Here is a 72,089-nt window from a genome sequence, read left to right on the forward strand (position 1 = left end):
AGAATAAAGATACCCTATAATTGTATTTCTGAACATGTTTTTGTAAACAGCTAAAATAACAAAACTTGTGTCACTGTACAGTGCAACCCTGATCAAATATATAGCACCCACTAATGAATATATATAATTTATTTTTATATAGCCCTGCTCTCATATATTTAAAGGCCTCGTTATTCACCCCCTAATTAAATTATATACAGCTCCCATATACAGATCCCCTACAGCTTAAATAAAATCTTGCCCCACATATACAGTCCCCTCCCAGCTTAGTAATATACTGTATCCCATATACAGCCCCTGCAGCTAAGTAATATACTGTACCCGATATACAGCCCCCCAGCTTAGTAATATACTGTATCCCATATACAGCCCCCCAGCTTAGTAATATACTGTACCTGATATACAGCCCCCTCCCAGCTTAGTGATATACTGTATCCCATATACATCCCCCCAGCTTAGTGATATATAATAAATACAGCACCCCCCAGTATAAAATGATTCTGGCCCCATATAATATATACTGAATCCCCCCCAGTATAAAATAATTATAGCCCCATATAATATATATAGTATCCCCCCCCCAGTATAAAATAATGATGGCCCTATACAGCACACACCCCCTAGTATAAAATAATTATAGCCCCAAATAATATATATAGCATTCCATCATTTCCCCCAGTATAAAATAATTATGGCCCCATATGATATATATAGCATTCCCCCAGTATTAAACATTTTTTAGTCCCATATAATACATACAGTCCCCCCTCCCAGTATAACACAACACTTCCCCACCCACTTATTAGCCACATTTAATTAATTAAAATACATGACACATGACACATGCGGAGTGACACAGGCGCCGTGACGTCATGATGCCTGTGTCACTGCTTAGAACGGAGCGACGCAGCTGCCGGAAAGGCGCTGGGTCACTCCGCATATAAATAGCGCCTGTGTCTTAAAGAGACAGGCGCGATTTATTTAGCTGGTGGACGTTAATGGACGCCCGAATCGCCCACTTTAGAGCGGCAAATTTCGCCGCCCTTTACAGGAACCCGCATTCTGCCGCCTAAAGCGAGATTTTCATCTCGCCTCATGGCAGATGCGGCCCTGGCCACACCACAAGAACAAATGAGTGTCAGAAATAACATACCATGTTCATTAAAAGGTTTACAAGTTGATTTACTTTTTGTTGGTCTAATTATGCGGCAAAAAAAGGGTCAGAAGAAATTCAATAAGACTGGCGGTCCGGCACCCGTATCTACTAAGAGTATCTACTGGTCTCATGAATGAAGCCAGCATTAGAAGCAGCGAGTGTCAGCTGTATATCAAAGCTGACACCGCTTCCATAACAATCTGTATAGAAAAATAGTATCATTATTGGACCCGCACAGTGAAAGCCGTAAAAAAGTGTAAAAAGTGATTTAATAAATGTTACATGCTCCAAAATAAGATCTCTAAAAAGAACAACTCTTATTACAAAAAGTAAGCCCTTAACCAGATTTGTTAGCCGGAAAAAAAATAAAAAGGTTACGCCTTTGAAAAGATGGTTAAGATGATGCTAAAATTAACCAAAAGAAAATTTTGTAGCAGAAATCTCATGTGGCAAAAAATAAAACCTTATATATCCACATTAAAAAATTTCCCAAAAATTTGAATAATACAATTATTATAGTAGTTATGGTCTTGTACGTGGGGGGCAGTATTACAGTAGTTATATTCTTGTACATAGGGGCAGTATTATAGTAGTTATTGGAAAACCAAATAGGATGGAATCAAATACTGTCGGACTGTTCATTTCAACTTATGACATTAATTATCGAACAATAACAAAAAATCCTAACGGACACACAGACCAGAATAGATTCCTTAACTAACCAATTAAAACAAGAATCGACTGTCCCTGCGTTTTAAGAAATCCTACATAAAATTCAACTTAATCTGGATTCCCAGGAGGCTCAGATCATTGAAACCAAAAAATCTAAATTTGGCTGTGACAGCCTAGATTACTCACTGGATAAGGTTTAGGGTGCGGTCACACGTTGCAGTTAAAACTGCATCCCAATTAGTTTTGGCTTGGTTTTAGGTGGTATTACTTATTTTAACAAGTGAAAGACATCAAATCAACAGGTGAATGACATTTGTGGAACAGCTTTCTCCTTAAAAATCAAATTCACCCATTCAGCTCATGTCTTTCACCTGTGAAATTGACAAAACTGCACCTAAAACCACCTCATTACTAATTGCGATGCAGTTTTAACTGCAACGTGTGACTGCACCCTTACACCCGAGATCGGATTAGACCCAGATCCATTTTACGTAACGATCCAGAAGATCACACTCACCTGGTAATGTCACCTTCTCCTCAACCGAGAATGACTCAGACTCTCAATCAGAAAACCACAAGTGCCCAATATGCCTCTTCAAACAACACATCAAAAAACGACTTGCCACCATCTGCACAGTCACAGAACCAGAGAGGCAACACAGATGCTGGCACAAAATAACGAGGAGAGCGGGCAGGAAACGCCACAAATCAAATACAATATGTAACACGACAAACACCCAAGACCACCAACAAGTAACCAGTCCATGCAGTCAGGGCCGCTTCTGCCATGAGGCGAGGTGAAGTCCCCGCCTCAGGCGGCAGATAGCGGACCGCATTTAAGAGCGGCATTTTGCCGCTGGTAGCACGGACTTGCCAATGGCTGGCAGGCCCGTGCCACCTGTAAAATAAATTAAATCGCCGCCTTTGAGGCCGCGACGTAATTTATAGGCAGAGCGGTGCAGCACATACCGCCTGTGCGCACCGCTCTGCAGGACACAGGTCGGCGTAATGACGTCACCACGTGCCGACCTGTGTCCCTTCACAGAGCGGCTGCTGGCTGGAGAAGACGAGGCAGCTGCGTGGGAGCACTGAATGGTGAGTGCAGTAGGGAGATCACTAGAACATCCTCACATCACGATGTGTATCCTCAGGACACACATCGTGATGAGACCATGTACAGTCACTGCTTTCCCCAGCAGTAGCTTCACCCTCCGGGAGTATAAGTACCCCGGAGGCTGAAGGCTGAAGGACCTTTGGTGATGTCATGGTCACATGACCTGCCGGGGAAAGCAGTGAACACACAGCGAGAGCTGCATCTGTGAGGTGAGGGGGGAGACATGACAGGGGAGGGGGAGAACATGTGGGACTGTGTGTGGGCACATTACTTAGTGGGGGGGCTGTGTGAGGCACATTACTTAGTGGGGGGCTGTGTGAGGCACATTACTTAGTGGGGGGCAGTGTGTGACACACATTTCTTACTGGGGGGCTGTGTGTGAGGCACATTACTTAGTGGGGGGGCTGTGTGAGGCACATTACTTAGTGGGGGTCTGTGTGTGAGGCACATTACTTAGTGGGGGGGCTGTGTGAGGCACATTACTTAGTGGGGGACTGTGTGTGGGCACATTACTTAGTGGGGGACTGTGTGTGGGCACATTACTTAGTGGGGGGCTGTGTGTGAGGCACATTACTTACTGGGGGGGCTGTGTGTGAGGCACATTACTTACTGGGGGGCTGTGTGTGAGGCACAGTACTTACTGGGGGGGCTGTGTGTGAGGCACAGTACTTACTGGGAGGGCTGTGTGTGAGGCACAGTACTTACTGGGGGGGCTGTGTGTGAGGCACATTACTTAGTGGGGGGCTGTGTGTGAGGCACATTACTCAGTGTGGGGCTGTGTGAGGCACATTACTTAGTGGGGGGCTGTGTGAGGCACATTACTTAGTGGGGGGCTGTGTGTGAGGCACATTACTTAGTGGGGGGCTGTGTGTGAGGCACATTACTTAGTGGGGGGCTGTGTGTGAGGACATTACTTTGTGGGGGGGCTGTGTGTGAGGCACATTACTTAGTGGGGGGCTGTGTGAGGCACATTACTTAGTAGGGGGCTGTGTGAGGCACATTACTTAGTGGGGGCTGTGCGGGCACATTACTTAGTGGGGGGCTGTGTGGTCACATTACTTAGTGGGGGGCTGTGTGTGAGGCACATTACTTAGTAGGGGGCTGTGTGTGAGGCACATTACTTAGTAGGGGGCTGTGTGTGAGGCACATTACTTAGTGGGGGGCTGTGTGTGAGGCACATTACTTAGTGGGGGGCTGTGTGTGAGGCACATTACTTAGTGGGGGGCTGTGTGTGAGGGACATTACTTAGTGGGGGGGCTGGGGACGAGGCACATTACTTAGTGGGGGGCTGTGTGTGAGGCACATTACTTAGTGGGGGGGCTGTGTGTGAGGCACATTACTTAGTGGGGGGGCTGTGTGTGAGGCACATTACTTAGTGGGGGGCTGTGTGAGGCACATTACCTAGTGGGGGGCTGTGTGAGGCACATTACCTAGTGGGGGCTGTGAGGCACATTACTTAGTGGGGGGCTGTGTGTGAGGCACATTACTTAGTAGGGGGCTGTGAGGCACATTACTTAGTGGGGGGGCTGTGTGTGAGGCACATTACTTAGTGGGGGGCTGTGTGTGAGGCACATTACTTAGTGGGGGGCTGTGTGTGAGGGACATTACTTAGTGGGGGGGGGGGCTGGGGACGAGGCACATTACTTAGTGGGGGGCTGTGTGTGAGGGACATTACTTAGTGGGGGGGGGGCTGGGGACGAGGCTGTGTATACAGGGGGGTGGCTGTTCAATATAGGGGGAGGCTAAATTAGGGCACCTAATTGAATTACTATATATGCTCTAATTTGGGTGACTAAAGGATGTTTTATGTTGGGAATAGTTTGTTCAGTCATGTTGTGAGGATAATATATAGTAGAATCACAATCCATTATACTGTAAGTGACTCTGATATTTTTAGGGGCGCCATGGGGAGTTGTGCTGCATGGAGTTGAAGACATTTCTTTGTGAATTCAGAGGAAAACCAAGGCCAGAAGAAAGTGTAAAGAAATACCCTTCCGGATGGAGTAGATGGTCACCTGTAAGGTACTAGAGGTCACTAATATCTGTGTCTAATGACTACTAGTGTGTAAGGTAGCATCACCAGGGGCACGCACGTGCGCGCGTACGCGTGCAGCGGGAGGGGGGGGCAGCATTTTCAAATTTTGCCTCAGGCAGCAAAAAGGCTAGAATCGGCCCTGCATGCAGTGTAATCAACCTGTCAGCATGTTATCTATCTCATGCTCAAGTCAGTGTCCTGTCTAAAGGTTTGGGTTTTGCCCCTGACATCAACATGAATCTCTTTTCTACTTTATGTGATGTAAACAAATTTATTTGTTTACTTACCGTCAAAAAACAGTTTTTTTTTACCATGGATGATGATTCTACTACTTCTCAACCTGCCAAACTATAAGCACTTAATGAATTGGGAGCTAACACTTTTTCACTTACCTGCTCCTTTCAGGACCAAATGTCTCTTCTTACTCTTGAGTCTACAGGAACAAAGTGCCATTAACGATAATTTGTCAAACTGTATTACTTATACTTCAAATATGATACCAGTCTCAAATCCCAAATTCTACCCTATGCATTCTCGAGTCCCGGTTATGGACCTCTATCAAGAGGCGGTTGAGAGGGATCTCCAAACCTTACATGACACCATTACCATGTCATCACATAATCTTACGCGGACAGAACATTTGGCTATTTCTGAACTCAGAAACAACCCCCACATTATTATACGTCCCTTGGATAAAGGGGGCAATGTTACAGTTCTAGATAAAGCCCTTTACCGACAACAGGCATATCTTATGTTACAGGATACTAATACTTATCTTCAACTTCCGGATGATCCCACAGCAAGATTTAAATTGGAAATGGAGAAACCAGTTTCTGATGGCTTACAATTGGGTTTCTTTGACAAGAGGACTTCGGAATACCTAATTCATGATTTCTCCATCTGTTCTAATTTTTAGATGCTGCCTAAAACTCATAAAGGGGGCTTTCCACCTTCATTTCGCCACATAGTATCCTCGACCAACTCTCTCATGGAACGATTAGGAATTTGGCTTGACAACTTACACCAGCCTATGGTCACCAGACTACATGGATACATACGAGACACTAAAACCATTCTTGCAGCGGTTAACCAGATGACCTGGCGTGAACAAGACTCTTGGTTGACGTTACCGCGTTATACACCAGTATCCCTCATCACTTGGCATGTGAAGCAGTTACCTATCATCTGAACAAATATTCTGCATATGACATTGAACTTCAGAAGTATATTTCTACCGTGTTACATTTTTTGTTGCAAAAAAACGTTTTCATGTTTGAAGAGCACTTTTTTCTGCAGGTTACCGGATGCCCTATGGGCGCTTGCTTCTCTCCATCACTGGCCAATATTTATATGGCCACATGGGAGGAACAATACCTTTTCCATTCCAAAAATCCTTTTACCACTTATATCAAATGGTATGGCAGTTACATCGACGACTGCCTCCTGGTGTGGACTGGGCAGTTGTCGATTTCATTTCATACATTAACCATAATACCCTTAACCTGTCTTTTACTTGTGAATACGGTGGTTCGTCCATTTCATTTTTGGATATATTTCTGAGTGGTGACCCCTTCTTGGGTGTAGTTCACACTAGTTTGTATCATAAACCCACAAGTAGCAATACTATTTTGAGACCCGAAAGTTGTCACCCTAAGCGGATCGCCTATCCGAACATATCACCGGTGCCAACCCCCGCACTGTATCTAGTACATGTAGTATAACCGGTCTATCTAAACATTTTCGGGATATACATAGAGGCAATATGTCCTCACTTAAAGTCACTGCCATCGACCACATACTGTAGAACAAGAGAGGAGGTGACAGGGTTAAAATGCTCCATGTCAAGGAAGCTCAGTGGATTCTGTCACTCAGCACAAGTCATCCGCTAGGTCTTAATTGCAGAAGTGACTTAAATTATGTATACTAATTTTTTGTACTTTCATTTCTGCTTCTTGTTTCTCATACATATATCTTTTGCTATTGTGCTATTTTGCTTGTTTTTTCGTTGTGCATTGTTTTTCCTTGCAAGCCTTACTGTTGCTAATTATGTGTATATCGCTCACAGCTTGGGTTGCAGGGTGGAACACTTTGACGTGTTTCCCCTTTCCCTATATATGTGTAGCCATTATTCCATGGTGTAGGTATGAATAAGGACCCTTGTCTTTGAGGTCCGAAATGCGTCACCCCTTTTTTGCTATGTGATCATATTTATAACCATGATACAATAAATTTTTCCTTTTTTTAACCTTTCTTTTTTGCCTGATGCCAATGGTCCTTGTATTTTTTCCCATTATAGTAGTTATATTCTTGTACATAGAGGGCAGTATTATAGTAGCTATATTCCTGTACATAGAGGGCAGTATTATAGTAGTTATATTCTTGTATGTAGGGGGCAGTATTATAGTAGTTATATTCTTGTACCTAGGGGGCAGTATTATAGTAGTTATATTCTTGTACATAGTACATAACTACTATAATACTGCCCCCTGCGTACAAGAATATAACAACTATAATACTGCCCTCTATGTACAGGAATATAACTACTATAATACTGCCCCTGTGTACAAGAATATAACTTCTATAATACTGCCCCTATGTACAGGAATATAACTACTATAATACTGTCCCTATGTACAAGAATATAACTACTATAATACTGGCCCCTATTTACAAGAATATAACTACTATAATACTGCCCCCTATGTACAAGAATATAACTACTATAATACTGCCCCCTATGTACAGGAGTATAACTACTATAATACTGCCCCCTATGTACAGGAATATAACTACTATAATACTGTCCCTATGTACAAGAATATAACTACTATAATACTGCCCCCTATGTACAAGAATATAACTACTATAATACTGCACCTATGTACAGGAATATAACTACTATAATACTGCCCCTATGTACAGGAATATAACTACTATAATACAGCCCCCTATGTACAAGAATATAACTAATACTGCCCTCTATGTACAGGAATATAACTACTATAATACTGCCCTCTATGTACAGGAATATAACTACTATAATATTGCCCCTATATACAAGAATATAACTACTATAATACTGCCCCTGTGTACAAGAATATAACTACTATAATACTGCCCCCTCTGTACAAGAATATAACTACTATAATACTGCCCCTGTGTACAAGAATATAACTACTATAATACTGCCCCCTATGTACAAGAATATAACTACTATAATACTGCCCCCTATGTACAAGAATATAACTACTATAATACTGCCCCCTATGTACAAGAATATAACTACTATAATACTGCCCCCTATGTACAAGAATATAACTACTATAATACTGCCCTATATGTACAAGAATATAACTACTATAATACTGCCCCTATGTACAAGAATATAACTACTATAATACTGCCTCCTATGTACAAGAATATAACTACTATAATACTGCCCCTGTGTACAAGTATATAACTACTATAATACTGCCCCCTATGTACAAGAATATAACTACTATAATACTGCCCCTATGTACAAGAATATAACTACTATAATACTGCCCCCTATGTACAAGAATATAACTACTATAATACTGCCCCCTATGTACAAGAATATAACTACTATAATACTGCCTCCTATGTACAAGAATATAACTACTATAATACTGCCTCCTATGTACAAGAATATAACTACTATAATACTGCCCCTGTGTACAAGTATATAACTACTATAATATTGCCCCTATGTACAAGAATATAACTACTATAATACTGCCCCTATGTACAAGAATATAACTACTATAATACTGCCCCCTATGTACAAGAATATAACTATTATAATACTGCCCCCTATGTACAAGAATATAACTACTATAACACTGCCCCCTATGTACAAGAATATAACTACTATAATACTGCCCCTCTGTACAAGAATATAACTACTATAATACTGCCCCCTATGTACAAGAATATAACTACTATAATACTGCCCCTCTGTACAAGAATATAACTACTATAATACTGCCCCTCTGTACAATAATATAACTACTATAATATAGTCCCCTATTTACAAGAATGTGACTAAAATAATTCTGCCCCCTAGTTCCCCCCCCTGACTCCAGTTTTAGTCACCCTCCCTCCCCTACTTCTATCCCCCCCATCTTGCCCCAGTTCTATCTGCCCCTTCTGCAGCCCCCAGTTCTAACCTCCCCCTTCTGAAACCCCCAATTCCTCCCCCTCTTCTGCAGCCCCCAGTTCTATCCCCCTCTTCTGCAGCCCCCAGTTCTATCCCCCCCAACCTTCTGAAGCCCCCAGTTCTATCCCTCTTCTGCAGCCCCCAAATCTATCCTCCCCCCTGCTGCAGCCCCCAGTTCTATCCCCCCCCACCGCCTCTTCTGCAGCCCCCAGTTCTATCCCCCGCACTTCTGCAGCCCTGTTGTAGTTTCTCCTCGCTGTGAGCAGAGCAGTCCTGTGCTGCAGGAGGCTGTATAGAGGAGAAGCCGGAGGGTCATGCGATGATGACATCATCACAGGTCTCTCAGTTTCTCCTCTGTACAGCACTCTGACAGGTCCTCAAGCAGTGTGTGATTACTGCACATTTGATTTATTCCGTTTTTTGGTCGTGACACACAGGTTGAGAACCTATAGTGACACAGGACAGATTTGAAAAATGGGGCTCTGTCCTAAAGGCCAAAATAGGCTGAGTCCTGAAGGGGTTACAGCACATTACCCTAGTCCACCTCAGAACCCCCCTGAGGTATTTCCAGCCATCCTACAGCACATTAACCCTTCCTGTAATCGGTCCCCCATCGATCAGCATGACAAGCAGCTACTTGTTCATCCACTTATGTATTAACCCCTCCTGTCCCAGCATGTTCCTGTAATAGAGCCTCACACATACACCACGCAGAGGCCCTGAGCCGTGTGTTGCCCCGCCCTAGACTGCCTGGGGGTGTGCCCGTGCTGTGCGGCCTCCTGATAACGAGCCGCAGCTGTGCTCACGAGCTGAGTTGTCACTGCGCCCGTCCTCATCCTCTAGCAGCCTGGTATACGTCCTGGCACAACATGCACTTCAGTAAGATTACAGACTTCAGTGTGGAGCTCAGCCCCATTGCCTGCGGCGTGTATTCTGCCGGGGATGTGCTGACTGGACAAGTGGTGCTGAAGCTCTGTAAGACTGTCCGAGTCTCAGCTCTGGAGGTGTGTGCCAGGGGGCTGGCAACCGTGCACTGGCTGGAGACCCGCAGCATTGGCATGAATACAGTGTACAGCGACTTTACTGCGCATGAGACCTACCTAAGAAAGAGGCAGCACTTGTTAAGAGGTAGGTGTGCCCCTTACACATGGCATGGATCCTGTACTGTGACTAGGTGCCTGGCACATAGAGTTTATACACCCAGTGGCTAAGTTTGGCAGCTGCCCTCATTTTCCATTGCTGGGAACCTGCTTAAATGGTATTCACAGTTCAGTAGATTTCACACATTATTATACATCTGTACATGTAATGTGGCAGGGTAACTGTACAAAGATCCCGACTATAGTATATCATTTATAGCACTTATGTATTTGTATGGTAAAGAGACACCTTATGGGCACCCAATGTGACTGTGAATCTCCCTGCAAATGGGTTTATAAACGAGAAAGTGGCAAAAAGGTTTCATTCTATCTATAACTTCATTATGCCTTTCTATACAGCATTCTATATATTCTCTCCAGTACAGTCATTGAAGAATTATACACAACCATATTTTTTATTTTTTTTGCATAGCACTTATGGGTGTTAGACACTGTATAATATCATGACTTACATTAGAGGTATAGTGCAAATGTTGACAGATTTTCCATATGGCTTGAAGTGAAGTTTAAATCTGTGATAAGTCTGTAAAAAAAGTCTTTATTTTCCATAAAAATAATGCCAAGCACTTCATCAGGTGATTTATGATCACATATGAGAATTGAAAAGTGTTGAGGGTAAGAAATAGTCACTGAAATTTTGCAAATTGTCAGTTGTAACATTTTAGTGACATGAATTCAGTGGACTGAAAACAGGTAAAACTAGGTTTCCCATTAAGTCCCTTGCCGACAAGCTCCATGCACATGCTCCATTACCGGATCAAACCTCCAATTCTAGATGCGGTCAGGTAAATCCTGAACATGCAAGGAGCTGGCTTGCCCTAACAAACTCACTTGTGGACAACGGTTTTTATATGCATGGAGATTGTTATTGTGATAAATGAGCAAACCCATTCATCCATCAGAAAGTATGCCATGACTATAGAAGCGCTATTCTAATAGAAGACACAATTTAAAGGAAACCTACCACTTTCAAATGCCACTTATAACCCACAAATATCTTGCATCAGCTCAGGGTGAGCTGATGCCAAAGCATATCTTCACTTATGTGCTCACCACGATATGTGCTCAGCGCACCATGTGCGCGACCGTACGAAGCCTGCCAGGATAAAAATTTGAAGTTGCGCAGCCGCGAGTGTGCCTGAGAGCTCGGTGACGTCACCAGCTCTCCAGCACCTCATAATAAGGCGCACACACGGTCACGCACATGGTGCGCTGAGCACATATCGTGGTGCGCCAAAGAGGGGGTTGGAATATAAAGAATAAAACAGTTTTAAACGGACTACAGCGGTTTCTGCAAATAGTGAAGATATGCTCTGGCATCAGCTCACCCTGAGCTGGTGCAAGGTATTTGTGGGTTATAAGTGGCATTTTAAAGTAGTAGGTATCCTTTAAAGAAATATGACATACCACAAACTGTTCTCTTCTTCTCTTATTTTAGGGTTTGTACGTGAGCCCAGATAAATCTCCCCCTCTAAATTGTATGCCAATGTCATTGGCCCACATGTATCAAAAACAGTGCAAATTGTCCTAGGCCTGTGGAGTGTGCAGGGTGCGCCTGATTCATAAATTGTGGTGCAGGTTCTTCATGGATCTGGCGCACCATGCACTGCTCTGGAAGTGGAACCATTTCTTTTTTTGTGCACTTTGTTCATGCTGCAGAATTGTGGCACAGACACTTTATAAATACATGTGCAAGCAGTTTGCATATTATTTCTAGTGCAAAGTCAGACCGAAAACTGGGGAAAATACATTAATAAATGTGGGCTAATGTGTTAAGAAGCTGCTCAGTAGGATTAATTAAGATTATAACGTTGCAGACAGATTACTTGACATTGTCCTGCAAATCAGCTGAATCCAGGTTGTTATTTATGGCAGTCAGTACTCAGTCGAAGAAACGGCACCCAGGTAATCCATGAGATATTTTGTTTCATAGTAGGCTCATAGGAATATAGTATGACTTATGACCTGGTTTCCTGTTGTAACTCCAGCCTTGCAGAATGATTCTGTGTTGGACTCTCATGTCTTATCTAGTTAATAGGACAATAATATAATAACCTAGGGCAGTGATGGCGAACCTTTTAGAGGCCGAGTGCCCAAACTACTACAAAGACCCGCTTATTTATCGCAAAGTGCCGGCACAGAAATTTAATTTGTGATTTATACTCCCTTCTCTGTCACAGTTTTCATTGATACCAGCACCTGAGGACACCAATAAAGCAGAAAATAGTCCCTGGTACAGCTGTCACTTTAATATAGCTCTGTGCACAGCAAGTCCTGGGCTGTCTGGGACTGCAGGAAGATACCTGGAGTCATCTCTGGTGATGGCCTGAGTGCCCACTGAAAGGGCTCCGAGTGCCACCTCTGGCACCAGTGCCATAGGTTAGCCATCACTGACCTAGGGTATCTGCGCACGTAGTGAAATGGTTATGGGATGTACCGCATTGGTAACCCTGCAGCCATTTTGATCCAAAGTAACTAATGCGAATAACTGCGGCCCTAAAGTTTCATTGTAAATATTGAAGTAAAGGGTTCCATGGGTTCAAAATGTAAAAACTTTCAGATTATAACTTTAAGTTCTGTTAACTCAGCATAGAAGGCGGTTATAGCCTTTTTAAATGGCATTTCTGGGTGTAACCCTTCAAGCTACAGCTTCAACTATTCCTGACAGAACCATATTCATTTAACGTGTCATGAGTACAACTTTACATGACTAATCATCAAAATACCATGGTCTCAGCACATCTTAAGCTTTCTCCATGATCTTGGAAAATCCAAGACTGTCCCACTATAGTTTTTGCTTCCATAGAACTAAAGACATTGAAGAGAGGGGCAAATGTTTTCGTGGCCATGTTTCGCCTCACTGCAGAGGTTATATCTATATCTATTAGACAATACTGTGAAAAAGACAGAAAGTTGGGAATACCCCTTTGTGGGCAACTAAATTATGGCAAATAATTTGTCAGTAACTTTAAGGACACCTACCACCAGGATGACGTATTGTAAACCAAATACACGTGGGTGCGTGCCCCTCTGGCAGGATCCACTCTTCTTTTAGCTTCCTATGGCATATGCATAAAAATGATGCAAATGAGCTTGAGAGGCTCCATGCTTCATTAACACATATGGAGCCTGACAAATGATTTGCCATCATTTGTTAACAATCCTTCATCCTGGTGGTAGAGGTCCTTTAACCCCTTAAGGACGCAGGTTTTTTCGCTCTTTTCTCGCTCTCCACCTTCAAAAATCCATAACTTTTTCATTTTTACGTGTACAGACCTGTGTGAGGGCTTATTTTGTGCGTAACAAATTTTACTTTCCCATAATGTTATTTATTTTAACATGCCGTGTACTGCGAAGCTGAAAAAAAATTCCAAATGTGGAAAAATTGAAAAAAAACCACACGTGCGTCACGTTCTTGTGGGCTCAGTTTTTACGACTGTGCACTCAAAATAACACCTCAGCTTTATTCTTTGGTTCAGTACGATTGCGGTGATACCAAATTTATATAGGTTTTATTGTGTTTTAATACATTTTCAAAAATTAAACGAATGTGTACAAAAAAGAATTGCTACAATTTTTAGGTCTGTGCGACATTTTGATCATTTTTTATTCCATTTTTTATGTGATGTAAAAAGGTGTTTTTACCGTTTTTATATTTTGATAGGTCTGGCATTTTGGGACGCGGCGATACCTAATTTGTCTGTGATTTTTACTGTTTTATATCAGTTCTAGCAAAAGGGGGGTGATTTGAATTTTTGATATTTTATCAATTTTTTTATATTTTAAACTTTTTTTTTTTCTTTTTTTTTTCCACTATTTCTTAGACCATCTAGGGTACATTAACCCTAGATGGTCAGATCGCTCCAACCATATATTGCAATACTTCTGTATTGCAATATATGGCATTTTTGCAGGTCATTCATTACAATGAGCCACTGGCTCATTGTAACGAATCTGCAGATGCCAGATAGCCTCGGGTCAAACGAGACCATGGCAACCGATCGCCGCCCCCGATGACGTTCGGGGGCGCGGCGATCGGAATAAAAATGGCGGCGCCCGCGCCCCGCCGTCTTTTAAATGCCACCGGCGGCAACTAAAAGGTTAATAGCCGCACTGACCGCGGTTATTAGCGGTGGGGGTTTGCTGCAATATGCAACAACCCCCACCTCTGTATGAAGAGGACTCAGCCCATGAGCCCCCTTCATACATTCCCTATACCTCTGAGCTGTAGAGCTACAGCGCAGAACGTTAAGGGGTTAAAAGACCTCTAGCACTAGGATGAAGCATTGTAAACCAACCACACTTCCATGCTGGTGTGTGCCACCTCTGGCAGGATCTGCTCTTCTTTTAGCTTTTTATTCCCTTGTTTTTAAGAAAAAAAAAAAGTTGAAAAACTATGCAACTGAGCATGAGGGGCTCCAGACTCAATTAACATCTATGGAGCCCGGAGCCCCTCGGGCTCATTTGCATAGTTTTAAAAGTCTTTTTTTTTTTGTAAACACCAGGGCATAAGAAGCTAAAAGAAGAGCACATTCTACAAGAGGGGGCACACACTAGTATGTGAGTGTGATTGGTTTACAATCCTGGTGGTAGATTTCCTTTAATGTAGCCCAGTAATCACTGAGCAGTTTTTATTTAAGTAATCAAATGAAAGCCGTGCTGTGATTGGTTTTTAACAGCATCAAATTTGCTTCATAAAACATTCTCTATTTTTTTTTTAAAGTTTATACACTTTTTACAGATAATATTGATTGAAGTACTTGGTTTTACTTAGCTGACAAAATACAAAACTTAACTAAATTTTGTTAAAAATGAAAAGACTGGAAATACAAATGAACACGCCCAGCTGCAAATTCTTATCATATTTTGCTACATTTGAAAAAAAACTTGTTTGCAAATTCCAGGAAGAAATGAACCCAGTCACCCTTGAATGCAATACAAGGAAACTGAATAGGAGCCCTCTTGTGGTGATATTGGGAAATTGCATTGTAGCTGCTTTTTTTTGTAAAGGGATCTGTCAGCACCTTAGCCTCCATATGCCCATCAACTGTACCCTATTATGTATTATGCATGTCCCCCGGTGTTCCTTCTGTCATATTTGATAGTGTCAGCACTCCTGAAAAATCTTATTCTATTCAGACACAAAATGGAGATAGGGCTGGCTCAGGGTTGCCTGTAGGAGGGATCAAAAGACGCTACTGGAACATGGAGTAGCCATAGCTCCCACTTCACGGCGCGGCCAGTAGTCTCCAAATAAAATTAGCATATTTATAAAATAATCATATATAATATCACTAATAGTTTTTTAATAAAAAAGCAACTTTTTTTCACAATTTCGCAAAAAAATGTGATTCAGACATTTGGCACTATATTCCGTTATGGGATTTAACACTGGGAATAACTGTATTTATATTTTGATAGATCTTGCTTTTTGGTTCTAGGGTAAGGGAGGTGATTTGAACTGTTATTATTTTTATTTTTTTTGCATTATTGGCAGCTGTGCTAGTGATCTGCCTCCAGCAGACGCTTAGAAATTAGGCCTGGGAGTCTTGTATAGACTCCCAGGAGTCATAGAAACCAACCGCTGCCCCCGGTGACCACACAGGGGATGGCGATTGAATCCAATATGATGCCGCAACAGCGCTGACTGTATGTGTTACCTAATATGCAGCGAACACCCACCTGGTACGGAGAGGGCTCAGTTAGTGAGCATTCTCTATTCACCTGCTCCTGACAAGTGCCGTACTATTATGGCACACGTTGGGAAGGGGTTAAAGGGCCAACACCTCTTTAATAAATCTGGCAAGCAGTGGAGCTCCAAAGACAGGTATGGAACTATCGCAGGGAGCCAGCATAACAATAAATAACCACCAAGGTTTCTGCTTATAAATATGTATTTTAAGTTTTTCTAGATTAACCACTTAGTGACCATCATACAGGTTTTTACGTCGGACAATAAGGGCTCCCCCTTTGGAAGCATATTGCGAAACACGTGTTGGGGCTGGCTGGTGTGGTGTCCTATTTAGTGGTATATTTTATCCCATTGTTTTTTTATGTATGATTTTTTTTTTGTGTAATTAGTATTTGACAACTATACTCTGAGTGCTTAGGTATGTCCTGTTAGAATATATTTTGTATTATATTTATACTTTGGGTCAATTGATAATAAGGATTATAACACACCATTTTAATCTTGTTGGCTCTCTTTGCCAATGGCTACATTTTAATCATGTTTGGTGAATTTAATAAAGATTTGAAATTAAATTTTCGTTTCAATTTTTTCTGATTTACAAATTTTTGGTTATCACTAAGGGCTCCCCCATGCAGGGAAGAGCAGTGACTTTGCTGTCATATGACAGCCGGGTCCCTGCTCTAACAGTCCAGATCGGAATGGGTTCTGATCTGGCTGTTAACCTGTTAGATTCTACGTACCTGTGGAGGAAGGGGGCTTTCTCCCTCATCCTCCCGACACCCAACCCCGTCTTCACTGCTGGACAGATGGGTACCTCATGAAGGTCTCCGGGTCTGTCCTGTGCTTATGGATTTTGCAGGTGGGGACCAAAAAATAGAAACGGAAAATGTAAAAGGTCCATTGGCAGCAATGGGTTCAATGCCCCCTATACTCCTTGATAAAAAAGTTTTAAAAATGAAGTCGTTCTCTGTCGAGAATGGGTTTCGATACCTCAGAGGCTCTGCAAACATGTCATGGCACCTGAAAGCTAAAATCAAAATCTGCCCAACAAAGCTCCATAGCACCCCTTCCCTTCTGCACCTTGCAATGCGCTTAGATAACAGGTTACATCCACGTATGGGGTGTCCTTGTACTCGGATCCACAAGATTTGTAAATGCATGTTCTATTTTTATTCAGCTTAAGTGGGCAAATTCTAGGGCTAAATGAATATATTCATAACAAAATTACAAATAAAACCATCATTATGTTTTTCTGTAAAATAGTTAACACGCTTGCTATGTGCACTTTTGAATAGTTTGAGGGGTAACATTATCAGAATGAGGTGATTTATGGGGGTTTCTATTAATCCGATGCCAAACACACCCATAAAAATAATATGGTGCATAAAATAATTCTAAAATTTTCTTGAAATTTTGAAAAAATGCTGTTTAATTTGTAATCTTTTTATTGTCATAATAAATAAAAGTACACTTCTATATTGACACCAACACAGAGCTGAGATATGGTAAATGTACCCAAATTAGTTACTATCAGTTTTAAAGTAGTAGTGCTTCTGCTTCTGGCTCAGTACTGTATACATCTGCCATTCAAGGCAGCTGAATTGTTGGAGTGTCAGGTGTCGGACCCTCAGCTGACCTTTCCTATCATAGATATCAAATTCTTTGAAACTAATGAAGAGGACCTTGCTTAGCTGAGCACTTGGATTATGTTATATGTGCACTGAGGGAAATGGGGTCAGAAGGTAGGTGTTCTGCTTATGGAGAGATTGCCAATTAAGGCCACCATTAAATAGCTGAAGGCTCAGCCCCATTTTTTTGGATTCTGACATGCGTCGCTTTTTATGGTTATAACTTTTGATGTTACTTATCAAAGCGATTCTGAGATTTGTTTTTTTTCCACACATATTGTACTTCATTTTAGTGTTACATTTTGGCTGATAAGTTTTGTATTTTATTTACAAAAAAAAAAGAAAAAAATGATGAATTTTTTGAAAAATTTGCCATTTTCACAATTCTAAGTCCTTGCGTTTTCAGGCAGATAGATTTACCACCTAAATAAGTTGCTGAATAACATTTCCCGTATCTATACTTTTACAAATCGAATAGTGATTTTTTTTTTTTTTTTTTGTGATTTTCAGAATTGACTATTTTGGGTATAAATACAGTTTTGAATGAAATTTTACATATAGCTTTTAACAACAGGTTAACCCCTTGAGATCTACATAGTAATTGAATCAAAATGGAGGTGAAATTTAAAATGGTCAAATTGTGTTGGTTATACGTTCATTTAGCCCTAAAATTTACACATTTCCAAAAAATAAAAAGAGAAAACCCACCATACAATTTGTTAAGAAATTTCTCCCGAGTGCAGAGAACTTTTTTTTTTGTGGGCAGGAGTAGAAAAGCATCAATTCTGCACTGGATATTTTACTTCTTTTTTTCCTGTGTTCACCGTATAGCCCAATAATCATGTTATCTTTATTCTATGGGTTGATACGATTACAGGGATTCCAGACTTGAATATTTTTTCTTATGTTTAACTAAATTTGTCAAATAAAACACTAATGTGGGGAAAAATCTATAATTTTTGCATTGCCATCTTCCAAGTGACATAACATTTTTAACTTTTTTTGTTTAACCCGTTAACGCTCAGCGTCCGATATATCGGACGCTGAGCTCAATGACTTAGCGCTCAGCGTCCGATATATCGGACGCTGAGCCCATGCCGGTTCAGCTCAAGATCTGAGCCGAACCGGCATCGGGAAACACGGGGTGCCGGCTGTGACTGATAGCCGACACCCCAGTGTAACACCCGCGATCGGAGTTGACTCGGACATGAGTATTGCAGAATATTATCATGAACAAGCAATCAGAGGATTTCTTGTTCATGTCCCATGGTATAAAAGTGAAAAAGTAAAAAAAAAAATGTTATTCAATAAAAAAATAAAGTAATAAATCACTAAAAATGCCCAAAACCCCCAAAACATATAAAGAGACATATAACTAAAAAAAAAGTCTAAATCATAACACAAACCCCACATATATAGTATCACCGCGTCCGTAACAACCCGTAGAATAAAAGTAAATCATTATTGAACCCCCACGATAAACGCCGTAAAAAAAACTGCTATAAACCTTCCAAAAATTATGATTTTTAGCTATTCAATCCCACAAAAAATGCTATAAAATGTGATCAAAAAACCATGTGTACTCCGACATGATACTGGTGTAAAGTACAACATGTCCCGCAAAAAACAAGCCATCAACCAGCTCCGTAGCCAAAAAAGTAACAATGTTATGCCACTTGGAAGACGGCAATACATAAATGATAGATTTTTCCCCACATTAGGGTTTTGTTTGACAAATTTAGTAAAACGTAAGAAAATATATTCAAGTCTGGTATCCCCGTAATCGTATCGACCCATAGAATAAAGATAACTTTAAAAATGATTATGATAAAAATGATTATTAGTCTATACGGTGAACACCAAAAAAAAAAAAGTAAAAAATCCAGTACAGAATTGATGCTTTTCTACTCCTGCCCTCAAAAAAAGTTCCTAAATTTTCAACAATAGGTGATACCAACCCCAAAATGGTAACAATGGAAAAAGCATCTCATCGCGCAAAAAAAATGGCATCACATGACCCAAATAACGAAAAAGCGAAAATTTTATAGCCTTCAAAAGGGGCCAATGAGGAAACTAAAATCCTGGCAGCTGCAGGGCCCTCCTTTCCTTCTGCACCTCGCTGTGCGCCCATAAAACAAGTCACAGCCACATGTGGGGGGTCTTTGTACTCAGGAGAAATTGCAGAACAAATTGTATGGTGGGTTTTCTCTTTTTATATTTTGGAAATGTGTAAATTTTAGTGCTAAATGAACGTATAAGGGAACAATTTGACCATTCTAAATTTCACCTCCATTTTGATTCAATTACTATGAAGATCTCAAGGGGTTAACAATCTTCGTAAAAGCGGTTTCTGATAGCTTGAGGGGTGCAGATTTGAAAATGGGTTGGTTATATAGGGAGTTTTGATGCTAAATATGTAAAATTTCATTCAAAACTGTATTTATCCCCAAAATAGTCAATTCTGAAAATCCGGAAAAGCGATATTCTTTTTGTAAGCCGCGTGACATCAAAATAAATTATCCAGACATTTCAGAAATTATGAAAATGTAAAGTAGACAAATGGGAAATGTTATTCAGCAACTTATTTAGGTGGTAAATCTATCTGCCTGAAAACGCAATGATTTTGAATTTCGAAAATGGCAAATTTTTCAAAAAATTTATCATATTTTCTTTTTTTTTGTAAATAAACGCAAAACTTATCAGCCAAAATTTACCACTAAAATGAAGTACAACATGTGGGGAAAAAACTATCTCTGAATCGTTTTGATAAGTAACAGTGTTCAAAAGTTATAACCATATAAAGCGACGCAGGTCAGAATCCAAAAAAATCGGGCTGAGCCTTAAGCTACAAAATGGCTGCGTCCTTAAGGGGTTAAGGAGCTGGTTGATGGCTCGTTTTTTGCGGGAGATGTTTGCACCAGTATTATTCTGGAGTACATATGTTTTTTTTAATCACTTATTATTGCAATTTTTGTGGGATTGAAAAGGTAAAACGGTGTTCATAGTGCGGGTTCAATAATGATTTATTCTACGGGTTGTTACAGAAGCGGTGATACTATATATGTGGGGTTTGTGTTATGATTTAGACTTTTTTTGAGTTGTATGTCTCTTTATATGTTTTGGGGCTTATGGGCATTTTTATTGATTTCTAACTTTATTTTTTATTGAATAACCTTATCTTTTCACTTTATTTACAGTTTTTCCACCATGGGAAATGAACAAGCAATCATCTGATTGCTTGTTCATGATAATACCCTGCAATACTAATGTATTGCAGAGCATTAGCAGTGTCAGCCTATGCACACGTCACACATACCTACGTCACACATGCCTATGTCACAGACGCCATCTTACTGGCAGTTCTTGCAGGTAACTGATTCGGGGGGGGCGATTGTGGGGGAAAGACCCCCCCCCCCCCAAAGCCAAGTTAAATGCTGCGGTCGCACTGACCGCCAAATTTAACGGGTTAAGCACCTGCGTGACGGACACTGAGCGTTAAGGGGTTAAAGTGTGCAAAGAATGCAAATACGTTTTCCATGGTGTTAAATGGAAAACAATGCCTCCTTTTGCTATATTGAAAGGCAGCCCCCTTAACATCAAGCATAACTTACAAGAAGTCTAATAACATTATGTGGGATTAAGCCAAACCAGTATATCTATTCCAGAAGGAACAGACGGCACTATTTCAACCTGGTTGGGTCTTCTCAGTACAGCACAATTACGGTACATAATTTTATTCCTGGCTGATTTTAAGTTTGCTCATTGACAAAGACATGAACAGTCTATATTTTAAGGGTAAGGCCCCTTTCACACTTGCGTTTTTCACGCGCGTTTTCTGCGCGTGCTTTTGACGCGCAGAACTTGCAGTGCACTCTGACCCATTGTAATCAATGGGTCTTTTCAGACTTACATTTTTTTTCACGCACACACGCGCGTTTTTTTTAACGCGCGTTTAAATCTCGACATGCTCTACTTTTGCAAGTCACGCGCGTGAAAAACGCACCATACAAGTCTATGGAGATGCATCAAAAACGCATTGCACTCTGAGACACTTGCAAGTGCAATGCGTTTTTCACGCATCAATTGCCATAGAAAAGATAGAGCTCAGTCCTGAGTCCATTTCACGCGCGTTTTCTGCGCGTGAAAAACGCATTGAAATTGCATTGAAATTGCATCAAAAACGCGCGTGAAAAACTGAGACACTGAACAAACTCTGACTGAAAACTGATTGCACTCTGATGCAAAATGCGCGTTTTTCACTGACCAAAAACTGATCGCACCCTGATCAAACTCTGACGGGAAATGCAACGCGAGTGTGGAAGGGGCCTAACATTGAGAGATGTAACACGAAAAAATGCAAAAAATCACGTTGTATAAATGATATAAATTTATTTGCATTTTGTGGATAGCTGATAAGTAGTTGATTCCCCTATAAACTATTAACTTCTTTGTGACGCGGCCTGAAAAGGCTCCAGTGACCGGGCATATTTAGCGACTTTTCGCTTGCGCCGGTTTAAGGGCAATAACAACTTTAAATCTTTTGCTGTGTTTTTTTCAGGGCACATAGAGCCTGTTAAAAAGGTAATAAAAGTTTAAACATTCATTTTTATTTTGGGTTAAAAGTGTGGAAAAAAAGGTGCTTTTCTTTTGTAATTTATAGTACTTTTTTTTTTTTTTCAGAATAACTGAAAATGAACATTATTAATAAATTCCCCATTTTGTTAGTCATTTTGATATATAATATGTATAGTCTCGGGTAAATGGGCGTCTATGGCAATGCTTTTTGTAGTGTAGCAGGGGAGTTTATTATATGGGGAAATGTTATTGTATTTTTTTATCAATATTTTATTTTTTTGTTTTTACTTTATATGTCCCCCACAAGGTCATAAAAGACCCCTTGGGGACATTTTAACTTTTTTTTTTTTAATTAATTTTTAATTTGACTGCAGAGTCTATGGAGCCTCTGCTCTTCGCTGCATCGCGCTAATTTAGCGCAGTGTTGTGGAGAAGGGAGAAGCGGTAAATAACTGCATCTCCCTAGGGCCTCTGGGTGCCCCTTACACATGGAGACCTACTAGTGCGGGAGCAGCAGAAAACGTCTAAAGACGTCGCTGCAGACTCCGGTCCGAATAGAGTTAAGAGTGCTTTCACATGTGGCAGTAACACATGCGTTTTCAAGAGATTTGCCTGATTTATATAGCTGTTAACAGAGTTTACAAAATGCTATGCATTTACACAATGTTAACACATGCGTTATCATCGCGCAAACAAATCCATGCGTTAACAGCTATGTTCAGGCTGTTTTGATGCGTTTGAAAACACATGCATTACTGCTATGTGTGAAATCGCCCTCAAAAAGAGTTTTTCCTCCTACAGACCAGTTAGATTCCTAATCATTACAAAGAGCTGTCTTTTTAATTACCTGTGCAAGTGCCCATGCACACTAACGTGTGCCCGCACGGCTACAGCTGGGCGGGCACAAGTCGGGCGCGCTGTAGAGGAGGAGATGTGAGAGCTGCTTGTCCTTCCCTTCTCCATAGACAATTATGGTGTACGGTCATTCTTACCACCAAGGATAGAGCACGCTCTATCTTTTTTATGTCCACAGCACTATACGTGATGCTCACCATACCATAGGTGTTTGCCTATGACAAACATGGGGGTGTTTTTCTGCTAAGGGCACAGGACTTCTACACTACAATGGCAGAATGGAAGGAGCCATGTACCGTAAAATCCAGAGTGACAACCTCCTTCCCTCCCTCAGACCGTTAAAAAGTGAGTCTTGCTCTCTCCTTACCATTCCATGCGACAGATTGACAAGAAACTGAAGATTTCCTACAATGGTGTGTACTACTCCCTTCAGAGGAGAGCACAAGCAGGCTCTAACCAGAGTAGAAAGAGTGGGAGGCCCAGCTGCACAACTAAGCGACAAGACAAGTATTATTAGAGTCTCTAGTTTGAGAAACCGACGCCTTACTGGCAGCTTCATTAAATGGTACCTGCCAAATGCCAGTGTCAACCTCTACAGTGAAGAGGCAACTCCAGGATGCTGGTCTTCCGGGCAAAGTGGCAAAGAAAAAAGATATCTGAGACTGACTGATTGTAAAACAGTGTTATGGGCAGACAAATCTAAGTTTGAGGTGTTTGGATCACACAGAAGAACATTTGCAGAACAATTAAAAAGATTCTGGAAGAGTGCCTGACGCCACCTGTCAAGCCTGGTGGAGGTAATGTGATGGTCTGGGGTTGCTTTGGTGCAGGGAAGAAGCAGGCAGCTGGAATTCTTTCTGTAATGGAGTGACCAGCCCAGTCACCAGATTTCAACCTCATTGAGCTGTTGTGGGAGCGGCATAACCGTATGGTACACAAAAAGTGCCCATCAAGCCAATCCAACTTGTGGGAAGGGCTTCTGGAAGGATGGGATGAAATTTCTCCAGATTACCTCAGCAAATTAACAGCTCGAATGCCAAAGGTCTGCAATGCTGCACTTGCAGCAAAGGGAGCATTCTTTGATTAAAGTAAAGTTTGAAGGAGAAAATTATTATTTCAAATTTAAAAAATAAATATTTCAAACCTTGTCAATGTCTGGACTATATTTTCTATTCATTTTGCAACTCAATTGAAAAAGAAAAGTAGGAGTTTTCATGGAAAACAAAATTGTCTAGTTGACCCCAAACTGTTAAGCTGTAGTGGATATACCGTGTTTCCCCAAAAGTAAGACATACATTCTTTTTACCCCCAAAAGTCCAACCATGTCTTACTTTCGGGGTATGTCTTATATTGAAAAAAAAAAGAAATAAAAAACATACATACTTTTTCAGTGTTTCTGATGGGCACTGACTGCAGGGCTGAGTCTAGCTGATCCAGGCTGCCATGCGCTTCTCTGTCCCTTCCCCTCCAGGTCTGATGTAACAGAGTTTAGCAGAGACAGAGGAGGGGGAGGAGCTGCTCCAGTAACACAGATGGCAGCACAGAGCAGGAAGCTTCTTCCTCAGCTCCATTCTGCAGGGTGCACAGTGTGCAGCCCTGTCTCCGCTGCCTTAGGTCATGTGACCGAAGCCTGTACGGAGTAGCTGAGCTCTGGTCACATAGTCTTCCATGGGGCAGGGAGCTACATCAGTAACATGAAGAGGCTGCAGCTCCCGGCTCAGACAGAGATTTGAGATGCGGATTTATACGCATCAGAGATGCTTGTAGAGGCATTAATGCGATCTCTGCCTCCGTTCATTCCGCTCCAGATCCGTCCGCATCCCGCTTCAACCGGCCGAAAACCGCTCTAACTATGTCTTACTTGCAGGGTACGTCTTACATTAGCCGACCCCCTTAAAACACCCACTACATCTTACTATCGGGGAAACAGGGGTATGCTCCACTTTGCATTTTAGTTGTTTAATGACTGACCACTATATTTTAGTAGATAAAAAGGAAGGATGTATTTCTTTCCAGTCAGCTAGAAGAATACCAGAAGATCTAGAGTTTTCCTTGAACAGTTATATGTAATATATGTTCCAGGACTTCACCACTGTGTCCCTTTTATGATTCATATAAAATAGACTCTCTTGTTATTGGGCTCTAAACTGATGTCATGTGGTTTTATAAGGCAGCTGAAGAGGGAAAACAGGTGGTATAAAGAAAGTTGGCTGCTTGGAAGCCCTGTTATTTCAGTGGCGTAGTAAGAGACATTTGTGACACATATCAGTTAAAATGAAATGTGTAAACTTGTGCTGTGTTGCACGTCGTTTGCTATCAGGCACTGGCAGCAGCTGCCCTGGTTATTTGGTGGTTTCCTGGATGACATCAGACTGATGTAGCCAAGACAGAACTAAACATTGTAATACAGGACATCATAACAATAACATAAGAATGAAACCATGCACAATAGGGAATGCAAGCAAACTACTGACTGAAGAAATGGCATTTTATACCCCAGAATATACGGGTTTGTTGTCTGTATAAATATTCCCAAAGGTTCACAGATATAGCGATGCAAGGAGTCCCTGCTTCTCGGCAAAACAGCAGAACCGGAACTGTTATGATTTATAGTTTGCTGCTATTTAGAGGAGTGATAGAGTCCCGTCCACAGCCGAGTGGTTGATCTGTGTACAGCTCATGATCATTGGTTGACCTCGCTTATGTGAGACCTCCCTTTGTTTTTCTCTGTACCACATCGAAAATTAGCGTTCGGCCCCATCTTGCATCTTCATGCCCTGTAGTTTAGACTAATTTCACCATCCAACAAAGTTAATAATGCAGAAAAGTTGTTCAAACAAAGGGTTGTTATGTTGTCCATGCCAACCATTCAGATAACTATTTTCCATTTTAAACCCAGTTGATTAAAACTGTAATGTGCTTGGTTGCTAAGCACAGTTCTGTGTAGGAGCTGACTTTCTGCAGGGGAGTATATGTTCGTTATAACAACCCGGATCTTTTGAAGAACACATATTGAAGTAGCACATTTTTCACTGAGCACGGTCTATGACTTTGACATTTGCTGTACGAAAATACAAGATATTGTAACTGTATTGTAACAGTGAAGTTACATAAGACCCTCTGTACTAAATTATACGTGGAACTATTTGACATCTAAGGGAAGGCTAGGTTTTCAGTTATAAATATCTGATATGGGTAACTGTTTGGCAGGGATATCATCTATAGAGTAATACTGTCCGTGAGTGAGCAATGCTGTACACAAAACCCATAGACCGTTCTCTTTCAGTTCATTCTAGCTCTCTCAGCCCCTCCTATCTGATATTGTAAATGCCATAATGTGTATTCTCTAAAGTCAGATGTTTATTGCACAGTGTTGGCAAGAGAAGAGTTAAAGGGTTACACTACTCTTATAAAAAGCTGCTTTAATTCTTTGTGTTATAAAAAGTGGTTGAAGAGGTCATTGCTAAGGCTGCAATGGGACCTATCCCAAACACATCATGTTGCAACAACCTATAGTGGGCTTCAGAAATCATCACTGGAATAGCGAGACTAAATAAGTATATTGGAATAGTTTACACAATGCTTCATTAAAGGGGTTGTCCCATCGTAGTGTAGCCCTATCTGCAGATGACCGGAACAGCCGGTCACACTTGTGAAGGCTGCCTGGTGCATCTCCATCGAGTAGTCAGAGATAGCCGAGCACTATACCTCCCATTATTATTATTATTATTATTATTATTATTATTTTTATTTATTTTTTTTTTTCAGGGATCGGGTCAAATAGCCCCCTTACCATGGTACCTGGGAAAAAAACATTGGGCACCCTGCAGATACCCCATATCCAACCCCAACCCATATAATGGGGCAGATTTATCAAGCAGTCTGAAAGTCAGAATATTTCCAGTTGCCCATGGCAACCAATCACAGCTCAGCTTTCATTTCACCAGTGCTCATGAATATTTTAAAGGGGAGCTGTGATTGGTTGCCATGGGCAATTGGAAATATTCTGACTTTCAGACTGCTTGATAAATCTGCCCCAGTGTGTCTAAAATACCCCAGCAGCAGCCTCCCTCACTAATAAAATGTCCAGCAACAGCCACCTCTCTTTAATTAAATATCCACAGTATGCTCCCACATTTATGAAGTGTCCACAGTAGAGCCCCCTCATTAATGAAATGTCGACGCCAGAAAAAAATTGTGGCATTGTAGAGATTTTTTTTTTTTTTTTTATGGCCTTGCAAAATCGTTACTTGCAATAAACATCTCCATGCAGAAATCTGTCATGTGCAGTGCAATTTTAAGTACATAAGCCCTTTTTCTCTGTATATATAACATTTGGGCCACACACTTTGTTGTCAAAGGTTCATGTTTTTAGAGAGGTCAGTTATACAGGTAATAATAATTCCTATATTTATATAGCGCCGACAGATTCCGCAGCGCTGCACCGAACTTGCCAAATCGGTCCCTGGCCCCTATGGGGCTCACAATCCAATCAAACCTACCAGTATGTTTTTGGGGTGTGGGAGGAAACCGGAGGACCTGGACAAAACCCATGCAAACATGAAGAAAACATACAAACTCTTTGCAGATGTTGACCTGGATGAGGTACATATAAAAAGATATTTTCCAAATTAAGAGGAAGTGTTTTTTTTTTTTGTTTGTTTTTTTTCCCCATCTTCATTGATGAGTGCGTCTGTCTATATGTTGAGAATTCAGAGCAAAGACTTCTACCTCCTGTTTCTGTTATGGACTCTGTTTGTCATCTTATTTATAGGGATATTTGGTGTTTAAACCCTGACCAATTCTACATATTCTATGTTTTCAATATTTTTAGCCCGGACAACTCTTTTTGAGGGCACATTCACATGTAGCATTTGAATTGCATTTTGAAAAGGCTGCAGCTAGGGACTTGGTCTGATTGCAAGCGTTTCCATATAAATACGTATGCAATGGGGAGCAAGCTCCATGTGTTTTCCGTTGACATAATATAAGGCATATTGGTCAAAATCTGCTTCAGAAACCTTGACAGCAGATTTTGGCCAATTTGTGACATGGATTTTCCAGTGGAAAAATCTGTCTCATATAATGCCATGTGAGCCCTAATAATTGGGAGAACCATAGAAGAACTTTGGAGCCTCAGTAACATTGTTTAGAAAATGGATATACTAGAATTTTTGTATTTGTACATTTGTAACACATCTAGCCATGCTTTTGTGGAAACAGATGTGTTGTCATACAATTGAATCTGTGTTTTATCATCTGAAGAGTTGAATGCAGACTTTCAGCTCCACATGACTGAGAATTCAGAGGGCAAAGAGTTCTGGTTTTTTTGCCCAATCTGTAAGTTGTTACCTTCACATAATTTTGTAGGTAGATTGAAAGGGAAGTCCCAAACAGCCTCTGAATAGACTAACAGAGGATAGGGAAATGAATATAGCGGAGCTGTTTTTCTGCGGTGGAATGATATCACAGGAATGTACTCTAAACTTGCCAAATCTTCCCCTATATTGGGCTCCTGGGAAATTCTGCAGAAGGAAGAAATTGCTGAAGGTCAACAAAACATGTTTACTATAAGAGGCCTCTTTACCAGACACCATAACAAGAAGCAGCATAACATGCAGAGCCCTTGCTATGGACATGAAAGCAGTCCAAGTTTTCCATAGAAGGAATGAGGAAATAATGGTGATAAAATAACAGTTTCTTTCATTATTTAGATAGCTGAAAACTCTTGGCCTCTGCTGCAGAGGGTTACATCCCCTCCACCTACGGCAAACCCACAACCTCACTCTGTATCCATCTGTATTTACCTCATATGATAAAGGAGGGCCACTTCTGCTTCTGTTGGTTTGAAAAATGGCAGACTTTCTGTATACTGCTATCTCTACCACCAGGGAGCACAGCCCAGCCAATTGTAAGGGGGATGGTAGTGCAGGTAGGCCAGATAGTTGGGGGTTGTATTCATGTAGTGGACTAAATTATTTTCAGGGGTTGGAAATGAGCTAGCTGTCATGATTTATGTGGGAACCAATGCCAGGAAGGGCACATTATATTGCAGGTTGTAGTGGATTGTAAAAGGGGAGTAGGGAAACAGGTCCTTGACTTACAAACTAAGGTCTCATTCACATGGCCGTCTGGGGGGATGTATATGCAGCTGTAAATTTGCGGCTGCATATATGTCCCCATAAACTGCAATGACGGCCCGATGCCACAAGTGTGAGACTGATCCGCGCCGTGCAGTGCTTTTTTCTATGGAAAGGGGGAAGGGTCACCCCCCTCCTCCTCTCCAGCACACAGCTGGAGGGGCATATGGCTGTATGAATGTACTCTAATGCTGGCTGGCTAAATGTAAATGTAATTTCCGGAATTCAAGAGGACTGGGCACAATCAGTTGTGGCTTTATTTCATAGTTTTAACACAGACACTGATCAAACTTTAGAGAACACTTTCAGTTACCTGCAAGTTATTGGTGTTCTGGCGCTTATTTCCTTACTTATCTGTCAAACTCTATTTAACTGACAACTGGAAAGTTAGGGTTTCACTGACTCCAGCAGCAGGTTGTCAAGATAAAGACCAAAGGCGTGACCTTATTAGCCAAAAACAACAGAAGTTGATCATTCCATTCTGTGATTTCTAGAATATTGCATCTTTACAACATCACATAGTCATTCAAGAAATGCAACACAGGACAGGATAATCGGCATTTAAGAACATTTGGACTAAAAGAGCATGTTGTGTGTATAGAGAAGTGGTTCACAGTATATAAGTTTAATTTATTTGGGTCTGATGCGAAACATCTGATTTCATCAACAAACGGCTGACAGACTGAACCCAAAGTGTGCAAAGAAGTCAGGGATAGGTGGTGGGGCAAGTGTCATAATTTGGGAAAGGTTTCTCAACAAGGAGTTAAACCTCTCCTACAGCTACATGGCCGAGTAAATGCAAGTTTGTATCAGAACCTACTTCAACAACACGTGGCACATGGTTCCTTCCTTTCATTCATCACTCAATCGGTCAGCAATTTACATGCAGGACAATGACCCATGTAAGACAACAAAATACGTAAAGCAGTTCCTTGAAACTGAAAACATTAAAACAATAAAATGGCCAGCACAGAGTCTTGATCTAAACCCAAAAGAAAATGTGATATCTTTGTCTGTGCTACAGTCATTGCTGGTCTCTAATTATGATCATCATGTTTTTTTTTTTCAAAATAAAGGTTTTAGGTTTATGGTAATTTTGTAAAACACAGTTCTAGTGGCATGGTGAACTGCTTACAAAAAATCCATCAAATGTTGAGCAATGGAGATTACATTATTTCTGAATAAATTAAGTGTACATTGTACTCCAGTGCATGTGTCAATTAAATTACAATAAATCACTTTTCCAAAAATGGTTGCCGAAGATATGTTTATGTTCGCAAATGTATACAAAGTAACAGATAGTATATACCCCAAAGTGGTTGAAGAACTCAGTTTTGTTATTTCTGTGCTCCTGTTTTAAATCTTGGTATCTTCAAATGACTACTACTGTTACAAGGCAAGTTTAGATCCAATATCTGTGTAGGGCTGTGTGCCATTCGATGCCCATCTGACATCGCTTCCACTGCCCGGGCCAGAATAGGATGCATTCACTGCACCACGACCAAGCCCAATAGAAAGCAATGGGGCAGTAAGTTGGCCACTGTTTAGCTAACTCACAGCCAAAGCACATGTACATGAGGCCTAATACTATATAAGTGTAACTTCTAAACAGCACACTTTAGTATAAAGGAGCAGATACATTTAGGCTACATTCACACTGCCATATGGGGCATGGCGTCCAATGGGAGCGGTGCGGTGCAGTACACGTGTGGCGCCGTACCCCGTGTAAAGATACGACATGTCCTATCTTTCTCCGGAATACAGCGCCGTGCGCCATATATTCCTATGGAGAGGAGCGGGGGTGAGCGGCGCTCTCCCCCCTCCCCCTCTCCCTGGCACTGCCATGTGCCTGTCGTGCTATGGTACGGCGGGCAATGGCAGTGTGCATGTAGCCTTATACAGTACTAAAATTCCATTTGGCCTTTCAATGGCAACCATGAGGCTAATGTGGCGCCTAGGGGAAGTAAAACTGGAAGAGTCCTTTTTTTTTTTTCGAAGCACCTGGTTGTACTTGTAGAATGTGGACTAAGGGCCCTTTCACGTTACAGTTTTTCATACATGAGCAGCATGTGAGTTTGTGAACGGTCACATTAGACACTATTCACACATAGAAAAACTGACACACTAAAGAAAATCTGACAGAGAATGCCTCTCCCTTCACGTGGATTTTTATCTTGTTGCAATAAAACGCAAACGCAATAAAACGCAAATGCATTAATGGTGCACTAACATCACGTTAACAAAACAAATGTTAACACACGTGTTAACATTGTGTTAACATTGCATTTTGTAAATGCAAATAGTAACAGTAATGTAATTGGGCAAATCTCCTCCCCTCAGTTATTGCATTTCCAAATGCAATGTGAGAAGAGGACTATAATAAGGGAAGTAAATTGTTTGTTGGAGTTATGTGAAGTGTATTTATAGAAAAAAAAGAACTGGTGAATATTTGAGTTGTGGAATATGCACTGAAATGCCTAGGTGAGTTACAAAAAAATTCATATTCACTGCACAATCTACAGCAAAATCTGGAGGCAACACGGAAATTGTAACAGAATCGAAACTTTACTGCAATAAAAATCTCCAACGAATAAATTGACTTGCCCTCTATAACAACAAAAGACAACAGGTGGAGTAGGTACAGGAATACCTAAAACCTGCTGGGCCCCAATGCAGAATCTGTACCAAGCCCCCAAATATAATGTATATAACCAGGCCTTCTTCATCAACTCGGTAATGTCCCTGGGTCCTTAACCAAAATAGAAAATTCCAGCGTTCATTTATCAGCCCTGATTATAAAAACAATGGGGCACATTTACTTACATGTCCACAGAGTTCACTGAAAGTGCATTGTGCGACGATAATGCACTCTGGCGCGATTCACTAAGATCGTGCACCCGATATCCTGCATGTGTCCCTTGCCCGCTCAGGTTCACCGGAGTTTACCTTCTTCCTGTTGCATGTAAGTGCATTGTCTTGAGACACAATTTGAAAGTTAAATCCCGCGGTTAGTCAGAATCAGTCGGATCATGCGACGGCCTGTGTCCGCCCCCCCCCCCCCCCAAATACCTGTCCAAGCCGTGCAATCCCCGAAAAAATCATACAGTCCACCAAAAGTGTGATCCCCGACCCTTAGTAAATGAGCCCCAAGTTTCCTGGTGCTGGATCATTACATATAATCACTGTTGTGTTCCCTGCAAACCATCATTGTGGAGACTGAAGACTGGTGAGCTGGACTATACTTTGTTGCATTGTTTTTTGTGCAGATTAGAAAGACCTCTCATTACTTGCTGTAGGCATTTTGCTGCCATTACCTTCTTCACAAAGCACAATGGTTCATGCTAGTCATTGCTGATCATTCTGCCTCGGAAAGAACCAAGAATTCAGAATTCTTAGTGTGGCTAATCCCCTTATTATTATTTTGGGGGATTATTATATTGTTATTTATAGGCTTTGATGGGGCACATTTATTAACGGTTTTGTACTCTTTTTCTGTTGGGCAATCCCAAGGCTTTTTCATTCTGACAGATTTACAGTGTCGGCGCTACAAAAGCCTCATTGACAGACCCATTTTTTTGTTTGTTTGATTTCGTCTCTCAATTTGGGTACAGCTTTCTGCTGCACTTCTAGTTTTCTAACACATTTTTTTTTTTTTTGCTGCAATTTTTGTTACATAATAAGACCAACAAAAAGTATTACTTCTAAACCCTTCATGCATGTGGTTTGAGATTTCAGAGATTACTCATTTGTACTTCTTAAGGTCCACCAAATATATTAAGGCCGTACACCAAAATATAAAATCACAGTGCAAAAAACACCAAGCCCAAAAATAATAAATGCTCCCTATTGTCCAGAGTCGGTTAGGAAGATGATGATAGCAATTGCTTCCATATGTGCCCTTGCTTTACAGTTTTAGAGATTGAGATGGGGATGAGAATGATTTTTCATAGTTTTGTAAAATAAATTTATTCCAAAATAACATAACAAATTGTATCAAAACACTATTTTTGAAAAAGCATCCATGGGCTATGGCCCCATTACACATTTCACACCTAGAGGAATCTCCCTTCGCACAGGTTAAAAGCTGCAGGTGACTTTTTGCTGTCTTATGGAGAAGACTGGAAAAATTAACCTGTCTAGACTCCAGCACACTACCACTTACCCAAAGAACATTACAAAAGCACCTATAACTGTTCTGTGTATACAAACTCAGAACTTTCGATACAGTGCTTACGATATTGTTACCGTAATTATCAATTAATAATTACTCTTTACTTTCGGAGCACGGACTGTTCTGCACCTGTCCGTGCGTTGGATCCGGAGGGCCCGCGGCAGTCACACGTTAAAATCAAAACAGATGCCGGCTCCGCCCATCCCCTGTTTGCTGGAAACCACCCGTCTCAATCCTATTGTCCTGGAGGGGAAGAATCCCCAGACGAAGGCTCAATAGAGCCGAAACGCGCGTCGGGGAAGGTGCCATCCCGGACTGTGGAGTGTGTTATCTACCTACCAGGGTAAGACATTTACAACAGCATAACTTTATGTTAGGTGCTTACTTCATTGAATATGTACTTTCCTTTGATGTGACTTTTTTTGGAAAGCTCACCAACATTTAAGCTTGTCTATTCCCATTGATATATATATCCACTGGCCTCCATGAATTGTCCGGTGATGTCCCCTTTAGTCCTCCTATTTCATCACCTGATGTTTTAACAAGTTTTAAAATGTACTGTACGCAATAAAAGTCTTTATATTTCTTCATATCCCTTTTAGTCTGCTTTTTTCTTCATCCTGGTAAGGGATTCTTCCCCTCCAGGACAATAGGATTTATGTTCAGCATGTGCAGCAACATCTTTTGGTGCAATACTTAGGGATCCACACTGGTGTACAATTATTTAATGATCCCATTTTCTTTGTTTCAAATATAGTGTTCTTGGCCCTGCTACTAGTCTGGGGGTCAATGTAAGATAAATGGCATAGGTGCAAATCAGGAAATGGCTATTCGGGGAGGGGAATATTACTTATGGCTACTGGTGGGTGGGGAGGGGAACATTACTAATGGCTACTGGTGGTTGGGGGAGGATATTATTAATGGCTACTGGTTGGGAGGAGGATATTACTAATGGCTACTTTTGGGGGGGGATTGAAATGGTTACTGGGGGGAACCTTATTAAAGTCTACTGTTGGGGGGGTCATATTAATGGCTACTGGGAGTCTTACTTATGGCTTTTGGGGGGGAATATTACTAATGGTTACAGTGGGGGCAATATGAATAATAGTTGTGACCTGGCTATTGTGGGGGCGGCATCGTCATTTGGCTACTATGTGGGGCACTTTGACTTGGCTACTCTGGGGAACACAGTGACTGTTTGTTGCTGTGGGGCTCTGTGACTTTATTAGCTATCATGAGGACCAAGTGACTATGTTGGGTACTGCAGGGCCCTGTAACTATATAGACTATTGGTGGGACAGTGTGACTGTTTGCTACTGTGGGAGCACTGTAATTATATTGCCTACTGTGAGGCCCATGTTACTATATTGGCTATTGGGTCACCATTCCTATATTGGCTAATGTGAGCAGAACAGTTTTGTGCTAGTATTGGGAAGTTGCTTAAATTTTTGTGTTGCTAAATCTGTAATGTGTTAAGTAATGGCTTGGGAGGAGAAGTAGAAAAGGAAAAATTCTCTAATCAACAGCGTCATCATCTGTCACCAGATTTTCAGTAGGTGCTGATATTACCCACAAGCTCACAATTTTGCAGCATCTCCCCTGTGCTGTGACTTATCTTCTGCTATGAGGGCAACCTAAACGTTATACTGCACCAGATTTATTATCCAACATCAATGTGATAAATTTGCTTTTTCTGTTCCTGTGTATATATATACTAATCTTGGTTCAATTAACTTGTTGCGGTGCTGTATCTTTGTAGTAAAATTGGTTCTGGTACTGTTCCCATTCATCAAGTTTTGTCATATCAGTGTTTTTATGCACTCGGGGCAAATAAAATGGGCTTTTACTGAGAAAGTACACAGTAAGATTTGGGGCACAAAAAGAGGGCACTTACTCAGAATGGGGGAATTAAACATGAGATCTGTTGGATGTAAGGAAGGAGGCAGTAACTATAAAAGTGGGCACTTAGCTTAAATAAGGACACAAACTAAGGACTCATGAACACAAACTTTTTTTGGGAATGTGAATTGACGATTGTTTTGGTGGCTAGCACGCATCCTCATTACTTTCTATGAGCTCATGCACATGGCCATGAATTCCACGGTCCTGTGCATGAACCAACTACCCTAGCCACAAATGATAGAGCATGTGCTCACTCGCTGTTGACAGACAGGCCGCAAAAAAAACCCCTCCAGCTTCTTTAAAGTATGGAACTATAAAAAATAAACCTGGAATGGGGGAGTGGGGTTCAATGTTTTTATGCATAGCAAGGAGGGGCCCTGTTGGGAATTTTTCCCTGGGGCCCAGAGGACTCCAGCCCAGTGTTACGCCACTGCATGTAAACATCCATGACCATTTGTTTGATGCTCATAAACTCTGTTGGCAGTGAATAAAAAATTATGATGGCTTTCTACCAACCTTATTCAAATGAATAGGAGACTATGTAGGACAAATCACCCCAGGGCTGTGGTCACAAGGGGTAAACATGCCATTGATTTTATGTATGTATCCTAGTAAATGAATACAATTGGAAATTTTAATATTGCCATTTTTTTTGTCCTTTCGGGTTTGGATTTTCTCACAGTTTGTACCAGATCACTAAGGCATGGGTTAAACAAGGTCATCACTAATGTTTAACTGGCTGAAGCACACAGTGCATATTTTATATGGAAATATATGCTACATTTATAGAAAGGTCTTTTCAGGAGAGCTGTGTGACTTGGAATCTGTGACCTTGCCTACTCTTTATACTGCAGTGCTGCTTTTATCCACTAGATGGTACAATTCTCCAGAGTTTCATGGTAACAAAACAAATGGGACCTTTTATTGCTTCTTTCAGAGATAACAGTTTTTTAGTATTTGTACTACAGATGGCATGTTTTGGTGGGATGTCACAATGTCACCCACCAGATCATATGATTGTTGGCCAAACTCAAGAAATCAATACCTAGAAAATAGACCCTAGTAGTTCTCTAAATTGGGTTGTCTTTTGCCGGACCTTTGGAAGCCATAAGGACCTGGGCCCATGGGAGGGTCCTAGGAATAACCCATTACATTCAAAAATTGGCAAATTACAGCAGAAAGTGTCAGTCTGGTTCTACATCTTTTCTCCTAACTTGTATATCATTCTACATTCTATTTTGTGCCTTACAATTTGGATATTAACAACTATTACATGCATGAGTGTCTCTTCAATGCAATGAACATTCAAGTTATCCTCTACCCACAGCATAGGGGATAACAAGCTGATAAGCGAGGGTCCTACTCCTGGGACCCCCACTGATCATGAGAACAGCACCCACTGCAATCCACTAGTGGGTATGGCAGGTGGACCATGCTTCCTGCTGTTCCGTTTAATAATAAGGGAGTGATGAGCACAGTGCTCTTTTGAACAGTAAATGAAGCGCTGGAGAAGGCTGAAATATGGCTCTAAAATATCCGATAGCCTAAATATCCGACCATACTGTTCATGGGGGGCAAAGGTGCGCCTGCGACCCAAGACGTGGGTTGCAGGAGCACCCTTGCCAGTTATTCCCGATCTTGTGCATAGGGGATAACTTGTAAACTTGATACAACCCCTTTAATATGACAGTTACCCCTGCAATACTTATAACAGAGAATACCTCCATAATCACACTGAGCATGCAAGAATTTATGATCTTTTGGATTTCGTTTTATATGGATACGCATGTAGTATGGCCACAATAAACAGTCTTCCTGCTCACCTTGAAGTACTGGGCACAACCATTTCACTGTAAGGAAACTCCTATTCTTACCTGTGGGTATGAGCAACCTTTCTATCTTGCGACATTTGGTATATGATGTCATTAAACGGCAATATAGAAGAGATTCTTGTAATTATGGGCAAGCAGAATGACTGTGAATGAACTAGTGAGAGGATGTAACGGAGTTTCCAGGCATTCGGCTGTATGTGCCAACATAAACTTCAAAGAGCTCATGTTTTCATCATAAAAGGAAGTCCCTCGGCATCCTTTACCAGGGCGTTAGGGCTGTGTTTGCTTTTGGGATTGGGAGGTTTTACTGTAATCCCTTGGCTGGGATAAACTCTATTGTTTCTGCAGTATTAAGTCATTTTTGATATGTATGTCTAAATCTCCTGTCAGTGCTCACTTCACTCCTTATTTTCTAATCACATGCAAATTCTTGATACCTTGTTTAGTGTTATGATTATGTAAATCATTCTGACAGGGTGTGTTGAATGGCCTAGGCATTACCTTACTACTGCATCACATATGTGGGTGCTTTTCAGATGACCATTCTCACATTTCCTTACATAATAGAAAAGCAGGGTTGTTCTTTTCCGCCTTAAAAGCTACTGAGGGAGAATCTGCACAGCTTCTCCTGCAGCAGATGGTACTCTTTTGGGGTAGATTTATCATGGTTGGGTGCATTGGCCCACATTTATTATGCCCTGTATGACAGAAAACTGGCAAAAAAGGAATACATGAAGTCATCAATGTACTTCATTTTTGTGTTTATCGGTGTGGGGAGCTTGGCTAGCAGGGTCGTGAACGCTTAATTCCGCTGTTTGTACTATAGTCTTTGCCAGTTTTCTGGTGCCGACGATGGCTACAATCTCCGTCAAATTAGACCTGATGTAAACAGATCCGACTTGGCAGAAATGTGTCCCTTGTATACAAAGATCTTAGTAGATTAAGGATGCTGCAGGCAGGTGTGGGAGTTATATGGGCATAAAAAGACACCCTTAATACAGAACTCCAATTGTGCGCCACTTGTGCAACATGCTCCAGATAAATTCTGCACTATTCTTAGCCAAGCCTTGCCACCCCATACCCTGCACAGCCACTTTCACTTGGCCTGAGGATGGCATGGGGTGTAAAAAAGTGCATAGCCAGGAATTTCTACTTTTTTATGGCAGAAAACTTGTCTACACCCACTTCTGTTAATGAGAGCAGAGCAAAGTTGCAAAGAAAGTTCCTTGTTGTGGAGGATCTGGCACAATTTCCTATAGCTAATTCATGGATGACCTTTGAGATCAGCTTGCACTTTGGGACCTTCCTAAGAAAGAAGTGGACAACTCCTTTAACAACAGTCTTTTTAAAAGTCTTTTTTACTTGATGTTTTTAGCTCAGTGATGGTAAATGTAAAATCAAAGAGTGTAAGCAGGAACTCTCTAAGCAGACACATTATGATCCCTGTGTGCTGACAATGTGCTTATATTTTCAGGGTCCAGGTTTATCTACACTTTCATTTGGCTTCTGAACATTCACTAGTATCTAACACATGGAAAAAGAAATTTAAGACAGATCAGAGATGAGAGATGATGCGATCCGTGAGATTGCTGTAACACACAATGACACCCTGCTAACCCACCTATAACACACTGTCAGCTATACTTTATCTTTTTAACACACCATCAGCTCTGTTATATGCCTCCTTCACCTGCTATAAAGACCTTTATCTTGCCTGTAGCTTGCAGAGTAAGCCTATGCACGCTGGTGCTTGCCAGCAGGAAGTGTCTGTGTGTGAGCTCCTTTTGCAATCCAGGGGGAGCGGCAGAGAGCACTGCAATGTGCAGACAGGAGAAGGTATTCATGAGAAGAATCTGCCCTGCCCGACCATAGTCAGAAGATTTGTGGTCAGATCCAGAAGCAACCAAAATTGTAGGACTGATAGATAGACGTGTTGGAATTATATCTGTGAAATGATATATCTTTGTTAATTGTGAATTAAAGAATGTGTTCTTTTGTTATCCTGAGTATATTTAAAGGGGTATTCCAGGAATCAGCATAATTCATATACAAGTGGGCACTCAAAATATAAGCTAATATGTAATTAGTTGTTATTTAAAATTTTGCTCCCCTTAGCAGAAAATGCTGGTGACATAGACTGTAATGAAGAATTAAAATGCTACTGGCCCTTTAATCAGTCCATTAATTTCCTCCGCACGGTCCGTTGCAGGACAGAAGATGGCTGCTGGTCACATGTCCACATCATGTCCTGTACCTGCCTGGGCAGGTCATGTGATCACCACTACGCTTGGCTGTAGTCGGTTGGTTGCAGTGCATTCAGTATGGCCAGTGTTGTGGTGATGCCAGTTACACATCATTACTATGGTAACAGAGCAGGGGAGTCTGTTATATCATCACTGGGAGCAGAGCATAAGAGGGAGGAGGAGTTACTGAGAACTAAAGGATCATGGAACTTGTAGTTTCCAGTGGCGGCCATCTTAGTGATAACTCCACCTACTTTAGAGAGGCCATAAATTTTGTAAATCATAAAATCAAATTATTTAAGCTCCGTTTTGTTACTAATGACATTGAGTATTGTTGTATTTATTTATTTATATCATCATGGGCTTTTGTGTCAGACGTTCATATTCCCGGAATACCCCTTTAAGAAATCTGCGTGGGAATTCCCCTTTTAAGCTCTCTACATCTAAAGTAGTCTTATTATATAGCTTTCCTTCTATAGGCTACCCAACAGCTTGGAACTGTTGCCAATTTTTTTACTTCAGTCACATATTATATAATTAACCATATTATAAAACACTTTATAAAACCTCCTATATTACAACCTATGAGAACATAATTAATTACAATGTGGGATAAGGTCTCGTAAGACAAAGATCGGAATGAAAGCAGTATAATGGAACAAATTGTTGATGTTATGAACCACTTGAAGACGTTATCTGTTTAGAGAGACACTGTGACTCGGTTTGTCATTCCTTACACAGTTTTGTTAGACACATATTTGCATAACCAACCTGTTTTAGTTGGCTGTTTCCATTGACATGAAATGTTATTTTGATGCTACAGGAGAAAAAAAGTGTTTTTACAGTGAAACTAAATGACAGACTTATTCAAATGCAATAGCATTATATATACATATGTATGTACACTAGAAACGACTTTGGTGTCCAGCAGCCCAGCAAAGAGAAGTATGATAGTGATGGAAAAGTTAAAACATTGATTTATCAGGAAATCTTCAAAACATAGCAGTATCTACACTACACATTTTATTTTCTACATACTCTATATACAAACTGCCAAAATGGCTTGCAAATGATTTGCTTTGTGTGTTCAGTACGAATCCAGGCAATAGAACCCACTTAATGAGAATGATATGGCCTAAGCTGTGTGTGTGTTTTTTTGTTATTTTTGGATATTGATGATCTATTCTCATCAGCATAACTGCATTGGACCTGTACCAGTCACACATTCTATTGCCATTGTGAATTTATTTTACGTGCAGAATGCATACAATTATGCATTCTGTACAGATGGTGATACTGGTTTCTAATGGCAAGATGTTTGCTAATGTATTTTTTAATACCCAGTTAACCTGAAAATAAGGCCTTCCCCCTGAAAATAAGACCTAGCGCCAATCATTGCTACAGATCCCCCCCCACACACACACACACACACACACACACACACACACACACACACACACACACACACACACACACACACACACACACACACACACACACACACACACACACACACACACACACACCGTACATTAGCATTGGTACATCATTTAGATAATGTAAGAGGTTGTGACATGGGATAAAACACTGACAAATGCGCCCCGAGCAGCTACCTGGACAAGAAGTGCTCATTGAAGGAAAGTGCTATTGCATTGAGAGATTCGGGTCAATGTATTTTAAATTTTAAAAAATACACCTTTTTCTTCATTATTGGCAGAATCATTAAATGTATCATAGATTGTTGGACGTAGACATTAGAGTCACAAGATTTTCTTGATGGAATTCAAAATTTTTATTATTTTATATTGTATTTTAATTAAATATCGAATTTTTTTTCAACAATAAATGTCAATTATTGTCAATGAAAAAATTAAACACCCCCTGTAAACAAGACCTGTAGTGCCTCTTTAGCAGCAAAAAACAGTGTAAAAATACTGTATTCTTTTCACGGTAGGTGACTGGAATGCAATGATTGTAAAGAAAAAGTATCAGTTGGCGGTATAATGTCTCTGTAGTTCTTCACAGGATACTACTACATTTTGCAGTATAACAGGCAATGTAACCATTACTACTGAATTCCCATGCTAGGTGCCAACATTTGGGGATTTACAGAATGGAAATGGTATAGACGTAATACTTTCGACTGATGTGCATGTTACGGAATGTGCTAAAAAAATTTTTAGGTTAACCGTACACATCAAAAAAGCTAGCGTAATTACTCAACCATACTTACCTGAAATATGAGTCATTAATTGGCATATCTTCAATTAGAGTGTAACATAGTGTGTCATTGTCTGTATGGCTATATATAGAATTTCAAGGAAATGCTGCCTAGAACCTGAAGGCATTTATGATCAATTGAAACATCTTACACTATTCCAGTTTCGGAAGTTATTACATGGCCCTTGTCCTTTTTGACAGTTGAAATTGTATAAACTGTGGACGTGTAAAGTGGATGTTCTTCAATCATTTCTCATGACCATCTACACAACAGGTGGTAAGTGTCTGATTACCAGATGTTACACCATTGGGGAGGTTCCACCAACCATTACGAGAATAGTGATTCTTTGTACCCCATTTAAATGGAGCAATTTATAGCACTCCGCTATCCTACGGTTGTGAATACAGTGCCACTGAGCATCCACAACTGGTACTTCATTCAAATTTGGAGCACAAGGCAAATGGTGACCGTATCAGTGGAACCTGCAGAGATCAGACACCTATCGGCTTTCCTATGGAGTTTGTGACACCAGTATGTAATATGTCACAATGTGGTTTGGGTGGAGACCTGAAGGTATTTAAGTGTATAATTTAGTGCAGAGAAATCAATCACTAATTATCACGATAATGGACCCATTTCAAAGTAAGACGCCTGCAAAGTTCATGTATGTTATGTATGGTACGTGGCACACACTGGGTACTACCCAGAACTTCTCAGAATTTATTCAGCCAGTTTTTATGGGCATAGATGCTTATCAATTATATGTATGAAAGCAGTATGCGCTGGTTGGACATTGTTCTGTGCTTGCCATTTCCTCTAACATCAAGATCTTTTTCCAATCAGTCTTCAATTACCTGTTTCAATACTATTTAAAAAAAATACCATCAAAATCAAGCATGGATAAACTTTTAAAGACTTCGCCCTAGATCCAGGCACTTTTGACTATGGTAATATTCCTATATTTGTTATCCATGGCCTCCTTCCTTCCAAAATCGACTTTTAGAATTATGCTAATGAGCCAGAAATGCTCTAGGGGAAGGCATTACCAGAGCCCCTCCTTGTTCTGGGTTCACATGCTGTTACAGTGCCCCCAGCCCAGGCTGCTGTAATCTATCACTGTTTTAGAACACAGTGGGAGAGGGAAGTGCTCTGCACAATGTAACAGCATGTGAAGCTACAGCATGGAAGGGCTCTGGAAACTCCCCCAGAGCCCATCTGGCTCTGCATAATTTTAGCATTTTATTTTAAAAGGAAGGAGTCCATGGATAACAAATATAAGAATATTACCACAGTCACAGTGCCTGGTTCTATGAATGAGTGTCCCTGGTTTATAATGAGGCTCAAAAAGAAGAAGAGATAGGAAGAGAAGAGTGGGTGCGACCTGTGTGAAAACCTGTGATAAAAAGATATCTCTAGTTTACATAACAATTCGTTGTGCTCACCTTCTCTTGTTGTACAATTGGTACAACACGATCACAAACATGGGTGAAAACTCTTTAGCGAGTCCGGCAGCCTTCCTGGTCGCCGTGATGATGGATAATCTGAGGAGCGTGTGTCATGGGTAGGTAAGCTGTCTCCAGGGTATTTTCGGCTCCAGGTACTCAGAACACGAACCTTTTGTCTTATATAAGGGTTTATTAGGGTTTTATTACCTTTTAAGCAAGACGCGTTTCGAGCCCGAACCGGGCTCTTCCTCATTTACATGAAGATGTAACTGAGAAAGATCCCGGGTCGGGCGCGAAACGCATCTTGCTTAAAGCTAAGCAGGGAGAGCTAGAGCAGTGCATTGTTACAAATTCCAAAAGACACAGATGTATTTAAATAAAGCACATCAAACATTGCATTTTTGAAAATGCAAACACAAGCAAACCTTTAAAAAAAGCACCCATTTTCAATGTGTTTGAATGCGGAAAAAAATGCAGCGTGTCACCGGCCTTAAATCTGGCAGACGTTGGCCTACATTTATCAGAAGTAGTGCAAACTGCACTACGTGAAGCGTGCTCCAGATGAATTGAGATTCTTCAGCCCCCTGCACTTCTCCGGCAACTCCGACTCTGCAGCAGAAATGTGCAGAAATGTGTCGCGGCGGGCGTAGTGCAGTCCTTAAATACATGTTCAGGCAGTTTGCTTGTCCTTTCTTGTGCAAGGTCCGACAGAAAACCTGCAACAAAGGCTTTAATAAACGTGGCCCTATATGCCTAGCAAGGTAGAAGAGCCTGCATACAGGGTGTTTACATTGCTGGCATACCATGTGTTTAAGAGATGACTGCACATTCATGAGAATAAGTCCCCTGTATGTCTGGATTGCAATCTGCAGGGTGTAAATATCCTCTCATTGCCCCCACATGTGGGAATAAGCTGCCCACAAACTGTTTACTTTCTGAGTTCTAGGAAAACCATCTGGCTAGAACTGCAAGATTTGCTGTTTCCACGAATTATTAAGGAATGATGACTTCCTAGTGGATTAACCCTTCACTGCTGACAGTGTAGGTGGTGGAGATGGGGCAGTATTGTGTACACTGTTAGGCAGCCGGGTGTGTACTTGTTGTATTGTGTACACTGTTAGGCAGCCGGGTGTGTACTTGTTTTGCACAAGAAAACTTCGAGCTCCCTCCTTGAAATCGGGCGTTCACCCTTTGACCCCGCCTAGTCTGCCGCTGAGGCCCGCCCCCCGGAAGCTCCCATTGGCCGGAATTGTGTTGTTGATCCCTTCTGGGCCCGCCCCCTGTGTTCTCGGTTTAAGTACAAGTTGTTGGGCAGCTGCGGAGAGTAGAGAAGGCAGCGTGTGCAGTCTAGTGGCCGGCAGTATGATCTTTGACAAGGTGAAGAAGTTCCAGGTGGTCCTTGACTGCTCAGAGGAGGATGCTCCTCCCGTGTTCAGCAGCGGGGACACGGTGTCCGGGAAGGTGCTCCTGGAGCTGCTCGGTGACGCCAAGGTGGAGTCTGTGAAGCTGCACGCAGGAGGCTATGCTAAGGTGCACTGGACCGAGTCCCGCAGCGCCGGCTCCAGCACCGCGTACACCCAGAACTACAGCGATGAGGTGGAATACATGAACCTGAGGGAGACCTTACTGCAGACAGGTGAGGGCAGCCTCTGTGTCCTGGGATGCTCCCAGCCTGTGCCGGGCATCAACCAACATCTAGGGCGACTGCTATATTGTGCTCATGCAGGCTGCTGTTCTCTGTTGGCAACCGCTCCTGACTTCAGAGTGTCTCATGTTCACCTGATGGAACTGCTAGAAAAACTTGTATACCTTTGTGTGAATGAGATCTACAGCTCCTCCATGCCCTGGACTTTGCGGGCACATGAAGTGTTATGGGGGATTCGTTTTCTGATACTAGCTGTGCAGTTTTGTACTGTGTTATCCATGAAGATCAGAAGAAGAGTAGAGAATTCAGGTGATACCTTCTTGAGGCTAACCGAGTATATCTGATGGTGAGCTTTGGAGAATACTAGGTCTCCTCGTCAGAAGTTTCATGCATAACATCATGTCTGACAAAGAAAACTACTACTGTCGAAAGCTCACTATCATATATATTCAGTTAGCTTCAGAAAGATATCACCTGATTTATTCACCCTTGTTCTGATGCCAGCTGTACTGCCACCTATGTGGGAGCACTGATGACTTGTGTGCAGGGTTATTGTTCCTGTCACATAACACACTGAAGCATTTAAAGCCCAATCATGTGACTTACCACAAATTTAAAGGCAGCATTTACTATCCCTTTAAACAGGAAGTCACGTCTGCATGTGGCAGGAAATGCTGCAAAGGCTTCCTCACAAGTGCTTAGTTTTCTTTCTTTTTCCTTGCAGATAACGGCACCATAAATGTTCTACCTGCAGGAAGGCACGAGTTTCCCTTCACCTTTCAGCTGCCTGAGTAAGTTTGAACTTTATCAATCAGCTGCCGTTTCGACTGGGCACTTGTTACTTGTTATCTCAAGCAGATTGAATTGGCACCCTGGTAGTTGCAGAGATGTTATAAAATTAATTGTGACATTGGCAGGATTTCCACTATATGGTTAGAGGCTAGGAAGATGCTTTTTGATAGTAAAGAAGCATCAGGAAGTAATGTGCCTTTTATTTGTTATTCTTTATAGTTTGTGTATGTATTTATGGGAGTTACAAGGAAAGCTGTCCTTCTCTAATAGTGTTCTAGGAACAAGCCTTAACCTGGTAAATTGGCAAACAAGAACATGCCAGTTCCTTAAACATTGCAGACTACATCAGTAACTGAACTCCTGTTTTGCAGTTTTTGGCAGCTACACACGTCTCGCTATCGTCAACGTACTTCTACTAATTTGATATCTTGGCCATGTCTTACAGGAACTTGGTGACCTCCTTTGAAGGTAAACACGGATGTGTTCGTTACTGGGTGAAGGCAAAACTGCACCGTCCATGGTCAACAGTCAAAAAAGCTAAGAAGGAATTCACTGTGATTGAACCTATTGATATCAACACTCCAGACCTCCTGGTAAGAGAACACTTTGTGATACATTATGGGTTGTCCTTCTACAGTAATGTGATCCACATAAAGCTCAGTTGTATAACTCTAGTCCTAGGTCTGATGTGTTGTGGACTCTTCATAAGTGTAAATGCTAAACCGATGTTCACCTTCCTTTAGGCTCCTCAGGCTGGCACTAAAGAGAAGATTGCACATGCCTGGTACTGCAATTTGGGGCAAGTCTCAGTCACTGCCAAGATTGACAGGAAAGGATATACTCCAGGTCAGTAGAGATCCTTATTTGTATTATTTTCTCTCGTACATTTTTTTTTTTTTTTTCTCCTGAAAATTAAAGCCATTATGTGTTCTGGATAGAAGGGATTTCCACTGCTTGTTAGGGCTCCAATAACTTGAACGAATCCTGTGTGTTTGAATATACACTTAGTTATGTAACCAATGAAGCTGAATTTTAAGGGATTGTCCGTTAGGAAAACGCTTGTAGTGGTGACATTAAAATTTAACTCCATTCTAGTGGGTTTTCAGGCTGATACTTATTATTTAGTACTTATTAAGCTAGGAATGTTCCTTGTGGAAAACTGACCATGAATCTGTACCCTGCACTCACAACCTCAATTAACCCTTATTGTACAGACTGTTTATAACTTTAAATTAATTTACCCCCTTCCTTTATCTTCAGGTGAAGTGATCCCGATTTTTGCAGAGATCGACAATTGTACCAGTCGAACCATTACGCCTAAAGCTGCCATAATCCAGAGTCAGACCTTTATTGCTCGTGGTACCTTGAAACAGAAGAAATCTGTAGTAGCTACTTTAAATGGAGATGCAGTACCTGCAGGAAAGAGGGAGACCTGGCATGGAAGAGCTCTGAAAATCCCTCCACTTGGACCTTCCATTATACAGTGTCGAATTATCAGAGTCGAATATGTGCTGAAGGTAATGTTTCCTCCTGACTGCATAACAGTATAGTGTTTTAAGATTTAATCAAATACAGACGTTCCCCTACTTAAGAACACCCGACTTGCAGGCGGCCCATAGTTAAAGATGGACCCCTCTGCCCACTGTGACCTCTGAAGCTCTCTGGATACTTTATTTTACTCTACTCCCAGGCTGCAATGCTCAGCTGTAAGGTGTCTGCAATGAAGCTTTATTGATAATCCTTGATCCCATTGCAGCAAATAATTTTGAAACTACAATTGACACTGGGGTAAAAAAAAAAATTGTCTGCATCAACAATTATGCAATTTACAGTTTCAACTTGCATACAAATTCAACTTAAGAACAAATCTATGGACACTATCTTGTATGTAACCCGGGGGACTGCCTGTAGGTGCATTTTAGAAGATTAAAATTAGCTTCTCATTTAACTTATTATTATTATTTTTTTTTTTTAATCTGTTTTAGGTTTGTGTAGAAATCCCTGGTTCATCAAAATTGCTCTTAGAGCTGCCATTGGTGATTGGAACCATTCCACTCCATCCGTTTGGAAGTCGAACTTCCAGTGTGGGTAGTCAGTACAGTGTTAATCTGGACTGGCGGTATATGACCGCACCAGAGCAACCAGAACGTAAGTATCTAAACTTGCTGTGAAGCTGACTGGGGGGTGGCAGGAATATTTTTTTTTTCTTTCTATACTTAATTTCTTTTGTCTTTTATTAAAGCTCCCCCAGAATATTCATCCATTGTGTCAGAAGAGGAAGTGCAAAACCGCCTAGCCCCTCCACGACATGCTAGTATGGGCTGCATTCTGGAAGGGCCGTTTTATGCCTATATCCAGGAGTTTAGAAACAGGCCTCCACCTCTCTACTCAGAGGTAAGTGTTTGCCTCAAGCTATACTTGCAAATTCCACTATGTGAAAGTCTTCCAGCATATATCTAGGGGTATAACCAGCAGAGGCTGGGCACCATAGCAGACCTTTGAAGAGGGCTCCCTTCCCCTTAAAAATACATACATATTTATACACACACTTAGATAATCATTTTTACACTCATACACGTGTCTACACATTCAGACATTTATACACACAAGTGTATACACATCAAATTTACAACATGTATGCACATGCATCCAGTGTATACAACACACACACACGCATCCAGTGTATACAACATAAGCAAGTGTTAGGAGGACTGCATAGGAGAGTGTGGGCAGGCCACGCGTGAAGTGGGCAGGGCTGGACAGCAACATTCAAGAGGTAGGGGGACGGGCCAGGATGGACAGACGAATTATAATTTGTTAATGATTATAAAACAAATTATAATCCGGCTGTCCGGCCTGGAGGCCGCTCCTTATATCGCGTTTCTGGCCTCCTGGCAGCAGGGACATAATTATGTTAACATATGATACTTTGCCGGTCCATCGTGGGGCCCCCCCTGCTCCTGGGTAGGGGCTGCTACAGCTGTTGTAACACCAACTAGTAGTTGGAATGCACTGCCATTGTTGCATGTTATATATAAATTCATCTGCACTTGGATATGCATCATTCTGCAGAAGGTCAGGCTCCTAATACTGCATTTTGACTCTTTAGTACTTCCAACTTCAATACATAATGGCTTTGTTATACAGAAGTCAATATGTGGTACACTGGTAATATTTATAGTGCAAACCCTCGGTATTCTATTACCTATTTTAATAATTCTTTTACTTTTCAGGTTGATCCCAATCCCCCAACTCCAGATATTCGTCCTCGTTGCATGACTTGTTAAAGGATGATCAAGAAATGGAATTGTATCCACGTTGCGCTGAAAGCAGAAGCTCTCAGAGCCTGAAAGTGCCCCCTTCTGTCTACAAAGATGGTGGACATTTTATCTTTAATGGTGTTGGGACTCTGGGTCCATAACCTGATGAGGATTGAGGCTGGAGATGATCCAGTAACCACTAATGACTTTCTGGTCACTGAAGGCCAGGAGAGCATGTAAGGTTCTACCTGGATGTACCGTGCAAGATGATAAAGATGGTGTTTGTCGAGTAGATAAACCTTTATCCAGAAACCAGTGCCTTATGTTGAAGGGCTGAAGAATTTTCATGTGATACATTTATTCAGGCTGAGATGCATTTCTCTATAGTCTGGTAAATTTGCATGTTATGATGCAGGACTTTGTAAAATAGACATGATCTAGCTTTTTGTAGCCAAGACAATCAGACTATACTAAAATCTTGTTGCTGTATACAAAGAGAGCTATGACCCCATTGGGTCACTACTTGCAGCCAGGCAATTGCTGCTCTAGACCTGTTTACTGTAATAGATGTACACTGCAGTGCATGGTATAAAACCTGTTACACTGCTGGCATCTTCTATAATTACATCTTAAGGAAAAAAAAAGCTTTAAAAGCCATACTTTCTGTTTTTAAACCTTTCTAATCCTGTGAGTATAGTCAGTTGAGATTTCTGGTGAAAACTACAGTATCTTTTGTATGTGAAGCACAGATGTACTTTATTGAAATGTGACCCTTTTTTCAGTATTATTGAATGGGAAATGTCACAGATTTAAAGTGAATTGACAAATATTTTGGTGCTAAAGTGCCTTAAAAGCTTAAAGATCTCAAATGTTTCTATGTTGGGTTTGTGTGTTTTTTTTTTTTTTTTTTTTTTTTCTAGCATGGGATCATAATTGAAAGGACTAAAGAAAACATTCCATCACATTTTAAGGCTTTGTTAATATCTACATTGTGATACCCTGTGCCACCTGGTGAAAATCACCAGTGACTGATCTGCAGATGGGAACAGAGCCTTTATTTGTAGGGGAGATTTTTTTTTTTTTTTTTTTTTTTTTTTTTTTTGTAAAGGCACATATTACAGAAATGTCACTTTATATTATGTTACTGTACTGAGAAATTGTACATTTTGTGTTACATTGATTCACTGTCTGCTTCATGAGCCAAATTTTATTATTTTTTTTTGTATTGACTTTTTTAAATAAAACCTTTTTTATATTGCACTATATATGGAATGGTCACTGTTTGTCTGCATAATGCTGTGATTCAACCCCAGTCTGTCTCTTGGCAGTTAAAGGGGTTTTCCCACAAAGGCAAGTTAGGCCCTATCCTGTGTATAGGGCCTAACTTACTGATCAGTGGGAGTCTCCGTGCCGAGACCCCTGCAGATCACGAAAACTAGGTCCAACTGACATCTCGCCAGTCCTAAGACTAATGGAGCAGACGGCCGCGCATGATCGTTCTGCTCCATTAATCTCTATGGAGATGATGGAAATCGCTGAGCGTCACACTGAGACCCCCCCCCCCCTCCCCCCCTTCACTGTTCAGCAAGTTAGGCCCTGCATAGGGCCTTACTTGCCTTTGTAGGAAAACCCCTTTAAGACAACAATATCTGAAAATAAAGCTGTAGTGGTCATAACATGTACCAACTACACAAACCTATAATAAATTGCAACATGGGGAGAGAAAAAAAAAAACTGGACCACACATCACACAATGATCTACTGCCGCTAGGCTACATTATATAACGAACTCGAGGTTCTTAGTTACATTTTGATCAAATTGTATAAGCCCACCAACCACTTCACGGTGATCTCTTTATGGTGGGTCACTACGCTAATTATGTGCGGCATCACATGGCGTCCACCACCACCGCAGCACAGCGCCGGCAGGGACCAAGACCCGGTTGCCCCCCAGCACCCATACTGGCAGGCATAGGTGAGCCTTTTTTCCTGTTCACATGGTGCAGTATTGCATGGAGTCCCCCGCTTCTGTGGTGCGGTGCTGGTGGGGGCCCGGAGCCATGGGGGCTATGTAGCGTAGGGACCCACCATAAAGAGATCACCGTGAAGTGGTTGGTGGGCTTATACAATTTGATTAAAATGTATCTAAGAACCTCGAGTTCGTTATATAATGTAGCCTAGCGGCAGTAGATCATGGTGTGATGTGTGGTCCAGTTTGTTCGTGTGTTTTTTTTTTTTTTTCTCTCCCCATGTTGGTTTTGTTTCACAATATTTTTATTAAAGTTTTTTTCATGTATTTCTGGAAGGGGTACAGAAACTAAAAAAGGAAGGGGAGGGGGGGGGATCTTATGAAAACATCATACATTTCAATAGTCACACCACGGCTAGTCTGACAAGGTTGCCATATAAAAACGTAAAGACCTGCTGGATCCATTATAACTCTATGTAAACAGCTATTTTCATTACAAGACAGAAGGGAAGAGGAGAGAACACTAGGGAAAGTGGGGAAATAGGAAGGTCGGGGGGGTCCTATCGAAAACAGAGAGATCCTCATGGGGTCAAACTCTTGATTGGTATGCAATCCACATCTGCCATGTTTCATTAAATAATGTCATTTTGTCTTGTACTGAACAATAAAGCTTATCATTCACCATTATCCACATTAGTTTGTGTTTTTTAATTAAGTCCATGGGAACCATGGCCTTCTTCCAAGAGGTAGCAATTGTAATTTTCGCTGCTAGAAAAAAAAAAAATGATAAAAACCTCCTTGCCGAAGCTGGAATTCCCGGTATTTTTTCATTCAATAATGCTTGGCTAGGAAATAATGTCAGATTTATCATTGTAATAGAGTATAACCTATTATAAAGTCTCCTCCAAATCTCTCTCCGAATTTTGGGGCATTCCCACCATATGTGAAAGTGAGTACCCCTACTACCACAGCCTCTAAAACACAACGGAGAATAGGTAGGAACTGCTTGTGCTATACGAGCTGGTACCATATACCAGCGGAGTAGTACTTTATAGTTGGCTTCTACTAGTGTCCTATTGACATGTTTTCCGCCATGTCTTGCCACTCTCTTAGAGTCTTAAGTCTTTTTCCCATGCTAACATATATCCCAATTTCTCAGATTGGTCATTAAGAATTTGATAAATGGCAGAAAGGGTATGAGGGGTTCCAGCCTTTGACAAACATAGACCTTCAAACACCGGGTGTATTGTGATATCAGGGCATGAGTCTTTCAGCTTCAGAAGTAAGTGATGTATCTGTTGATACCTGAACACTTCTATTTCTGGCATGTCATAATTAGATTTGTAATACTCCAGGGATCTAAGGCCTAGTCTATCATAAAAGTCCCCTATGCGATATAAACCTTTATCCGTCCACCATTTGAATTGACGGGGTTGTTGGCCAGGGATAAATCTAGGGTTATTCAATAATCTAGCAACCGGGCTGTGAGGTGATTGTAATCTAAAACTATGTTTGACTCTATCCCATAGTGATAGCATAGAAGAGAGGAGTGGGCTCATGATCAAAGGTCTCTCCTTGGGTCTTAGCCAAGGCAAAGCATCTATTAACAACTGCGGGCAAGTGGACTGTTCAATTTGTGTCCAGTGAGGTAAATCTTCTTTCTTATGTAAGGTCACCAAAGAAGATAATCTAAACGCATAATAATATTTAATTATGTTAACCGCCCCTAGACCTCCTTGTGTCTTGGAGGTATATAGTGTGTTTGCCGATATTCTACTTCTTCTTGGTCCCCATATAAATTTGTTTATATCTCTTTGTAACGCTTCTAGACTAGCAATAGGTATATCTATCGGAACGGTCTGAAAACAGTAAAGCATTTTCGGTAGTAGAGTCTTCTTTATGGCTGAAATACGACCTAACCATGAAAGATTCAAATTAGCCCACCTATTCATGTCCCTTCTCAACATATGGAACAGTGGCTTAAAGTTGGCTGATAATAAAGTATCAATTGAAGTGGTCAAAAACATGCCTAAATATGGAAGCTTATCCTCTCTCCATTGAAACTTGAAATTTGCAACAATTTAGCCATTGGCGGGGGAACAGAAATATTTAGAGCCATAGATTTATCATGATTGACTTTCAAACCTGACATATCCAAGAACTTATTTAGTATCTGAAATAAGTTAGGAAGAGAGGTGAGTGGCGAAGATAACGTCAACAGGATATCGTCTGCGAAAAGCGCACATTTATGTGACACGCCATCAACCACTATCCCCTTCACATCCACATTTGATCTAATCAAGTGAGCTAGAGGTTCTATTGCGAGAATAAAGAGTATGGGGGATAAGGGGCATCCCTGCCTTGTACCTTTCAATATCGGGAAAGGAGATGAAAGATATCCCGCCACATTCACCCTTGCGGATGGAGAGGAATATAGGACATCAAGTAAACCTAAAAACTTATCGCCAAACCTCCATTTTCCTAGCATAAACTGTAAGTAGTCCCAATCTATAGAATCAAAGGCCTTATGTAGATCCAGTGAAAGGCACATGGTATTATTCATTGGCTTCTTTCCCCACCCGTATTTAGCCAAGGATATAAGATCGATTACTCTACGTGTTTGGTCGCCAGCCTGCCGCCCAGGGATAAAGCCCACTTGGTCTAAGTGAATATAATGTGCTATAAATGAATTAATCCTGGGGGCCATAATCTTTGTCAGTATTTTGATAAACATTAATTAATGATATGGGTCTAAAATTTTGGCATAAGGAATGGTCCCTGTCGGGTTTGGGTATTACAGAAATTGTCGCTTGTAAAGATTCTGGCAACGGCAGCCAGCCTTCAAACACTTGATTATAGTATCTCACCATGGAGGTTTCAGAATTGTCCCAAACTTTTTGAAATACAACCCCGAGAATCCATCTGGGCCTGGCGCCTTAGAGGGTTTGAGGGCTTTGATTGCGTCTTCCACTTCCTGCGATGTGATCGGGCTATCGATTTTATTCCTATGGGCTTCCGACAAGGAAGGGATCGAGATGCTTCTAAACATTTCCTCAGCTTTGAGGACATCAAATTTTTTACTTTTATCATAAAGTTTAGAGTAAAACTTTGCAAATTCTGTTGTCACTATTTTTGGATGCTGGGATATTTCTCCCGATGCAAGGCGTAGCCTCGGTACTGTATATGTTCGAGGTATAGGGTTAAGGTTTCTGGCTAAGAGCGTCCCTGGTTTATTACCTTGAGAAAAGAAGTGAAATTGAGACCATCTCAGGCTCCTTTCCGCTGAAGCAGTAAGGCAAAGGTTCAGTTCAGTTCTTGCTATTTCTATTTCCATATTAATATCCGTATTAGGGTCCGCTTTACTTCTTTGAATTAAATCTATATACGTTTTTTCTTTTTCTCTCAATAGGGCATCTTTTTGTTTTTTAAATCTTGCAACCATCTCCATTAGTTTCCCTCTAACTACTATTTTATGAGATTCCCAAAAGGACACCTGGGACGTCTCGTCTGTTGCTTTTCCATTAAAGTATGTATTGATCACTTCTGTTAATTCAGCACTCATGGAGGGGTCAGTCAACATGTATTCATGTATTCTCCTTCCGGAAAGGTGGCGAAGCCATAGGACTTATTTTGGTGGTGGAAGATCAAACGAAAAGGGAATGCCCATCTCTATTTGACATCTTTTTCTTGTAGTACCCTCAACAGCGGTTTAAGTGATCTGCGCCTCTGGATAGTGCGCGGTGCTAGATCAGAAAAGACTTGAATATCCGAGTCATACAACTGTAGAGATTCTACATCTCGAGCTGCTAGCATCACTTTTTCTTTTATTGAGAAATAGTGGGGTTTCACTACAATGTCTCTTGGGAGGCCATCTGCCCTTGCCGCTGTCAGTGCTCTGTGCGCTCTGTCTACTTCATAATAAGAGTCCGTTAAGTCCGGAATTAGCAGTTGAAATAAATCCTGGACCACCTTGGATGCATCTGTGTAGGTTTCGGGGACTCCCCTAATACGAAAATTGCCCCTTCTAGATCTATTTTCAAGATCCTCTATTTTAAGTTGCGCTTCTTCCAATTGGGCGTATATATCAGTGATACGATCACTATTCTGGTTCACCTTTGTTCCAGTTTCATCAACTTTACTTTCAATTGCCTCTATTCTGGATCCAATGGACTGAAAATCCCCTTTAAGATCAGAAGTTATTTGCACACAGGCTTTTGCAAGTTCACTTTGTAGCATATCCCATGTTGGTTTTGTACATTCTATCCCTTCATTTATTTTGTTTTTCCTGGTACCAGCACTCCGCCCCATTTGACCCAGGTGTTTTTAAATTAACAGGAGACTGCATATAGGGACCGCCTACTTCCTCTCAGCTAGTGTCTGAGACCACATGGAACAGTGAGTATTCAACACCTGTTCACACATGGTGAGTAGAGATGAGCGAACATACTCGTCCGAGCTTGATGCTCGATCGAGCATTAGCGTACTCGTAACTGCTCGTTGCTCGGACGAGTATTTCGCCCGCTCAAGAAAATGGCAGCTCCCGCCGTTTTGCTTTTTGGCGGCCAGAAACAGAGCCAATCACAAGCCAGGAGACTCTGCACTCCACCCAGCATGACGTGGTACCCTTACACGTAGATAGCAGTGGTTGGCTGGCCAGATCAGGTGACCCTGGGATAGACTAGCCGCTGCCCGCGCTGCTCGGATCATTCTCTGTCTGGATGCCGCTAGGGAGAGAGCTGCTGCTGCTCAGGGAAAGCGTTAGGGTGTTCTATTAGCTTACTGTTAGGCAGGAGTGATTCTAAAAGAACCCAACAGCCCTTCTTAGGGCTACAATAACGTTATATATATTTTTTTTTTTTATTTGCAGCTAGTACCATATTGTGAGGAATTAGCAGGGGGACTTGCTACCGTTGTGTTTAGCTCTTAGTGACACACATATCCACCTCAAACACCAAAGTGGGAAAATTTATTAGGGGTTTGAGTAGAATTAGGCACAGTCTGCCAGTTTCTTTTTATTTTACGTTTATTTTTTTCATAACTCAGCGTCATCTCATCTGGCATAGTAGTGTGCTGTAATACTTGGCTAGAAAATAGCCATAGGAGAATACAAACGTCTTAATTACGCCTACAGTAGCGTTATATATATTTGATTTCTGGTTGATCTGCTGGTGGCTGTACTTGCTGCAGTGCATCTACTATCAAATTGGGAGCAATTTGGAGTCAGACTTGCGACCACTGTGTTTTAGTGACGCACATATCCATCGCAAAGACCGAAGTGGGAAAATTTATTAGGGCCCGGGGTTGTATTTCAATTAGGCACAGTCTGCCAGTTTCTTTTTATTTTACGTTTATTTTTTTCATAACTCAGCGTCATCTCATCTGGCATAGTAGTGTGCTGTAATACTTGGCTAGAAAATAGCCATAGGAGAATACAAACGGCTTACTTACGCCTACAGTAGCGTTATATATATTTGATTTCTGGTTGATCTGCTGGTGGCTGTACTTGCTGCAGTGCATCTACTATCAAATTGGGAGCAATTTGGAGTCAGACTTGCGACCACTGTGTTTTAGTGACGCACATATCCATCGCAAAGACCGAAGTGGGAAAATTTATTAGGGCCCGGGGTTGTATTTCAATTAGGCACAGTCTGCCAGTTTCTTTTTATTTTACGTTTATTTTTTTCATAACTCAGCGTCATCTCATCTGGCATAGTAGTGTGCTGTAATACTTGGCTAGAAAATAGCCATAGGAGAATACAAACGTCTTAATTACGCCTACAGTAGCGTTATATATATTTGATTTCTGGTTGATCTGCTGGTGGCTGTACTTGCTGCAGTGCATCTACTATCAAATTGGGAGCAATTTGGAGTCAGACTTGCGACCACTGTGTTTTAGTGACGCACATATCCATCGCAAAGACCGAAGTGGGAAAATTTATTAGGGCCCGGGGTTGTATTTCAATTAGGCACAGTCTGCCAGTTTCTTTTTATTTTACGTTTATTTTTTTCATAACTCAGCGTCATCTCATCTGGCATAGTAGTGTGCTGTAATACTTGGCTAGAAAATAGCCATAGGAGAATACAAACGTCTTAATTACGCCTACAGTAGCGTTATATATATTTGATTTCTGGTTGATCTGCTGGTGGCTGTACTTGCTGCAGTGCATCTACTATCAAATTGGGAGCAATTTGGAGTCAGACTTGCGACCACTGTGTTTTAGTGACGCACATATCCATCGCAAAGACCGAAGTGGGAAAATTTATTAGGGCCCGGGGTTGTATTTCAATTAGGCACAGTCTGCCATTTCCTTTTTTATTTTACGTTTATTTTTTTCATAACTCAGCGTCATCTCATCTGGCATAGTAGTGTGCTGTAATACTTGGCTAGAAAATAGCCATAGCAATAGGATAGCATCGTTTGGTTTTAAAAACTAAAAAACACAAAAAAAAAACAACAAAAAAAAAAAAGTTAAAAAAAAAATACAAGTTATAACTCTCATTTTCAAAATGTTTAACCCGAGGGCTAGGGGTAGAGGACGAGGGCGGGGACGTGGGCGTCCAACTACTGCAGGGGTCAGAGGCCGTGGTCCTGGGCGGGGTGAGACACCACCTGCTTATGAGGGAGCAGGGGAACGCCGCAGAGCTACACTCCCTAGGTTCATGTCTGAAGTTACTGGGAATCGTGGTAGAGCACTGTTGAGGCCAGAACAGTGCGAACAGGTGATGTCGTGGATTGCCGACAATGCTTCGAGCAATTTGTCCACCAGTCAGTCTTCCACGCAGTCCACCCATGTCACCGAAATCGGCACTCCTCCAGCTCCTGCACCTCAGCCTCCTCCCCCCCAGTCTGCCCCCTCCCAGCAAAATTTGCCATTTGAACCGGCATACTCTGAGGAACTGTTTTCTGGACCCTTCCCACAGTCACAAACCACTTGTCCGGTTGCTGATGAGCAATTTTCCGATGCCCAGGTTTTCCACCAGTCGCAGTCTGTGGGTGATGATGACCTTGTTGACGTAGTGGAAGAAGTGTGTAAAGAGGTGTCCGACGATGAGGAGACACGGTTGTCAGACAGTGGGGAAGTTGTTGTCAGGGCAGGAAGTCCGAGGGGGGAGCAGACTGAGGGATCGGAGGATGATGAGGTGACAGACCCAAGCTGGGTTGAGAGGCCGGGTGAACACAGTGCTTCTGAGACGGAGGAGAGTCCTCGACCAGAACAGGTTGGAAGAGGCAGTGGTGGGGCCAGACGGAGAGGCAGGGCCAGAGCTGGTGCATCAGCGCCAAATGTGTCAACTAGTGAAGCTCCCGTGGCGAGGGCTCCTGCGGCGAGGGCTAGATTTTCAGAAGTCTGGAGGTTCTTTAAGGAAACACCGGATGACCGACGGACTGTGGTGTGCCACATTTGCCAAACCAGGATCAGCAGGGGTTCCACCACTACTAGCTTAACTACCACCAGTATGCGCAGGCATATGAATGCTAAACACCCCACTCAGTGGCAACAAGCGCGTTCACCTCCGGCCGTGCACACCACTGCTCCTTCCCCTGTGTCAGCTGATAGTCAGCCCCCTGCCCAGGACCCTGCCACAAAAACCCCATCGTCACCTCCACGATCCTCCACAGCATCCACCAGCGTTCAGCTCTCCATACCCCAGACGCTGGAGCGGAAACGCAAATATAGTGCAACCCACCCGCACGCCCAAGCCCTTAATGTGCACATCTCCAGATTGCTAAGCCTGGAGATGCTGCCCTATAGGCTAGTAGAGACCGAGGCCTTTCGCAGCCTCATGGCGGCGGCCGCCCCTCGGTATTCGGTCCCCAGCCGCCACTACTTTTCCCGATGTGCCGTCCCAGCCCTGCACCAGCACGTGTCAGACAACATAATCCGTGCCCTGACCAACGCCGTTTCTGACAAGGTCCACCTGACCACGGACACGTGGACGAGTGCTGCCGGGCAGGGCCACTATATATCTCTGACGGCACATTGGGTTAACTTGGTGGAGGCTGGGACCGAGTGTGACCCTGCGGCTGGTCATATACTGCCGACGCCGAGGATTGCGGGGCCTACCTCGGTCCAGGTGTTTGAGGCCTACTATGCCTCCTCCTCCTCCCACCCCTCCTCCACCTCCTCCTCCGAACGACCATCCGTGGGCATGGCGCCATCAGTCGGTAGCTCTAGGCACAGCAGCAGTGCCGTCGCTAAGCGACAGCAGGCGGTGCTCAAACTGCTGAGCCTAGGCGATAAAAGGCACACCGCCCAAGAACTATTACAGGGCATCACGGCGCAGACTGATCTGTGGCTGGCACCGCTGAACCTGAAGCCAGGCATGGTTGTGTGTGACAACGGCCGTAACCTGGTGGCGGCTCTGCAACTCGGCAGACTGACACATGTGCCATGCCTGGCCCATGTGTTAAATCTGATAGTTCAGCGTTTCCTCAAGACATACCCCAATCTGTCTGATTTGCTCACGAAGGTGCGCCGCATCTGTGCGCATTTCAGGAAGTCCAGCACAGATGCTGCCACTCTCAGGGCAGCGCAGCGCCGCCTTCAACTGCCCGCTCACCGACTGTTGTGCGACGTGCCCACGAGGTGGAATTCAACACTGACCATGTTATCCAGAGTTTACCAGCAGCGCCGAGCGATTGTAGACTGCCAGATGTCATCTTCCACCAGAACTGGTAGTCAGGTCAGTCAGCTTCCTCAAGTCTACAATGAGGAGTGGACGTGGATGTCTGATATCTGTCAGGTGCTGAGTAACTTTGAGGAGTCAACACAGATGGTCAGTGGCGATGCCGCCATCATCAGCCTCACCATCCCGCTGCTTGGCCTGTTGAAAAACTCTCTGGTCAGCATGAAGTCGGAAGCTTTGCGCTCCTCACAAGAGACAGGGGAAGAAGATTCCCTTGTTGATAGCCAAAGCACCCTTAGGTCTGTTTCTCAGCGCATATCGGAGGAGGTGGAGGTGGAGGAGGATGAGGAGGAAGAGGAGGAGAATGTTGGCGAGACACAAGAGGGGACCATTGTTGAGTCCTACACTGTTGAGCGTGTATGGGCAGAAGAAGAGGAGTTGGAGGAGTTGGAGGAGGAGGAAATGGACAGTCAGGCCAGTGAGGGGAGTGAATTCTTACGCGTTGGTACTCTGGCGCATATGGCAGATTTCATGCTAGGCTGCCTATCCCGTGACCCTCGCGTTCAAAGAATTTATTCCAGCACCGATTACTGGGTGTTCACTCTCCTGGACCCACGGTACAAGCAAAATCTTTCCACTCTCATCCCTGGAGAGGAAAGGAGTGTGAGAATGCATGAATACCAGCAGGCCCTGGTGCACAAGCTGAAACAGTATTTCCCTTCTGACAGCGCTAGCGGCAGAGTGCGTAGTTCTGCGGGACAAGTAGCGAGGGAGAGTAGGCGAGCAGGCAGCTTGTCCAGCACTGGCAAGGGTACGCTTTACAAGGCTTTTGCCAGCTTTATGTCACCCCAGCAAGACACTGTCACCTGTCCCCAGTCTCGGCAGAGTAGGGCTGATCTTTACAGAAAGATGGTGAGGGAGTACGTAGCTGACCATACCATCGTCCTAAATGATCACACAGCTCCCTACAACTACTGGGTTTCAAAGCTGGACATGTGGCACGAACTGGCGCTCTACGCCTTGGAGGTTCTTGCCTGCCCTGCCGCTAGCGTCTTGTCAGAGCGGGTTTTCAGTGCAGCTGGTGGCATCATCACCGATAAGCGTACACGCCTGTCGACTGACAGCGCTGACAGGCTGACGCTTATCAAGATGAATAAAGCATGGATTTCTCCTAATTTCAAATCTCCAGCAGGTGAAGGAAGCTCAACCTGAATAATTTATCCACTCCTCCTCCTCCTCATTTTCCTCCTTCTCCTCCTCTTTCTACAGTAAAGCAGAGGAAACTGGCTGTTTTTTGACAGGGCCCACTGGCTCTAGGTATAGTACTTTATGCATTTAATTTTTCTGGAGGGCCACCGACACGGTCCTCTGTTTTAAACAATTTTTGGGAGTGCCACATACAGGCACTCAATCTATTCAATTTTTCTGGAGGGCCACCTTTCCGGTCCTCTGTTTTAAACAATTTTTTGGGACTGCCACATACAGGCACTCAATCTATTCCATTTTTCTGGAGGGCCACCTACCTGCTCCTCTGGTTTGAAAAATTTTTTGGACTGCCACATACAGGCACTCAATCTATTCCATTTTTCTGGAGGGCCACCTACCTGCTCCTCTGGTTTAAAAACTTTTTTGGACTGCCACATACAGGCACTCAATCTATTCCATTTTTCTGGAGGGCCACCTACCTGCTCCTCTGGTTTGAAAAATTTTTTGGACTGCCACATACAGGCACTATCCAAATTGAATTGTCTCCATAGCAGCCTCCACACGTTGTCTCCATTGCTACCTCCAAAAGTCGTCCATATAGCTGCCTCCATACATCGTCCCTTTATCAAACGAGGTTTGTCAGGCCGAAATTTGGGTTGTTTTCATGGATTCCACATCAAAGTTGTTAACTTTGTCGCCACCCTGCTGTGTTATCCACAAAATACACTGGCAAACTTTTACCATTTACGGATATTATTTCAGCGCTTCTTGCGCATCTGTTTACATTCCCCTCACCCGCCATATCCTAAACTTATAAGAACGCTACTACACTTGATCTTATACAAAAGGTTCTTAGAAGTGCTGTTTGGGGAGTAGCCTAGAGACAGGGGCTTGGATTGGCGAAAGCTCGCCTAGCAGCGGAGCGCCAGCTCCATGCCAAGAACCAACTAACATAGTTTTAACTGCAGTACCTTTAATCTACTACTAGTTCACTGCCTCCATACATCGTCCCCTTATCAAACGAGCTGTGTCAGGCAGAATTTTAGATTGTTTTCATGGCCTCCATGTTAACTTTGTCGCCACCCTGCTGTGTAATCCACAAAATATACTGGCAAACTTTTATCATGTACCAATATTATTTGAGCGCTTCTTGCTCACCTTCTTTGGTTCCTCTCTGCTACCCATTGGTTTGAAGCCTGAGTCCATTTAGGGTATGTCGCCATGCCACTCTCTAGCCTTCCGCTGCTGCCGCTGCCTCTGCATGCCGTCCCCTATAGTGTCAGGGTCAATTATTGGATGTTTTAGATGCTATCTAGCTTCATTCTGTCACTCTGTCATGGCCATGCTGTTGCCCATAATTTTGGCATAATGGTGCGATTAAGCAGCCTCAGAGGCATCCATGCATGCTGCCCCTGCTGTTTCCTGTCCATTTCCGTGGTGTTTCCATCCTTTTCTGAGGTTCCCAGGTGTTTGGCCAAGCTTCCCTGTGCAGAGCCTTGGTCCCCTTGAAAAATGCTCGAGTCTCCCATTGACTTCAATGGGGCTCGTTACTCGAAACGAGCACTCGAGCATCGGGAAAAGTTTGTCTCGAATAACGAGTACCCGAGCATTTTAGTGCTCGCTCATCTCTAATGGTGAGCCTTTTTTCCTGTTCACATGGTGGGGTATTGCATGGTGTCCGCCGCTTCTGTGGTGGGGGCCCGGAGCCATGGGGGCTATGCCTGCCAGTATGGGTGCTGGGGGGCAACCGGGTCTTGGTCCCTGCAGGCGCTGTGCTGCAGCGGTGGTGGATGCCATGTGATGCCGCACATAATAGCGTAGGGACCCACCATAAAGAGGTCACCGTGAAGTGGTTGGTGGGCTTATACAATTTGATCAAAATGTAACTACCCTGTTTCTCTGAAAATTCTGCATTGATCATAAAATAGTGCAGGCAGGCCTAGAGCAGATGCTAATGGTACTGGAGATCTCCAGCACATGAAACAAATAATACTGGAGACCCCAGAGCAGACAAAAAAAATAAGTAAATCCTCTCCTGGTTCACTGACTCAAAGGGAAATTTCGGTATGCAAACTTCAACTTTCCTTATCGTCCATTCAGCAGTACTTAAAGGGGTTATGCCATCGCATCAAATTTATGTAAATTGCTTAAAGGAACCTGCCACCAGGGACATCATTTTCACTAAAGACCGCGAACAGAAGCCCATCACACCTGCATTGTATATATGTAATTCTGCCTTCTAAGCATTTGCATTACAATATAATGGTGTGTTAAAACTTACCTTGCACCCTGACAGAATCCTCTCTGTGTAGTCCTAGGTGTTGGACTTTGGTTTGGATGCAACATGTGATTGGTCTCCCATTGATGACAGCTCATCAGGCTTTGAGCACAAAACCTTACAGCGGCTGAGTGAGAACCCGGAACAGCCGGCCACATGAGTGCAGTATATAATGCACATGCGGATACTCCTCTCCATGATGAAGGAGACTGAGCGTGCTGGTGTGTGTGTGTGTGTGTGACTGACTGTCTATGTGTCAATAGTTATTTGTGTTGTATCAAGATGTCTGCTGCAGTATCCTGCTGTTATCTACTGTGTAATATCCCTCAGGTAGTTTTGAAACGCAGCAAGAACCTGACTGTTACCATGGCTGTTGTATAATAATCCTGTAATGGGGGGAAGGAAATATGTGACAGACAATCTTGTTTTCTGGTTTTGTTTATTGTAATTGTATAAAATTTCAAAAATTGCAAAAATAAATACTTTTAAAAAAAAAATAATGCACATGCGGAGGCCAGCGAAAGAGGTGTGCATAGTTATAATTCAGACAAATGTAAGCTGTGGCGTGGAGGTAGCATCTGAGCTTTTATTTGAATATCATTTAGCGCCGCAGCCCTTTTTCATTTTTGCGTTTTCATTTTGCACTCCCCACCTTCAAAAATCTATATCTTTTTTATTTTTCCATCTACAGAGCTGTGTTATGGCTTATTTTTTCCATAACAAATGACAGTTCAAAATGGTGGTATTTAATATTCTATGCGGTGTACTGGTAAGCGGGATTATACAGTGGCGATCGGCGGGAAAACACCCGTGATCGGTGCTAGTACCGAGTGTTATGCAGCAAAGACTTTCCGGCTATGGAGAGGGCTCAGCTCGTGGGCCCTCTCCATGCACCCACACCCGGCATGTGACATGTTGGTATGAAATTTTTATTTATTTATTTTTTTTACAAAAGAAACTGTTTTTGTGCCTAACCACAATATGTTTCAGGATCAGCAGCAGCACAGAGCCCACCAGTAAGTGCCTTTAGCTAAAAAAAAAACCTCATATACCAGTGGTAGATTTCCCTTAAACTCATGTATTTGTAAAGTGTGTCCTTAAAATATAAGCTATTATGTAATTAGTTGTTATTTAAAATTTTGCTCCCCTTAGCAGAAAAATGCTGTGGACATACAATGTAATGAAGAATTAAAATGCTACTGGCCCTTTAATCAGTCCGTTGATTTCCTCCACATGGTGCAGGACAGAAGATGGCGGCTTGTCACATGTCCACATCACATGTCCTGCACCTGCCTGGGCAGGTCATGTGATCACTACTACATTTGGCTGTAGTCGGCTGGTTTCAGTGCATCCAGTATGGCCAGTGTTGTGGTGATGTGCGGGGATGGCAGTTACACATCATTACTATGATAACAGAGCAAGAAAGTATGTTAGATCATCGCTGGGAGCAGAACATAAGAGGTAGGAGGAGCCCCATTTTAATGTAATGCCATTGAGTTTTGTCATATTCATTTATTTATATCACCATGGGTTTTTGTATCAAACGTTTAATATTCCCAGAATGCATATCTGCACTCAGTGGCATGGCTTCCCTTCAATGCTCTGGCGTGTGCCCATCCAGCATCTTAGCACCACACATGGGGTATTCTTATACTTTAGAGAAATTGGGGATAAAATTTTGTGGACCCCTTTGGTATTTTATCCTCTGAGAATGTGTACGTTTTTTGAAAAACACATTTAGCTGTAAAAAAAAAAATCAAAATTTCTAAATTTCACACGATTTTGTTTTAACCTTTGTAAAACAATTAATGGATTAGCAAACTTCATAAAAGTTGTTTTACATATGTTGAGGGGTATAGTTTCTATAATGGGGTAATTCATTGGGTTTTACTGTTATTTAGGACCCTTAAAGTGACCTTAAATCTGAGCAGGTCCCTCAAAGGCATAATATTGCATTTTTTATGAAATGTAAAAAATCCTAAAGTTTAAACTTAACATCCTACAAAAATGAGTGGATGCATGTAATTCGGTAAATGTTGGTTATCAAGTTTTTTTGCTGTTTTACTTTGTTTCGGAAAAGTAGAACATATTGAATTTCCAATATTTTAAATTTTTCCAAATTTTCACCAAATCTGTATTTTCATAAATAAATGCAAAACATACCACCAAAATTTTTCAACCAACATGAAGAACAATGTGTCATGAGAAAACAATGGAAAAATCACTTGGATAAGTTAAAACGAAGTTATAACCACTTATAGTTACATGTCATTTGAAAAAATGGGCCGAGTCAGGACGGTGAAAAGTGGCTTTGGCAGCAAGGGGCTAATGTAGAAGGTGACGGCCATGTTGTGGCTTTACAGATTTGTTGTAGAGAAACTTGGCCGATTTCTGTCCAGGATCTAGAGGTGGATCTGGTGGAGTGGGCTTTAATCCAAGCAGGGGCTTCTTTGCCTGAAAGTAGATAACATTGTTTGACATCTTAGATTCACCTAACCAGTGTGGAATTACTGGACTTACATAATTTCGATGGACCATGAAACTGTACAAACAAGGAATCATCCTTCTGCAGTAGTATCCAAGTAGTTGATGAGTGCTCTTCTTACATCCAAAGAATAGAGTGCCTTCTGATGTTCATCCTTGGGATCTGGAAAGAATGCCGGAAGACATATTTCCTGATGGATGTCAGAGGAGGAAGAAATCTTGGTAACAAAGCGAGGGTTAGTACGCAGAGTAACCACTAGGTGCACCTGGACGTTATAGTACGTCCCTACGGGTAGATACCTTGCACACCAGGACTATAACGTCCTGCTTCTGGCACCGGCTCACGAACGGAGCCGACACCAGAAGCAGCAGCTGTCAGCTAACACCCGCGATGGGAGCCAACTCCGATCACGGGTGTTAACTCCTTACAGGCCGCGGTCAAGCATGACCGCGTCGTGTAAGGGTGTTCCCGCTTTGGATCGGACCCCCCGTGCTGCTTAGCGCGGGATCCGATCCACTTCTGGGCAGCCCAAGGACTGCCGAGTGCCCCAGGGCTGCCCGATGTTCTCTGCAGTCAGACCCCTTCAGGGTCTGACTGTAAACTGTCTGCGCATGTGTCTGCATGCTCAGACAGTTTACAATGCTCTACAATTAGCTCCAAAAAAAGATAATTTTTTGATTAATACCCTGTTAAAAATACTCTAAAAAGTGTTTTAAAAATGTTATGCACTCTAAAATAAGAACACTAAAAAGAACAATCCTTCTTGCAAAAAATAAGCACTTAGCCAGGCGAAAAATAAAAAAAGTTATGCATATGAAAGACGGTGATGCTAAAATTAACAACATTTTTGCCAAATTACTTTTCATTCAGTAAAAATGGGAAAAAAAATTTGAAAATCTATATAAATGAGGTATTTTCGTAATCGTGGCGACCCATAGAATAAAAATAATATACTATTTTTATGGTATGGTTAACGGACAAAAAAACCCACAAAAAAATCTTCCTAAAAATTGATGATTTCAATTTCCTCCACCAACAAAGAGTTAATAAAATCTCTCCAATTGGCTATAGATGCCCCAAAATTACATAGCAAAAAAGTGCATCTCATGTGGCAAAAGAAATAAGCCCCTATAGGTCCACATTAAAAAATGAAAAAAAATTATAGCCTGTACAATGTGACAATGCAAATCTGATCTGCATGGCGCCTCCTTCCCTTCTATGCCCGGCCGTGCGCCCATACAGCAGGTTATCTGCATACTCTGGAGAAATTGGGTATCAAACTTAGTGGGGCCTTTTTTCATTTAATCCACTGCAAATGTTTAATTTTCCATCCAAAATGAATGTATTGTGAAAAAATATATTGCACCACCTTGTTTTAACCCTTATAAAACACCTAAAGGGTTAACAAACTTCCTTAAAGTGTTTTTTCATACGTTGAGGGGTGTAGTTTCCATAATTTACATGTCTCACTATTATTTAGGCCACTCAGTCAATTAGAATTTGAGCAGGTCCATCTAAATACGGGTTTTGCTGATTTTACAAAGAATGTGAAAAATGGTACCTAAATTCTAAGCCTCATAACATTCTAGTAAAACATGTGGAATCTTAGAAAACCATGGCAACATAAAGCAGAAACTTGGGAAATGTAAGTTATGAATTTATTTGGGTGCTATGACTATCTGCATCAAAAGTAGAGAATTTATAACGTTGTAAATAAAGAATTTTTCCACATTTTTGCCAAATTAGTTTTTTTTTCATAACTAAACACAAAAGATATTTACAAATTTTTAAACTAATTTGAAGTACAATGTGTCACGAGAAAACAATCTCAAAATCCCCTGGATATCTCATAGCGTTCCAAAGCTATAACCGCATCCTGAGTCCCGAAGGGGTTAATTTTTTTTTTTTACTCTGATCGCTTGTTCAAGCACTTATTCCTATAACACAGTGTAATACAGAAGTATCAGACTGTATTTTGTAACATGAGGCAGGACCCGGCTCCCAGACAGGGATTGGATTGGTAAGCGCCGCAGGGGTGTCCGATCTAGCACAGAGGACCCTTGCACGCAACAACCAGCTTTACCGCGGCGTGTAAGGGGTTAATGCAGGCGATTGGAGGAAACTCAGATCGCGGGTGTTAGCGGCGGGTGTCGGCTATGATATACAGCCGACACCAGCAGCTTCTGGCACCGGGGCCGGTCGGCAGCCAGTGCCAGAAACTTGTCATAGTACTATGTCAAGATGCAGCAAGTCCTTGCCGCCCGGAAGGGGTTAAAAAAGAGCGTAAGCAGTAATGTTAATTATTAGTATTAGAAAGGCTATGGGAACCTGTTATTAGGTGAAGATGTGAAAACATTTTATAACAGGTTCGCTTTAAGGCTGTTAAGTTTCCTTCACAAATCCCTGTTGTAGAGCAAAAGGGGAAAGCCTAAGTGCTGGTGCCATCTAAGCACTGTACAGTCACCATGCAAAGGGTTAGCTACCTGCTGACATAACAGAAAAAATTTAGCTCGGTGGAAAGCAGCTATTAAAATGACCACAACATGCAAATATACACTGCTAGAAACAGCCTTATCGGGAATGTGTTGCGGAAAGAAGCCAGATAATTATTTGACCCCTATTCACATGATCCTATATCCTATACCCATACATAAATGGACTAAGCTTTTGTGAGCAAGTGTCCCTCATGAACTTTGGAACAATCATTTATTTACATAACAAAGAAAGGGAAGCTTCTGCTTACAATTACCAATGGGCATTTGTGTCAATTTTATTTTACATGATTGTTATAGTTTTTTCATTACATTTTTTTTATTTTGATTTCAACTTCGGTGTATTGTATTGTACTTGATAGAAATAGGATATAAGAATGCAGCAGTGACGTATGACATTGCAAATTTAATTCACTAGGCAGAGAATTCTTAGTCTGTCTGGCAACAATTCAGGTTGAGCAGTTTCACAGCTGCGTGTTTACAGGCTCCAACTTGTTTTTCTCTCTTCTTGTTTTGCCCCCCTTCACTTCACCAGCTGTAAAGACATGACCTATTGATGAAACATTCTAAGATGTTGGCAAGGGTCAACTGAAGAAACTGGCCTCAGCTGGACCCTAAGGAATTATCCTGGACAGCAGTCAACTAGTGCCCTGGCCTCATTGAGGAGGGTTGTCTGGAAAATACTGTAGTGTGCCATTTTAAGAATTCTAGGAAGTTTCTTGTAGTTTAAGGACATCTACTGCATCACTTTTCCCAGGAAAGATTAGATTACAAGATAGATAACAAGTTATATATATGGATAAAATAGCAACATAGCAAAATGGCAATATTTACATAAATTCTAAAAGTAAAAGAAAACAAATGTAGAAATTATGAAAATCGCAATGCAATATTTATTGTTCACAACTGCAGACAATGCAACTTTATTGTCAACAAATGTGCCATGGGGATAACGCCTGCTATGAACAAATTTGCAGCCAAAAGTCAATTGGACTGTGGAAATTAGATCTACAGTATGTCAATTATTTCATCTGGGCACTCCCATATCGGAATCAGAGCTGCTAAAATGAAGCAATTTAAAGTGACAAAATAGTAATAGACATCTGCTACATAAGGAGACCTGCTATATAAAAAGATTTAGAATCCAGAATATGTGACTGTTGCAGATTATAGACGTACAATTCTAAGGGTGATGCCACACATGGCCTTTTAATGTCCATTTTTAAGCATGCATTTCAGTCTGCATAAAAACTGGCCATCAGGGCAGAGTGGCAAAGAAAAAGCCATATTTGAGACTGGCTAATAAAAGAAAAGATTAATATGTCCAAAAGAACACAGAAATTGGACAGAGGAAGAGGAAAAAGTTTTATGGACAGATGACTCTAAATTTGAGGAGTTTGGATCACACAAAAAGAAGGTTTGATGCAGAACAACTGAAAATATGCTGAAAGAGTGCCTGGCGCCATTTGTCAAGCATTGTAAAGGTAATGTGATGGTCTGGGGTTGCTTTGGTGATGGTTAAGTGGGAGATTTGTACAAGGTCAAAGGGATTTTCAATAAGGAAGGCTATCACTCCATTTTGAAACGTCATGCCATACCATGTGGACAGCGCTTGATTGGAGCCAATTTCATCCTACAACATGACAATGACCCAAAGCACAGTTCCAAATTATGCAAAAACTAGTCAGGGAAGAAGCAGGCAGCTGGTATTCTTTCTGTAATAGAGTGGCCACCCCAGTTATGAGATCTCAACCCCATTGAGCTGTTGTGGGAGCAACTTGACCATATGGTACTCAAAAAGTGCCCATCTTCCTATCCACTGTGCTGAACTGCAACTATGGTAAGGGTGTATCTGTGACAATATGATCCCAAACGAACAAAAAGATCCAGCTCTCTTGATTCGAAAAGTTATTGGACTTTATTTATATTGCATCCAGAACATCACGTGAGTTACAACTAAGCAGCGCGTTTCTGACACAATCCGGGTGTTAGAAGTCCTTTTCTGAATCCAATGGAGGATCTGTGGAAAGAGTAGAAAACTGCTGTTCACAAACGCTCTCTATTCAACCTCACTGAGCTCAAGCTGTTTTCCAAGGAAGAATGGGCAAGAATTTCAGTATCTGGATGTGCAAAACTGATAGAGACTTGCAGCTGTAATCACAGGAAAAGGTGGCGCTACAAAGTATTAACTTAAGGGGGACAAATCATATTGCACACCCCATTTTTCAGTTTATTATTAGTTTAAAATATCCAATAAATGAGTTCCACTTTACAATTGTGTTCCACTTATTATTGATTTTTCAGCAAAAATTATAATTCTTTATGTTTGAAGCCTGAAATGTGGCAAAAGGTAGAAAAGTGCAAGGGGCTGAATACTTTCGCAAGACACGTATATACATAGTTCTATATAGATATAAACAGTACTTCTACCATATTATTAATTATTATACACATATTTCATTTTAAACACTCATTTACATAATAAAATAAATACAAGCACAAATAACAATTCATATATGATGTAAATTTAGACATGTACTGTATGCTGTATATTGCAGCAAACACCCACCAATAACACTCTTAATTGGTGCTGGCACCAATTACAAGTGTTAACCCTTTGATTGCCGCTGCCAAAACCTTGGTCAGGGAGCCACAATACGTCACCATGAAAAAATCCATACTGTAGTAACACATAAATAGCGACACTCAGCGCAGATGGGTTCAAATTCAATAATTCTTTTTGCCCTTTAAAAAAAGGTTTGCTACATACAGTGCTATAGCCCCAACGCATGTAAATCATACTAAACAGTGGGGCTTATTTACGAAGGGTCCCACAGAACGCACTTTTGTTGGATTTTAGGAATTTTCGGGTTTCGCACGGCTGTGACAGGTATTTAGAAGGGGATTGTGTTGCACGCGATCATATTTTGCCGCGATCGTAATTTGGTTTTCATACGACAGAAATCTTTCCTTAACATTTGATATTTTTGTTCCCAAGAAATGCAGAAGTATAAATGTATAATAATGTGAATAATTAGCATTTTATTGCGTGATATTTGATCATTTATCTACCACAAATAATTATCTCTCTAAGACCTGTTAGCTTTTTTTTAAAGGGGACCATGACCCCTTTTTCAGTCTACCCCATATCCCCATAGTACGTAACATAGGCTGACTGAGCTAATACACAAGTATTGCATGGTATTATCATGCAATACTTGTCCCATGGTGGAAAAAAATAAAAAAGTTTAAAAAAAAGTTCAATTCAACAAAAAATACATTAATAAATTTAAAAAAATGCCCCAAATCCCCATTAACACATAAAATGACAAATAAAGTACAAAAGGTCAAAATCATTGCACAATTCCCACACTTATAGTATCACCGCATCAGTAATAACCCATAGAAAAAAATGAATAATTATTGAACCAAACGATGAACGCTGTAAAGAAAAACTTTTAAAAACCCACCAAAAATTATGATTTTTACCTATTTTATCCCACAAATAATGCAATAAAATGTGATTAAAAAAGCATATCTACTCCAGAATGATACTAGTGCAAGCAAAAAACAAGCCATCAATCAGCTCTGTAGACAAAAAATGTAAAATGTTAGGCCACTTGGAAGATGACAGTGCAAAAACAATAGTTTTTTTCCCATATTAGCTTTTATTTTGAGAAATTTAGTAAAACGTAAGAAAAAATATCTACATATGGTATTCCCGTAACCATACTGACCCATAGAAAGAATAAAAATAAGATGTTTAGAAGACTATACGGTGAACAGAAAAAAAAGAGTCAAAAATCAATTACATAATTGATGCTCTTCTACTCCTCCACGCCCAACAGTAGGGGATACCAACCCTCAAATCAAAACACATCTCATCCCGCAAAATAATTACCCACACATGACCCTACTTACGGAAAAACTAGACTTTTATAACCTACAAAAGGGTGGCAATGTCTGTAGGACAAAACTGGCAGCTGCAAGGCGCTCCCTCCCTTCTGCGGCATGCTGTGCGCTCATACAACAAATATCGTCCACGTGTGGGGTGTCTCCGTATTCAGGAGAATTGCATAGCAAATTTTGAGATGGGTTTTCTCCTTTTATCTTTTGGAAATGTGTACATTTTAGGGCTAAAAAACGTGTTACTGACAAAATTAGGCCATTCTTAATTTCATCTCCATTATGATTTAATTACTATGAAGATCTCAAGGTGTTAACAATCTTCCTTAAAGATGTGCTCGCCATCGACTGGCAAGTCCGTACTACCTGAAAAATCGATTACATCGGCAACTTTAAGCTGCCAATGTAAC

General features: G+C 41.7%; 1 protein-coding gene across 2 annotated transcripts; it reads left to right on the plus strand.

Moving 5' to 3' along the window:
* Positions 1-9,909: 9,909 nt before the first annotated feature.
* ARRDC2 (arrestin domain containing 2) lies at positions 9,910-49,981 on the plus strand. 2 transcript variants are annotated; one of them, XM_072112862.1, is made up of 8 exons: positions 9,910-10,285; positions 45,391-45,457; positions 45,904-46,051; positions 46,202-46,304; positions 46,719-46,975; positions 47,444-47,606; positions 47,701-47,852; positions 48,692-49,981. In XM_072112862.1, exons 1-8 carry the CDS (start codon positions 10,027-10,029, stop codon positions 48,743-48,745), a joined length of 1,203 nt encoding a protein of 400 aa, XP_071968963.1. In that variant the 5' UTR covers positions 9,910-10,026; the 3' UTR covers positions 48,746-49,981. The 2 variants fall into 2 exon arrangements, with proteins under 2 accessions (XP_071968963.1, XP_071968955.1); XM_072112854.1 differs by lacking the exon at positions 9,910-10,285 and adding an exon at positions 44,327-44,657.
* The last annotated feature ends 22,108 nt before the right edge of the window (positions 49,982-72,089 follow it).

Source organism: Engystomops pustulosus, chromosome 1 (genome assembly GCF_040894005.1).
Source record: "Engystomops pustulosus chromosome 1, aEngPut4.maternal, whole genome shotgun sequence".
NCBI classification, from domain to species: Eukaryota; Metazoa; Chordata; class Amphibia; order Anura; family Leptodactylidae; genus Engystomops; species Engystomops pustulosus.

Coding starts and splice junctions, on each gene's coding strand:
- ARRDC2 (XM_072112854.1), top strand. CDS start 44,384: ATGATCTTTGACAAGGTGAAGAAGTTCCAGGTGGTCCTTGACTGCTCA. Junction 46,052..46,201: donor TCAACACTCCAGACCTCCTG/GTAAGAGAACAC, acceptor ACCTTCCTTTAG/GCTCCTCAGGCTGGCACTAA. Junction 46,976..47,443: donor GAGTCGAATATGTGCTGAAG/GTAATGTTTCCT, acceptor AATCTGTTTTAG/GTTTGTGTAGAAATCCCTGG.